The sequence below is a fragment of the Pseudoliparis swirei genome, chromosome 3 (assembly GCF_029220125.1).
Source record: "Pseudoliparis swirei isolate HS2019 ecotype Mariana Trench chromosome 3, NWPU_hadal_v1, whole genome shotgun sequence".
NCBI classification, from domain to species: domain Eukaryota; kingdom Metazoa; phylum Chordata; class Actinopteri; order Perciformes; family Liparidae; genus Pseudoliparis; species Pseudoliparis swirei.
In genome coordinates this window covers 16262264-16323211 of record NC_079390.1, presented here as the reverse complement: position 1 = coordinate 16323211, position 60948 = coordinate 16262264, and the positions used below count along the sequence as shown (strand labels likewise).

The 60948-nt window shown below is 43.5% G+C and overlaps 1 protein-coding gene across 4 annotated transcripts; it reads left to right on the top strand.

Moving 5' to 3' along the window:
- Positions 1 to 3500: 3500 nt before the first annotated feature.
- Positions 3501 to 33561, top strand: usp25 (ubiquitin specific peptidase 25). 4 transcript variants are annotated; one of them, XM_056442558.1, is made up of 26 exons: positions 3501 to 3711; positions 6427 to 6504; positions 7004 to 7148; positions 7938 to 8061; positions 10484 to 10646; positions 12005 to 12091; positions 13039 to 13176; positions 15284 to 15357; positions 15476 to 15549; positions 16079 to 16230; positions 18081 to 18208; positions 18331 to 18426; positions 18585 to 18749; positions 19576 to 19814; positions 19903 to 19973; positions 21223 to 21451; positions 21568 to 21843; positions 22313 to 22452; positions 24221 to 24388; positions 25689 to 25784; positions 26804 to 26982; positions 27944 to 28022; positions 28203 to 28282; positions 28611 to 28734; positions 30312 to 30504; positions 32672 to 33561. In XM_056442558.1, exons 1-26 carry the CDS (start codon positions 3670 to 3672, stop codon positions 32842 to 32844), a joined length of 3513 nt encoding a protein of 1170 aa, XP_056298533.1. In that variant the 5' UTR covers positions 3501 to 3669; the 3' UTR covers positions 32845 to 33561. The 4 variants fall into 4 exon arrangements, with proteins under 4 accessions (XP_056298533.1, XP_056298524.1, XP_056298543.1 ...); XM_056442549.1 differs by having other exon boundaries at positions 15281 to 15357; XM_056442568.1 differs by lacking the exon at positions 24221 to 24388 and having other exon boundaries at positions 15281 to 15357.
- Positions 33562 to 60948: the final 27387 nt, after the last annotated feature.

Sequence of the window (60948 nt, the reverse complement as noted above, 5' to 3'; positions counted from 1 at the left end):
AATATATTTGAAGAAGAAACATGTGGTTGGTATGTTAAGAAATGAGGCTTTGTGTCTATCATCTGTTTACAATTTGTATCCATCTTGGTTGGTCATGAAATACATGACATGTACATCTTGAAAACAGTACTTTTTTTCAAAATATTCTTTGTATTGTTATTTTTTTACTATAACAGTTTTTCAAAAATAAAAATGAAAGCTTTGCATTGTTGGATGACTGAAAGAAACAGAAATCAAAGGGGGGTAGAGGGGGTAGAAGACCTGGTGTGAGCGAGGCTGTTATCATTCAGGCCCCAGGCTCACTTTCAGGATCCATTTTGATCTTCAACAAACAAGTCTGAGCTCTTGTCAGCCGGGATCTGTACAGAGCGCGACCGCTTGACTTTACCAATTGATTCATCAACTTATTTTCTGATTGGTTTCCTGACAGCTTCCCAGATTCCTCTGACTGATAGCTCTACTTCCTGCCTTGAGGTCAAACTGTGTGATGAAGAAGGCTGTTTCCACAGGACATGTCCTGTGTGCTTAGGTTAACCCTCACACACACTCTCTGCTGGCCAGTCAATATTTCAGCACGCCGTTGAAGGTATGAAATATCGATTACGGTGCAGCGCTGGGAAAATCAAATTGAAAGCAGACTGTGATTTATAATGCTCCTTGATTTAGCAAGTGGAATCATTGTCATGATTCATTATCTTTGCACTTTCGTGCTGCTATTGTGGGAGTCTGTCATGACGCAAGCTGGAGCTCTGAAGGAGGATGTTGCCATCTGCAGGAGGAAGACCGAACGGCAGCGTGGCGTTCAGCAGCACATGTTTGAACTGCATACAACAATCAGGAAGGAATGTAGTGATACCTAGTATGTATGATGTGCACATATACAGCACATCTGGGTCCACGGGAACCGGGCTCTTTAAGTGTTTTTAAAAATAGATTAAAAGAGATGGAGGTAGGTTCATCTGGCTGTTTTCTTTGACTGAGGTATGTGCACCTGTGTGAACTGGGTTATGATGACTTGAGTCTTAGTTTTGGTTTTATTCATGCTGTGATCTAAAATTAAAATCTTTCTTTTTTAAAATATTGTCTGTCACTGTTTTATGTTGTATTGTCTGAAACTGTGTGTAATGTGCTACTGCTGCTGTCTTGTCCAGGACACTCTTGTAAAGGAGATTTTTAATCTCAATGAGGCATTTCCTGGTTAAATACATTTTAAAATTACAAAATTAAATTAAATAAATCAGCCAAATGGCATTCAAATGCATTATGTTTTAATAAACATTCTCTCTCAAATTAAATTGCTAATAGAAATCTATCTTGATTAAATCTTCCTTCACAATGTGTTTTCTTTGCTGCTATCTCCTGCCCCAAATGACCCCACGCAGTTCTGAATATCCCCATTAATATGTATGTGTACTAGTTAGATGGCACAGTTCATGTTAACAAAGCATGCTGACTGCCTCAGTTATGACTATTACAAACAATGCTATTCCTGAACATCTAAAGGATGACCCAGTTCTGTGTGAGGCCTGCTCTCCTCGTCTCTGCACTGAATTAATCACGGCTGACACATTTGAAAGCCTCGTGGATGGATGTAGGTGTTATTCCATCCGTCTGAATAGTATGAGTGCAAATTGGAAAACTGAAATCAGACCCTTTACACATTATATTCATTGTCGTTACTCACGCACAAGTGGGCCACAACATGATGGCATTTAGACTTTTTAAATGGATTTGTGTGTTTGTGTGGTTTCTATGCTCAAATTGATTCACCGTGAAATAGCTATGATCATTTCCTTCTCCTATGCTTATTTATTTGTCTGGTGGAAGAAGTATTCAGAGCCTTTACTTAAAGGGACAGTGTGTAGGATTAAGTGGCATCTAGTGGTGACGTTGCAGTTTGCAACCAACTGAATACCTCCCCTCTCATTATCCTAGCCAGTGGTTTTCAGTCGATTCTGGGCTTCTGTAGAAATGGAGGACCCGCTCCCCAAGGGCTCATCCTAAGCTAAAACACGATTCACATTCCAGTAATTCATATCACCAGCTCACTTCTGCCTTCACACTTGATTAGAGAAAGAAAGTATTTCAGGACTCCTGAATAGAGAGTACGTCTTGTACAGCGTTCATACGTTGCAACATTTTCATCTTCAAGAAACTCAAGTAAAAATGTAGAGTGGAAAGAAGTACAATATTTTACCATTCAAATACTTGTATGGATCATTTCTGTCAACATTAACTGTAACTCTGTTATTGTGTTTCTGTTCACAAGACATCTATTGCTTCTGTTCATCTTGATAGGGGGTCCTCTGTTGCTCTCTCTAATGTTTCTTCCCTTTTCTCCCCTTCTAAGGTTATATTTCTTTTTCCCTGATCCGATGTGAGGTCCCGGGACAGAGGATGTTGTAAAGCTCTCTGAGGCAAATGTGTAATTTGTGATTTTGGGCTACACAAAATAAATTGAATTGCTCTTGTACTTCAGTACACATTCTTAGTTACTATCGTTTAATAGCAGCCAGAAATGATCAGCTCTGGTGTTGCGGCATACTGACTCTACATTTCCATATCAAATCCCATGTAAAACCTGAGTTTCCTCAAGTGCGTGCTGCTCTTATAGCCCCTCCTGCAGGCTCAAGACTACTTCTTGACTTCATGAAGCTGGAGGTAAAGGGCAGGAGGCATTTCAGTGTATGTATTCTGAAGGGCGCGAGGGTTAATCCAGTTCTCTGGCTCAAACTGAATGTATGGAACTAACAACACAAACAAAAAGATACCAGGGCAAATGAAGCATGTATAAGCTCAATAACCAGAGTAAAGTGTTACACATGTGACCTTGAAGAAAATCAACCCGATAGCAACACTTAAGCACACGCCCTTTCCTGAACATGTGTTCCTGACTAAATACAGAGGACGGAAATAATAGAATAACCTCTCTTCTCTAGGTGCTGTCACGTTGCTGACGTATCAGGACCAGGGGTATTTATTGACGCAGTGTCAGTATCACCTGACATGTATTATGTGTAATCTAATCATGAAATAATAACATATATGAATAAACACAGAAGCATGAACCATTTGGAGTTAATTCCCAATAATACTCCTCAATGGCGACATGTGTAATCATAACTCATGACCTCTTTGTACTTTGGTATATATTTACAATATGTATTAATGAGTTCATCTAGTCCTTACAAAGAGTGTTTTTTTTAAATTTCTTTCTATAACAGATATCTTCTCAAATGGGTGGTTTACAATTGTAATGTACAACTTATTGTGCGTGTACACTTGGCTTCTCCTGCTTTGAGGCTAAAGCAACCCATAGTAAAGGAGTGGTTGCATGAAACCCTTTTTCTCAGGATAAAACATTATTGACAACATTATTGGTTTCAAAAAACGCCTTAAGGATTTGACTTTTATTTACATGTCCCTTAAAAAAAAAACGGATCCGTGACGTGATGCAGTTCAGGCAGACGCGAATAGTCGATCCCAGAACTCGGGCAAAGCAGAGCAATGTTTTTATGCCTTCTGACGACCTGCGTTAGTCACTCCGCCATGGCGCTGATGAAGGATGGGACATGGTAGCGTCGTGTTTTAACTCGCTTTAGTGGAAAGTATTAGGTGCATTTGGCTACTCCCAGTTTGAACTGAATTGCAATTATCTCTGAACCCGCCATGACCGTGGAGCAGAATGTCCTCCAGCAGCATTCTCAGAAGGTAAGCTCACTGGCGCTAACTTGGTGGCGAGCTAACGCTAGCCTAAATGATAACCTCGTAGTTTTAGCACTTGGAGTATGCGGTATCTGCTAGTCCACTCCGTGGTTAGTACGGTTACCGTTGAATTGTCTTTTTGTTGGTGGATTACGAGCTGTTGCCGTAGAGCCGTTTACCAATCGCAAGTAAATCTATGTAAACTCGGCCTGTCGTTAGCCCAGCGTGTTGCTCGCCAACCGTAGCTAGCTAGCCGTAGCGCGTAACGCCAGCTATCGTTGAATTGCCGTTAAACCGTGGCCTTGTGTGTGTGTGTGTGTGTGTGTGTGTGTGTGTGTGTGTGTGTGTGTGTGTGTGTGTGTGTGTGTGTGTGTGTGTGTGTGTGTGTGCGTGCGTGCGTGCGCGTACAAATGCTCCCCTATGCAATATGTACACCTCTAGCCCACGGTGTCCTCTCTAGAGATAAACAAGGCCGGGTGTCAGTGACAGATTTAACGGAGCGTTAGTGTTGTCAACGTGGTAGTTGTGTTTACGGGGCGCTCTGCTGACAGCGGGCGGGGGAGGGGGGGACACACATTAGCACACACACGCCGTGCTGATGTGTGCTAATGTGTCCCTGGTTAGTCGGTTCATACAGATATCTGTGTTTACATAGCAGGGCCAGCGGCGAAGGTAGGTAGGGACACCGCCTTGAAGCCTGGCGGGGATCGAGTAACGCGAGCCAAGTGTGGGTGTGTGTGTGTGTGTGTGTGTGTGTGTGTGTGGTGGGTGGGTGGGTGTGTGGGTGGCGGGTCTTAACCGTGGAGGCACATCATTCCTAGACTTCAGACCCACCATGACTGATGTTGCTTCCATCTTAATGCAAGAAGAGCTTCAGCTGTTTACTCTGCTAGTCCAAATGTGAAGAAATTATGCTTGTGCACAAGAGTACGGTTATGCAGTCAGTCATGTTTTATCGCACTGTATGCAAGCTAAGTGAATATGTTGTCTAACATAGTGTTTTCAGTGTGGTAAACCAAACCTGACGGAGCTCACTTATCTGAAACAACAACAACAACAACACATACACGAGCAGTGAGTCTGGAGTCTGGAGCAAAAATACATAGTTAACCATCCGTTGATGACTCAAACTTAAGAGTAGCAGTGTAACACGAACCCCATGATGCAGTCTGACCTCAGGGGGCTGAAATGAATCCATAATTAACAACAAACAGGCTGATAAATGATATTATACCATTTTGTGTACTTTTATTATGAATAATATGCCATAGCTTTTATGATTTGTTTTGGTATTAGATTGCTCCATGAGAGCAGGGTGTGTCACAGGTTTCCATGTAGTGGCCTGTGAATAGCGAAATGTTGAAACTCCTCTTCTATTTCCGTCTAGAATTTGTTTTGGTTTGCGACTCCTTCACACGCACACACAAATAACCCGATAGTTACCGGCTGACAAGCCCCCACAAGTTGTTCCCTACACTAGGGGGTGGAGAGAATGATGTGTTGTTCACAAGCGCTTTAAGGCCGATGACCAGTGTGACAAACAGCCGTGCCAGACATGTCACATGGAGATGAGAAGTGTGTGTGTGTGTGTGCACATGTCTGAGTAACCACTTGTGTATGATGACTCGTGCCAAATCTGTCAGAGGTGTAACTTCCCCTTTACGCTTCACTGACTCCTCCCCCCCCATCCTCCGTGCCAACAAACCGCCACCCATCAAGTCTCTCATGGTGACCAAAACACGCCATGGTCTTTATGTCTCCAGCTGTGGAGCCGTGGTCAGAGGTAGGACCTGCCGTGATGGGAGCCTTTGTAAAAAGCTGTGCTTTCTGATGGTTTCTTTTCATTTTATTGTGGACAATGTATTTTCTTATAACTAACCCTTATTGTCAGGCATTGTCTCCAGGATATTTGTTACTGTGATATGTCTGATACTGTGATAGTGCTTTCTCCATGAGGTTGCATTATTTATGTGCGGTTACTCTGACAGATTTGAGCTTTCTATTCACGGATCAGAACACATGTTGGATGGCGGCTTTTGTTATGTGTTTGGTGTTGTGTCGCTTTATAATGCGTCATTTTCCCAAGCGTGAATGGGTTCCATTACCTTCTTGTAGCTGTGGCAACTCCATAAAAAGTGGGCTAAAACGTCCGTGACGTAGATGGTGTAGCCCCGTTGCCATGGGTTCCTGGAGTGAAGTGCGAAAACAACCTACAGCATCGGGTCCTAAACCAAAGAAGACCCTTCGACCCGACATTTATCTGTTGCCTGCTGCACCTGAGAGCTTCAGTCCACGTTCCTTGCGCTCAAGACTCTGCCTTAGACTGGTGCCTTGAACATAAGTGCTCTCCCATTTTTTTATATTGCATTCATTTAAGCCTCACATTGCAGGTGAGGTGTGTGTGATGAGGCCATGTGGTCCAGCTGGGTTTGACATCAGAAGGTCATCAGACTTTAGTGAACTAATCCTGAAATGTCTCCACTGTGGGACTAATAAAGGAATATCTAATCTAATTAATCGGGATGCGAATCGAAAGATCCGATTAGATGCATTTCAGATTAGATCATTTATCTGTGCTTCAAGTTCAAAACAAGTTGTGTTAAAATCGAATTTATTACATTGTGTTATGACATTAGGATTTTTCTGTGATCTGCTGATTCTGGAGCCCTCTTTACCATCATGCACTGCTCTGAGCGGCCTCCTCTCTCCTCCCTTCAATAGCACCAGCAGACGTTACTCAACCAGTTGAGGGAGATCACGGGCACCACAGATGTTCAGCTGCTTCAGCAGGCGCTGCAGGTACAACATGAGACATTACACATATCTAAATATACACGCTGTTCTCTTGCTGTTTGTCTTTCTGTCTCTTTTACACACAAACACATTCTGATATTGCCAAATGCAGAGACCGTTTCTCTGTTCTCGCTTCAGTCAACACACTCGCAGCAAAACCCGCTGCTGTGCTCTCAGAAGCATCACCACATGTTCCTTGTAAGACACCGATGGGACGCTTTTCTTCCTCATACCAACATTTGACCCGTCACATGAAACTGCAGGTCCATATTAATCTCTGGTCGACACAGAGAGTTTACACTCTACACACACGTCGCGTCTAAACCCAGTTTTACACTCGATAGACACACTTTTTGTCCGATCCTACTGCCTTCTGGTTTAATTGAGCAGTTGTATTCATGGGATCTGAAACAGGCTCTAAGTTCAAGTTGAGTGTTGCTGCTATTTGTTGTCCTGTGTTTATACCCAGCTGCTGTGAGTGTCATCTAACACCTTGTTACTGCAGGTGAGCAATGGAGACCTGGCGGAGGCCGTGGCGTTTCTGACGGAGAAGAACGCCAAGGTTCCTCAGCAAGATGAGGCGACCTACTACCAGACGTCCCAGGTCCCCAGCGACCGATACATCAGCGTCGGCAGCCAGGCGGACACAAGTGAGTGTCTTATGCCGCGTTCACACCAAAAGCGTTGCGAATCTCCGTGAGTGGCGGCGGGGCTTATCTCTGTGGCTTTACGCCGTGAAAACTGTTATATTTTCCGCCATCCACCACGGAAGAACTAACCGCTAGTTCTGCTTTATACTTCTTGTGGACATCCCACAAATGTTGGAACAGCTAACGCCCTCGTGTTTGGGTTCATAACATTAACATAACATTATCATATATTTATACATAACATCACCCGTGCCCGTTTTATTCTCTGCGATTCCAGTACTAATGAGATGTATTAAAGAGCCCAGGGTGCCCGCAAACCGCAACGATGAGTGTGTCCTTCTTGCGAAATGTTGCGTCTTATCACAACCACATGCCTATGGGATCTCGTCGCACGAAAATTTCGCACCGCTTTTGGTATGAACGTACCATGACTCAAACTTTTAGGCACGGAAGGTCAGGAGGCCTCACAGGGACGATTACAAGACTATAGAACCCTGTCATTTTCGACCGGCTCTGTGTCATCGCAGCGGGTGGAAATGACCAGTGCCTCGGCCTCCCGCTTGCCACAAGAGCTCCAGAGTTTTACTGGCGGTACGGCATCGTGGAGGGAAGCCGACACTGCGGTGATAGAGCTGGTTGAAAATTAATATCCCTTTTTTAAAGTAAATGTGAAAAGGCTTGAGAAGTTTAAACACTTATGTAAACTGTCTGACTTCAAATGATGAAACCATGTCAATTCCTGTTCATGCAAATCAAATGACAGCTTGTGTGTGTTTTTATTCCATGCAGATGTGATCGACCTGACTGGGGACGATAAGGATGACCTGCAGAGGGCCATCGCCCTCAGCCTGGAGGAGTCCAACTGGGCGTTCCGGGAGACGGGCATCACTGACGAGGAGCAGGCCATCAGCAGGTGGGCTCCGCAGAATTACAGGCTGATGACATATTCTGGGCGACTGTGAGTCAGTGGTTAGCAGGTCCGTCTTTCAATCGGGGTTGGCGGTTCTATCCCCGCCCTAGTCGATGTGTCCTTGAGCAAGACACTTAACCCTGAATTGCTCCCTGTAGCTGTGTCTACGGTGTATGAATGTCACATGGTTGTGGATAAAAGCCTCAGCTCAATGACATGAAATGTAATATTCTGGACTCAACATCTAGCCAAATGGTTCCAAAACCGTTTGCACCGATCCGTAAATGAAAAATAATAACACAAGACCCCTATTGTAATCGTGGATGTCCCGAGCCGATTGGGATCCATATCGAGGCTGATCCGGATGGATCGGGTAAATTAAAGCTTATCGGATCCTTTCTTTACTTTACTCTTCTGTGTTGTGTCCACCTCAGCCTGCCAATGTTAGCTGTGTTTTTATAAACCGTTGTAACTGTCTTGAAAGAAATCCAGTTTTTTAAATTAGGTCTTGAACATCTTGTCCAATGCCAGACCAGGTTTGATGTGGACTAATGTAAGAAGTCACCAATTACACCTGATATTGTTCCTTTTTTATTCACCGACCCAGGCATCGCTAATGGTCACCTAACCTGTAATTCATGTGATTCGCTTATTATGTCCTGATAATGGAGAATAAAAGCCTCATGAATATTACATGATAAACTAGAACGGGCACTCGGTAGAGCGCATACCTTCGCATATCACAAGATTGGGCATTGAATTATGAACATTTTGGTTTTAGTTCCATGCCAATTGGATATAAATTGACCGTGCTATGGTAAAAAGAAGATTTTGACCTTTTCATGACTTTGACCTTTGACCCGATCGATCCCAAAATCTAATCAAATGGTCCCGGGATAATAACCAATCATCCCACCAAATGTCATGCGATTCAAGAAAATGTTGACCTTTTCCATGACCGTGACCTTTGACCCGAGCGATCCCAAAATCTAATCAAATGGTCCCCGGATAATAACCAATCAGCCCACCAAATTTCATGAGATTCGGTTTGCTACTTTTTGACTTATGCGAATAACACGCACACACACATACAAATACACGGCGATCAAAACATTACCTTCCCCATTTTCAATGCGAAGGTAATCACAACCCTTAATATGAAAGCTCACTGCTGACAGTTCAATCAAACCCCATTGGGACAGAACCGACGTGGGCCGCTGACACACGCCCCTCAAAGGGCCGACCGGGTCGCTTTGGAGAACCGTTCATCTACTCTGCATCCTTCTATTTAAATACGCAATCAGGATGGGAGCGTTGTCATGCCGCTTCGTTTGGGCGACAGCCGTGACGGATGCACGAAACTGATTAGATTTTGGAGGTCAGAGGTCAATGTGACCTCACATTCCACAAATTCTCATCAACGTAATATTCGCGCAACATCGTGAGGAGATTGGTTTCAAATTTGGTACATGCGTCGACCTGGACTGGTCAACGGTCACTTCACTGTTTATATCTATATGTATATGTGTGTATATATATATATATGTAAATAACTTGTGTACTATTTCTGGCGGTTTCACACACAGGATAGAATGATAAAGGGATCATTTAGACATGGATGTGGACTGCAACAGGAATAGTTGGTGGAGGCGTACAGCCGCGAGGTGACGTTTCTAGTTGAAGCTGAAGATGAAAATAGCATATTCTTATGCTGCGTTAACACCAAAACTGAATATTCGCAACGCTTTACTCGCAACGCTTTACTCGCCCGACTATTTGAGATTTATTCGATCCAGTCGTGCCTTAGAGGGGGCGTGGCTTATTTCCATGTCTTTACTCTATGGAAACAGTTATCATTTCAGCCATCCACCATGGAAACAATAACAACTATTTCTGCTTTAGAAAAACGTTGGAACATCAAACGCCCTCGTGTTTGGGTTCATTAATATCAAATATTTATAGATAACATCACGTTTATATTTATACATAACACAGCTCGGTGAATTTACCCGACTACGTCTGATTAACTCTCACTAGAGTAGCAGCAGCCAGTTTGATTCACCACGTCAGTGATGACGGGCGGAGCGTCTCAACGCTGAATGTCTTTTGCAACTTGTCGTCGGGCAAATTTTTCCCTTCGCTCTATTCCCGCCATTCGCGGCGGCTGGCGGAAATTCTCGGAATTGGCAACCGTTCGCGTGTATTGACTTTGCATAGGACCTCCTTTTGTTGTGAACGCAGCATAAGAGAGGCAGTGCAAGATAACCTGCAACAGCCAATGAGTCAAATAGACGTCAAAAACGTAAGAAGCTTGAAGTGAACTGACTTCAGCTGGGCCTATTACATGTACTGCTAGGAAAATAAGGTGCATTGCCGTAAACTGAATTTGTTTGTATTTTGCCATCTTCTATGACATTTCCTTTAGAGTTCTGGAGGCCAGCATAGCGGAGAACAAGGCCTGTCTGAAGCGGACCCACACAGAGGTGTGGAGCGACTCACTCAACCCCCATGACAGGAAGAGGATAGACACCTGCCCCGTGGGGCTGAAAAATGTTGGCAATACCTGTTGGTTCAGTGCTGTCATACAGGTACACACACATTGAGATGCAGCTACACAACTCTCCATGCACATTTGCAAATAGTTCTGCTACAATTATAGCCCTATAGGCAGGGGTGCACATACCCCCCCCCACCCCCGTCAACAGCTCTTCTCGGCTCGCGCGTGGCAGAGCTCTGACGCCGGCGCGCGCATCGCTCAGCCGTGATGCGCGCACACAGGTGAGCACACTCTCACTAGCACCCCCCTCCCCATAGGTGGACGTCACCAAAGCTGACGCTTCATATGGAGTAAGTACCAAACACCATCTCCCGGTACTCACTGAAAAAGTTATGTGCACCCCTGCCTATAGGTCTTGCCGTTTGTGTTTCCTCGTGTGGTGGCATGTAATTGTAATGGTCAGCGCTTTAATCTGCTGAGGTTCTCCCAAGTAGCAGTTATGGATAAAACCCTAATCTGAAAGTTTATTTGTTGGAACATGCAAGGACATTTTTAGCCGAGCTGTCACAAAGACTGTGTGTCTTCAGTGGTAGAATGTGACCTGACCTCAAATATGCTGGATGAACACTGGATACACCGTCACATGGTGTAATGTAACCCCAACCGTGAGAAGGAGGCAGTGCTTAAACCCGATCCCGCTGCACTTGGTGCCAGAAGAGAAGTAAACAACTTGTTCTTTTTCAAATGGGACATCCAACTCTGGATGCCTTTGTATGTCCACTTTCACATAACAAACAGAGATCAGGTGAAGCTAAGGTGAAGCAGGGAGAGTAAGTGGCTCTTCTTATACCGCTGCCCCAAACTAGGTAGAGGTGAACTTGCTTATTATGAAGCTCTTTCAATAATGTGTTTCCGTACTTTCCTATATTGCCCTCCGTCTCTTTTTCAGGACTTATCACATGCTGCAACAAGCCCTGTCTGAAGTATTCCAAGCAATGCAGAAATGTTCCAAGTTAACGTCATATTTGTGTATGGGCCAACTTTAATTTCAGTTTTCTGAACCACAGCTGGCATGAGACAGATTGACTTGACGGGTTGGGAGGTCTTGATGTAATTAAAGGGAGCGCAAGCTTTTCATAAAGAATTGTGTGCAGATCAGGACAATGTAGAGCATCGAGAGTAAGTGAATGAGAAACTGTATCTTTCACATGTTTACCAACAATTATACAAAGTTGAAACCTCATGGTCCTTATTGCAGCTTCCCGGCATTACACAGCGGAATACCACACTTTGTAAAAGGTCTTAAGTAATTACATGATTGATGCTGAGCGAGGCCTTTCCGCATGAAGCTTTCACTGCAGTTCATCATGTTGTCCCGTGTGTGTGGGCCAAGGCTTTCTTTATTATTGGATGTTATTAATGCGTCTCCCTGCCTCTTTCTCCTTAAAGTCCCTGTTCAACCTGCTGGAGTTCCAGAGGCTGGTGCTCAACTACTCTCCGCCAGCCCAGGTGCACGACCTGCCTCGCAACCAGAAGGTAGGACCAGGGGGAGGAATCACAAGTTAATAATATATACATAATAATCAATAAATACAATAATATAATACAATTTTGATTGGATTCGATTCAGGGGCCTGAGATTACCATGAAGCGATTGCATTTGTCCATTATCACAATTGGTTAAATTTGTATTAATTCACAAAAAGCAACTAAAATAGGATTTGAAAATGGGATGTGCAGTTGCTGGTGAATGACGGTAAGCAGCTCATCATCAAAATGAGGATAGCTCCGACCGACTTGTTCGTCTCTGAGCTACCCGTGCTTTAGCTCTGAGGGCTCGACCCTCTTGGAGCTGTGAGCCGCCAGTCAGCAGCCATTTGATCGTGCCCCAAGGTCAATGCAGCTTAGCGCCTAGCGGAGCCAGGGCTCAAACCGCCGATCCTCTGATTGAAGGACGACCCTGCCCACCACTGAGCCACAGTCACCAGCCGGACTCGTTGTCGGTGGGGAGAATATGGACAATCAAGAAAGATGCTGAGCGCTCACCGTAGGGTTAGCAGCCTGTCGCTAATCTGGTGTAAGATGTGGAAATGTAGTTTGTGGCCGTCCACTCATATCTGTCTCACCACGGAGCTTCTACTTGAGCAGTGTGCCACTGCTGGAGCTTAGAATCTAATCTTGACAGTCGCATCCCCGACTCACTAGCATGGAGAAATAAGCGGTGACGTTATATATAATGCACCGTCATCTCTCACTGTCACAATGCCTCTATGGGGCTGTTGCACCATTACAGACAAAGGCTACAGAGAAACCTTTCTTTAAAACAACGCTTGTTGTTAAAAGTGACACATTTTCGGTCCAAGTCCTTTACCACAGTGCTCAAATAACCCTCATGTCATACGTGTTTAAATAGAGGATATATGAAGGAACAAAGGCTGACATGTTTGATTCACTAAATTGCTCATTGTTTTAACTCTGACCAGGAACACAGGAACCTGCCCTTCATGCAGGAGCTGAGGAACCTCTTCTCCCTCATGGTGGGCTCCAAGAGGAAATACGTGGATCCGTCACGCGCTGTGGAAATCCTCAAAGACGCCTTCAAGTCCAGCGAGTCGCAGCAGGTACGCCTCTTTCTGCCACAAGGTGGTGTTCAATGAAGAGGATGGCGTCATTTCATGCAGGGGGATGTTATGATTACTACACAAAGATTTCCTCCGGGTCAAAGAGACATCATCGTACTCCAGACTGTATTCATAATAATAATCTTCATGTTGCAGTTTTGACCTGGTGGATGCTGGGACGCTCAGCAAAGTAGTAAAAACCATTAAAGTCTTAAATAGCAAACTCCTTTTTCAGATCCATTTCCACCTGGTAACTAGACACCAATTTTGGGGAGATTCGTCTTTATCCAAACGGTTAGTTTCCTGAACTCAACCAGTGAATGTTGCAGCCTGATGCTGCTGTTGTCTCGATACAGTTGATCACCGCCAAGTTAGTTTAAACAGACTTCTATTGTTCACTGTTCTCCATTCCGTCTTCGGGTTGTCTGTGTGTCATGTCTGCGCCATGCGGCACATATTTGGTGATGTTGACACTGCCTTGTTGAAAAATGCGAGTCTGGATTTGAAATTCAAACTTGACAAAGCGTAGAGTAAGAACATGGGGAGCATATTTTGCTAATCTATTACAATATCTCCATTGGATTTTTCTGGGATGGCACATTTTGGTTGGTTTTGAGCTGCTTTATACAGTTCGTTAAAATAAAACTTGTATGAAATGGTCAATTCGATTTCTTTTTGCAAAAATATACATTGTCTAGGCGGAGCCTCTGAACCCCCAAACCTGCTGTCAGGATGCAATATGATGTTTTCTTTAAATAATCGTCAAAACAGTTTATCAAAGCTAGAAGGTGTAAAAACTGTTGTCATCGTGAGATTTCCATCTTTCCGATGGTCATTGAACACATCGGGTGTGACTTGCGTCAGAGAAAGCAACTGAATTGAATCTTAAAATTGTGATATTTCATCATTAACATTTTATGTGTCATTTAACATTTTGCCCCAAATAATCTGTTTTAAATACCCAGAATCTGTCAAAATCATAACATGATGCGCTCTTCAGCCCAACTAGGAAGCCATTACTGACACCAGCAGTCACGTGTCAAGAACTCTGAAGTGCAGCGATGAGAGGCTGTAAGTAAAAGCCATGACTGTTCTGTTTCCGTTGAGGGACAGGACTTAAATATTGCAGTGAAAAACATAGCCACAGAGAGAAAAACGGCTTTGTGTTGAGAGGGTTAAGTAATGGACGAAATAATGAACAGATTCATCGATAGGAAATTAGTCCGTAGTGGCAGCTCTCAATATCTCAGGAACGCCTGCAGGGAATCTCTCCACTTGGACTCAAGGATGATCTGATGGGACATTTGAGGTCAAAGGTCGCTGTGACCTCACGTCTGTCCTCTTCTCATGGTATCTCAGAAATGCCGTGAGCACATTTATTCAAATTTAGCACAAACATCCCTTTGAACTGAACGATGAATTGATTTTCCCCATAACTAAAGAATTCGCATGTCAATTGTAACATCTTCACAAAGACGTCTTACAGAATGAAGTGATTACAAATATGGATGTGTGCAGCCACTTGGCTGGTTGGCGGAGGCCCTTTCAACAGCAGGCTTGAGTTTCATTGTCATTCTACTGACTCGGCGCTACTGGATCCGAGACACTTCACCGCTATGATCTATAACCAATAATCCTCGAACCCACCGCCCCTTTGAACTTTGCAAACAATACTATTGAGTAGGAATTAGCTGTTTGTGCATACATGCTATAATGTGACGAACTCAAGTCAAATGCACTGTACCGCTCTGTCCTTCCTCCAAAAGCATTAAGTCTCTGCGGAGGTTAACTGAGGTCAGCCCTTTGCCCTCTGTCCTCATCCGTCATGTCACTGCTCTGTACTAGTCAGAGAGGCATTGACCTGAATTGCCAGCTGGCATCGATGTCTATGAGCCGGCCCCCCTTTAAAGTCCAACAATCCGCCGACTCATCCACTGAGACGAGTCACCTCACAAGTGTACATCAGCAGATGACAATTATTTGACTGATTGGCCCGTCTTGCTCCGATGTCCAGTTCAGTCCCATCGTTGTGACATGCACGTCACAAAAGGCCGTCCTGCAATCGCTCACTCTGGTCTGCGTGTGTGTCTGCTCTCCTCAACAGCAGGATGTGAGCGAGTTCACCCACAAGCTGCTGGACTGGCTGGAGGATGCCTTCCAGATGAAGGCTGAGGAAGACAGGTAGCCACCAAATGGACATACAGTAGCTTGTGCTCGTTGGCGGTGTTGTACAGCAGCATTGTTGACGTTGATCTGAATCGGAGCTTCCTCCTTTAAGCTACTTTTTTTGTGCTTTCAGGGAGGGTGAGAAGCCAAAGAACCCCATGGTGGAGCTGTTCTACGGCCGCTTCCTTGCCGTGGGCGTCCTGGAAGGTGAGACGAGCTGTTCAATTCCGAACCAGTAAAGCGGGAAAGCTAGCGGGGGAGAGCCACAGAGTCCGTGTCCTCGCCCCTAGGAATGAAAGGTGACCTTGTCTTAATGAGACGTGGTCCATGTAAAAGAGGAGAGCGGCGGCATTGATCGTGGAAGACCTTGATGGCTGATTGACATTGTGCTTATTATGCGTGACAATACTGGCCCAGAGCCACCGAAAGCTGGCTGGGCCAGTGGACACACGAAGTGACCTTAATGCCTCATCTGCATGTCCGCCAGCTACTGCTCTCTCTCTCTTTGTTTTGTTTGGGGGTGGGGGGGGGGCTTCTCATCAGTAGTTGATGCAGGAAGGTCTGTGCAGCTGTTTAATGATGCATTCACGCTCATTGCCTTTTGCACTCTTCTGTCACGCCTGGCACACCTGTGACTTTTGTATGTGATGCTGTCTCTCGCTCTCTCTCTCTTACGCACTGACTCACTTTCTTCCTCTCTCTCTCAATCTGGCTCTCTCGCTCTGTAATTCCACAGGTAAAAAGTTTGAGAACACCGAGATGTTCGGGCAGTACCCGCTGCAGGTGAACGGCTTCAAGGATCTCCACGAATGTCTAGAGGCAGCGATGATTGAGGGCGAGATCGAGTCCCTGCACTCGGCAGAGAACTCTGCCAGGTCTGGACAAGAGGTTAGTGCCAAAGCAGCGTGACTACGGTCCAGGGGCGTTCTGCAAAATGCCATCTAAAGTTAGTTTGAGTTTAGGCTTCACGAGCAGTAATTTAAGAGCTGGCAATCGGGTTAAATCATTTGGGATTGATGAAGTGGCTCCTCCACAAAGGGTTGACCCCTGGTCCTTATGTCACACCTGTGCTATTCTGGGTGTGACCTCCTGGTTCGCTGTGGCCTTGCCTCGGCTCTCCCTCAGCAGCTGGGAGCAGCTAATTGCCAGGCTAGTGCACAGATGAGAAAAGCACCAGACAGACATACAGGGTTTACACTTTGGTGTTTGAGGTTACTCAAAGTGTTATTTTCCTATTTTTGACTCACTGGATGGATATATGTTCATGCCAGCCAAACTATCTTTTGTAGTAAGTTACAAGTACCACCAGATGGCAGTAGCTAAATGTGAGGTACCATGTGTACAATGTAATCACTGCATCAACACCTCAACAGCTCCTGTTTGACAACAAGCCTTTTAGAAAGTGAAGGGTTTCTATCCACTGAAACGGGGCTTTTAATTTGAAAAGATAATACAGGAAGTGTCAAGCTTGTATTCGTCACATAATGCTGTCACAAAAAAATACATATATTATAAACTAAATAACAAACAGATCATACTTGGTTAGCTCAAAGGCCTCTAATACCAACCGGCTCCACATAAAGCTGACGCAGTCAAATCGAGGTCCTGGTCACTATTTTAGAATTTACACTGATATATATTACTGTTGTTTTACGGTGATGCTGATAACTACTCATTCTTATCTTAACTGCACCTCTGCGTTCATGTTCCTGTAGGCTGCATAGTTGATCAGAATCTGCTTTGTTGTATGGAAGCACGCAAACATGCTTTGTGCGTCTCTCCATGTCTTACACAGAAATAGGAATAGATATAACGGCTTGGAAAATGACGACAACAAAGCCGAACTTTTAAAAAAAGGTGGATATATTAATAGTAAATTGATTTATTAAAATTGGCAATGACCAACATTTAAATGAGAAATAAAACGTCTATATACATGTCCGGTTTCTATGGAGGTGATGAGTGTTTACATACATAACGATGACTATATACTCTGTATAGCATGCAGGTTTTATATTGACCCTATATTTACATTTTAAATTAATATATTTCGGTGTTGGAGGGTCACTGGCATCTGTTCATCAGTGAGGGACCAAACTGCTCTGGTGTGTTCTTGTTTCCATCTAGATAGGTTTACACTTAGGCATATAGTTACTAGTGTGTCGTGTAGTGTTGACCTGCTTTTTTCTTCCTTGGAAAATAATCCAAAGTATATTTAATATATTTGTATTTCGTTTTTTTTCCATTTGTTGGAGCATGTAGTAGTTAGTTGTAGTAGAGTAGTAGTAGAGTAGTAATATTGCATGTGAGCGTAGAGCCCTGATTCCTCAGTTCAGGATATCAGAGCAGTTGCAGTACATCAACAACAAGCTTCCTGTGACCTGGATTGCAAGTTGTGAGCTCGCGCCTGTATAACCAGCCGTGTAACATAAAATCCAGTGTACGGGTGGGGGAGAAAAGTTCCTTTGTTCCCAAATAAGAACCTGAATGATGAAATAAAAGATGTCTTTTCCCACTATATGACTGGCGTAATCAAAGCTTTTATGCTTCCATGCCACGTGGCAATGCTGATTAAATATAAATCGACAGCCAAAACGTATTTTTTTTATTTTTTGGGGGGATCTGTGAAAAGTGAACGTTTAACAACTCCCTCTAAAGAGAAAATGTCTTTACCAAGCTCTACACCCTGACACGATTAGAGAATTCATCTTAAGAGCAGCACCCTATTTTCCTTCCAGCACTGGTTCACAGAACTCCCTCCCGTGTTGACCTTCGAACTGTCAAGATTTGAGTTTAACCAAGCCCTGGGCCGACCGGAGAAGATCCACAACAAGCTGGAGTTCTCCTCTATGCTCTACATGGACCGGTAGGAGAACTGTTAGCGCTGGCCTGATTGTACAATCGACATTCTTTTTCTCTTCAGTGAAAAAGCCTGAATGCCAAGTGTGTTCGAGACTGAAGCCTCGCCTGTCTTCTGTGTGTCGTCAGGTACATGGACAGGAACAGGGAAGTAACCAGGATCAAGAGGGAGGAGATCAGGAGGGTGAAAGAGCATCTGACTCTGCTTCAACAGCGACTGGAGAGGTACTAGTCGACAAATAACTGAGGATTTAGCCAATGTCCACACAGCTCCACAGACTGCTGTGGCGAGGAATTTCTCACTCTAGGTCTGTCTCTCTGTCCTCTATTCGTATTTCTCTCGGCATCCCTGACGCTCCATCTTTGTCTCCACCTTCTTTCAGGTATCTGAGTTACGGCTCCGGCCCCAAGAGGTTCCCTCTGGCAGATGTTCTCCTGTATGCCATGGAGTTTGCCTCCAGTAAGCCAGTGTGCACCTCCCCAGTGGAAGACATTGACTCGTCAGCGCCCCCCGGTGGCACTACAGGACAACAGGTGTCGCTGCCGAGGCAAGTTTCCTAACCTACAGCCTCCCCTTTCTATTCTTATCCTGTCTTTTTGTAAGTTAGATTGAGCAAACCCTCTTAACTGATAGTGGACAACGTATTTTAGACTTTTTCTTTCGAAAAATAAAATAAAAAAAGAGCTGCACATGCAAAATAAACGACAGAGCAGTGAGAGTGAACCAAACCAGTGAGTTTATCGGTCATGTAAAGATCTCTGTAAAGCTGAGAAGAGCAGCAGATTCAGAAATCACTGGGGTCCAGCGCTTTGTGCCAGTTGGGCCAAGCGTTGGCGTTGGATTATGCTTCTACCCCAAGTCTTCTCTATTTATTTAATGCTTTAAGTAATGGGCAGCCCTTTTGCAGTACATGTTTAATAGAGATGTAAAAATAGTGAGTTAAACAATTTGATCATAATACTATTTTGTACCCATATCTTGGCCCGTCCTGCCTGATGCATGCTGTATAAAGCACAAACACATGCACATCCTTAACATGGACCACATGTAAACCTCAAGATAAGCAACAGAGGGGAGGCTTCCGCTGCCGGGACAGACAGACATGCAATATAAGTTGTGTGTGCAGAATACACCAGCATAATACAATAACGTGAATAACTTTCAGACCACACTGAAGTGCTGTGAGCTGCCTTTAGCTCAGCCTTACTGAGAATACTTGAGGGGGTTTCTGCTTTGACCTTTTAGCGTAGGACTTAGTTTATTTATTGTTCTAGCATTGTTCTAAGCTGCAAAAAAGCTGGTATTGTAAAATTGGACCAGCTCCTTTTTTCATACGTTTCATTTAACATCTTGTGTGTGTGTCACCCCTGCAGCACAGCCGAGCAGGACCCCTTGCCTCCCTTAGAGAGCGCAGGCCCTGCCTCAGCCCCCACCACAGCTCCCACTGCAGCCCAGCAGCAGAGAGTAGCCATCCATAAGCCCTTTACCCAGTCCCGTCTACCCCCCGACCTCCCCATGCACCCCGCCCCGCGCCACATTACCGATGAAGAGCTGAGGGTGCTCGAGGTCTGCCTGCACCGTTGGAGGAGTGAAGTGGAAAACGACACCCGGGGTACGTCTCCTAGATCTGCCTCCTGTTCCCTCTGTAATGTTGCAACGGGCACTTACTAATAGATTGCATATGATTTTCATCCCACCAGATCTGCAGGGCAGTATAAACCGAATCCACAGAACCATTGAGCTCATGTACTCTGACAAGTCCATGATGCAGGTGAGCCGCTCTTTCCTGGATTCAGACATATTTGAAATACAAATAACAGGCATGAGAATCCCTCACCTTTCGGCGAAATTCGCCGTTTTGAAACCAAAATAGGTGACTTACGTGAATCGTGTAGATCCGAAGAGTTTTTGTTTTGGGGTAGGGGGGGGGGGTCAATTGGCCGGCCGGCGTTTATGAGATTGGAGTGGGACGCGGAGAAAGTGTGAAGTGTTGCTCTTCGCAATAAAACATCTTTGATGGGACGTGTCGCGTCTCGGCCAATCAGCGTCAAGATGTCTTCAGCGTTTGGTGGTTTAGGTTAGCTTGAATGTTAGACGCTACTTCTGCTGCTGTCGCGCTGCACGGTGGAGCGATGCTAACAAAGTACCCGTACGTTAAGAGCGATGTGATTTAGCATATTTTTAGTCTCAATACTTCATTAAAAGAGCGATCAGAGCGCACGCGCTGCTCCGTGTCAAGCTGTTTGCACGCGCAGCTCAGCGCTCTGGCGAGGCGTTAAGTGGCGGAATTTTCGGCTTTAAAAATAATTTTAAAAAAAGATGCCAGAAGTGAAATGTTTAAGTTCAGTCTGTAAAGTTGTGTAACTCTACAGCTGCTCTTCCTGATGAACTCTATCCTCTGGTCAGAGACTAACGGCCTCATAGTGTATCATCAATGCTATGATGCCTCCATGTAGTTTCATTAACATCTTGCTGTATTAATACTAATATTACTGCTATTTGTTAAGTGTTGAAAAAGTTGGTAAAAAGTGAACCATACAGATATTTTATTTATTACTATTATAGATAAATATACCAGTATCGTATTTATGGTATACTGTTTTTATGGTATTGTATCATGATATTTATGGCAGGTATGGTATAGAAGATCGTGACAACCAGGTAGAGGCAGAACAGACTCGAGGAACAGAGTCATGGCTCAGCAGAGCACAAGACTTGAAGACTTGTTCACGCCAAAAACAACAAAAAGGAAGTTGGTTCATGAATGACCATATTATACACAATATTACTATTATTATAGTATTATAGGGCCCGATCACTGACTTGGTGTCAGAATGGAGGACCTATAGATTATCATACAACGTCCAATATCGATGTTCGTGGAAGTCACCACCAGCACACCCCCCGCGCCTATCCTCCTCACCTTTTTCACCCCTGACCCGTTTTCATGCCTGAAATAAGCCAAATCAACTTCTCCCCTTCATAATACAACGTTTCTAACCCTCTTCTCATTGTTCCAGGTTCCATACCGACTTCATGCAGTGCTCGTCCACGAAGGCCAAGCCAATGCAGGCCACTACTGGGCTTACATCTATGACCCGCATCAGCGTTGCTGGATGAAGTACAACGACATCTCTGTCACCAAGTCGTCCTGGGAGGAGCTGGTCCGCGACTCGTTCGGAGGCTACCGCAACGCCAGTGCCTACTGTCTCATGTACATCAACGACAAAAAGCCCTTTCTCATCGAAGGTAAACACAGACGAGGGCGGATTATGAAATATCTTTGGCTCATAAAATATATATATATATAAAACTCACATTGCAGCCCAGATTACAATCATTATCTCTCTGTGTTGTCTCTGTAGAGGAGTTTGATAAAGAAACGGGACAGATACTCAGCGGCATAGACAAACTGCCTCCCGACCTGAAGCAGTACGTGAGGGAGGACAACGAGCTGTTCGACAAGGAAGTCGAGGAGTGGGACGCCCTGCAGATTCGCAAGGCTCAGCAGGAGAAGCTGGTCCTGGCAGCGGCAGCAGCAGCAGCCGCAGCAGCAACCGCAGCCGCCACAGCAGAATCCAGCATCTCCACCTCTTCCCCTCAGCCCATGAGTATTGAGTCCAGCCCTCCAGACAACACAGGTCAGGGTCATGACACAGACTGCAGAGTATAGGGATTAATTGAGAATCAATACGTGGTAGTAGGATGAATAAAGACAATATTATGGAAATGACCTTGAAATATTGGCATGCAGCCTTACACCTTGGGGCATGTGTGTATTATTGTATACCGTGTACACGGTAGATCAAAGGAAAGACTCGGTTTAAATAGTTGTCTGTAAGAACGTGATCTTTGATGCAGCCCGCAGCGCTTTCTATTGAACGATGGTGGACACATGCTCTGAAAGGTTTTTATTATTGGATTGTAATTTTAATGAAATACTTTCATTGAGGATATGCTGTTATTACTATATTTGCCTCCAGGCACCTGTCCAAAATACCAACTTCCCACATCTAATCCTGTCAGCGCTCTGGATCCTTTCCAACTTCATGTAAACGAAGTGCACGGTTTCAGAAAAAGACTAGCAGTGTATTTTGTGTCCTCGTGCAGTACCCCAGCAGGAGCCCGAGTACATGGAGCAGCCATCACCCACCAACGACTCCAAACACCTGCAGGAGGACACGGAGAGGGCCATCTCCAGGGCTGCTGCGGAGCAAGAGGAGAGGAGCCCCGAGGCGTTGTTAACCGCTGTATGTCACACACTCGGTCACCATCATACACACAGTTACACATCATACACACATACACAGTTTGTTAATGCCAACCAACAAACTGCCGTGTATCTGTCTGTATTTTAATTTGTTTCCCGTACCTTCTTGATTAAGAACTCAGAACAAACATCATTTGGAGTAATTGTTTGCTCAAGTTTCTATTGCCTTAGTGAAATGTGATCTCATTTCTGGCTCCTAAAATGAAACATCCAAGTGTCAACACAAGCACGTGTTAAAGCTGCTGTCAATATGTTTGACTACAGGCAGGCCATGACCGGCAAGATCAGTCTCTCTCACACACGCACATGCACACGCACACACACACACACACACACACACACACGTGTTGTCGGTATGGAATTTGTTCAGGGTGACGGACATAAAGAAGTAATGCTTTCAATTTGTCAAAACAAATAAAAAAATGTAAAATAACTTAATCAGACTTGTATAATATATAAATAAATATATAATTAAATAATGGATAGAAGAAAGACAATTATGAGCCGTTTAACTTCCTAACTCTAGCGCCAAGCAGCTTCTAATGCATCATTAAAATTATTAACGGCAATATATATCCCCCCCCCCACGCATATATATTAATACGAATTTAATATTTTACTTCCTAATCATTTGGATTGATGAAAATAACCTCTATAGACGGCAATAGCAAAGTAAAATAATAATAATATATCCTTTATTGATCCCCGTGGGTAAATTCTCTGCATTTGACCCTTGCTTAGTTATAAAGGAGCAGTGGGCTCCAGTGAAGCGCCCGGAGAGCAGCTGGTGGTTCAGTCTCTTGCTCAAGGACTCTTCAACATGCAACTAATGGGGAGACCGGATCGAACCGGATACCTTGTGGTTACAGGACGATCACTCTCCTCCATGAAATTCAGCCGATCCCAAAGGATAACATTTTTTTTTCTTTTCGACAGGCTACCTTGAGTTCAGGACAGTGTGAATATCTTTGTTCCGGGTGGTGGTGGAGGAAGTTAGTCTGCAGCCTTTGCTTTCAGTTATTGTTCATGGGAAGAAAATCTGAATCAGCGGGTTACTTAAAAAAACTAAATCGGAACTGACCAGGAAAATTGCAATCTGTGCTTTCAAACCTTTAAGTTAATGATCACAGAGAATGCTCACTGGACTCTGCAGCTTAATAGAGACTTTTAGCGCTGTGTTTTGCTTTTCTGAGCTGCAGCGTCACTGTTTTTGTTCACCATGTTGTTCCAGAACGACCAACTGTCGACCTGCTGGTGAACATAGTGGCGCATCTAGCTGCTCAATAGCAGCATTCAATGGAAGCCGAGCCACAGCTCAAAGAAACAAGAGCGTACACTCACCAGCTGGTCAGAAACCCAACTCCATATGATCGATAACAAGTTCACTATGTCACCGTAACGGATGATAATACAGTCTGTCAGTATCGTGTTGCTTTTAGCTCGTTTTGGTATTGCGGGTTAAAAGAGTTTTTCACAAACGGAACAGTTTCTGTGCTGAGCCGCTGTGTGTGCACTTAAAAATATTAATACTTCAGAACACATTTGGGCACAGGAGGAGAACTCTGTAGTTTCCCAACAGTCGTCAAGTGAGTCTGAACATGGGCGGAGTGTTCAGTGATCTGTCGAGCACACTTTAAATGACGAGTTCCACTTCTCTGATATTTCACTGTTTTTCCTCCATGAAATATTCCCTGCCGCTCCATCAGTACTCTGTCCTTCCTGTTTCATCTTTCCCATTCTCTCTACAGTCTCCTCCCCCTCCCTCCTCCCCTCAGCCCGAAGTCCAGGCGCCTGCCCCCCCTCCTTCTGACCCGGTCACAGAGGACGAGTCTCCTGGCCAGCGCACGGTCGAGGTGGCCATTCCCAACGTGGGGACCTTTGTCATTGAGTCAGAAGAGGGGGGGTACGATGACGAGGTAGCCCTCGTCCAGACACACCCTCATGCCCCTATTCGTTTGTCTTGAGAAGCTTGTGCCCGGTTGACATATGGAGTGAAAGCTTCGCAGAAGGTTTTTCACACTTGAACTTGACCCTTTACACTCGCCGATTTCCAGAGTGGCTTGAGGTGGAAAATGCTGCGCAATGAGGCGGCCCTCCTTTTGTTAGCCCTCCTGCATTACTCTTGTGTGAAAAGTCTCTTCTCGAGCTGGTCTGCATCTTGGCACAAAGGCGGGTCGAGCTTTGAGCGCTCTGAAGTGAGGACAGGAGAACGCCGGCTCAGGTTGTGTTTTGAATGAGCTGACGTGTTGTACTTTTGATAGTTTCACCAGTTTATAAAGCCGAATGCACACATAAAGGATGTTTATTATAGTTGTATAGCATAGTATCATACTTTCCCCGGGCGCATCACTGCAGCCCACTGCTCCTTAATAACTAAGGATGGGTTAAATGCAGAGAATACATTTCGTTGCATGTGTACCTGTACTCTGTGCAATGACAATAGATTGAATCCAATCCAATCATACTTTCTCTTTTTGTGGGGTGTTCATGATATCAGCGGTAGTCGTAGGGCAGTGTGTGTTCTGCTGATCAGTACTCCAGACTCCACACGAGGGAATATAACTTTGATAATGAAGCCAGAGAACTCAACCACACTCCTCACAACAAGTGGCACGTCATGTAAAACAAAGTACCAAGTGCATGTCACTCCAGATCAGACAGGAGACCTTAAAGATAAGGGGAGTTGTACTTTGTTCTTTTTAAACAGAAATCTCTTAATTTATATTGTGATAATTACTTGAAATGACACGTAGTAGCCAACAGCAAGTAGGAAACTCTCAGGAGTTCTCCCTCCAGCTGCCTCCTCCTTCAGGTTCTTTGGAGTGAAATGAGGTGTCGTTTAGATAACTTTAACTTCTTTGAAGCACGTGGCAGGAATGATATCATCTAATGAAAGGTCAGCAGTGCTAGGGTGCTACGTCACCTGAGCCCGGTTAGGACCCTATGCCGCACACAGCTGCCACACGGCCGCCCTGGTTTCTCCCAAGCCGTCCTTGTGAGGATCGCACATGGTGCCGTTGAAGCGACTGGCCGTGTCCCTCACAAGAGCGCCGCTCTAACCAATGCATGGACTTGCTGAGTGATGCCCGGCATGCCCCGACTGCGGCACGCTCCTTCGTAGTTGCCTCTCAACACATAACACAGTGCGTGACCTTGCTTGGTTTCGTCACCAGGACCTGTTGTTTTGTTTGACATGGTTCCTGCTTCCCCGGGCAGGCGATGATGACCCCCAACATGCAGGGTGTAATTATGGCCATTGGCAAATCCAGCAGCGTGTATGAAAAGAACGGGCCTGAGACCGCCTTTTTTAAGGTACACACTCCTACCGCTCCTCATCCCACACATACTCACTCCACCTCCATCCACCTTCTCTCTGTCTGCTCCTGTGTACTTTCTGACAGTATACACAAATAAAAAGAAGGTTACTCTCACTATTGTGTTAACAGAGTAACTAAGAGGGGAAACTTCTCAGTATCCAGACTTGTGCTGTGTAAGTGCTCAGCTCTGAGCCGCTCAACTTTCTGTACAGAACATTTGATTATTGGAATCTGCCACATCCTGTCAGCATCCCTGACGTCACTAAACATCATTATTCCGGGTTTTTTCCCCCTCAGTTTGTAACTTTCTCGTCAATGTTCAGAAGCTTGTAGCCAGTCCCTTTTATTAAATGGAGCACTTGCTCTTTAAATAACACAAAGATGAAACAAACCAAGGAGAGCAATTACTCCGGTGAGAGAGAGGGGAGGGGGGGAGTCCACATGTAAATAAGTATCCCTAAATTGACTATCTCAATAATAATAATAATAGTGTGAAATTGCATATGCAACATTTTTATTTTGTTTAAGTTCAGATAAGAGAGAGAGTGAATGTATTTCCCGGACTGAAAGCGTCCCACGTAAACACTTCAGCCCGCTGCAGACTCTGTGTTGTGTGTTTGCGTCAGAGTACCCATCCAACCTGTGACTTGTCCACAACACAGAGGAAACACACACCACAGAGGGAAGATGGCGTGCTTGAACGCACAGCGTTTGCTGGCAACACTTCATTACTGGCAGCAGCTCAGTCCAACATTTATACAATCCATTAGATGGTTGGCAGTCATTTCAATTTGATCTCTCAAATTGTTTTGCAGAGATATGAGCACACATCAACTCAAAGCTGTCCGTTCCAGATGGAAACAGAAATTTCTTTTGAATTGCAAGATAAAACCCGTCGCAGGTTTTATGTTCTTGACCCAAGAGGAGCAGAACCGGTCGTAGTATCCATGTCCATACAACCAGAACCGCAGTCTGTTTTTAACCATGACGCGTCCCCTCTTTGTCTCTGCTCAGGCCATAAAGCTGGAGTATGCTCGTCTGCTGAGGTTCGCCCAAGAGGACACGCCCCCTGAGAACGACTACCGACTACAGCACATCATCGTTTATTTCATCCAGAACCAGGCGCCCAAGAAGATTCTGGAGAGGACTCTGCTCACTCAATTTGCTGACCGGAACCTGGCCTTCGATGAGCGGTAGGTTAGGCCACAGCTCGTTCAAGAGGTTTAAAACTAATGTACAGTTTGTCTTCATCTCAGCATTTCATAGATCCCTGTGAAGAATAGTAAATGGAATTGTGGTTTTATGATGTACACTTCAAAAGATGGATTAAGAGGGCACACGTTTCATTCCCTGAGCCTTCTCTCTCTGCGAAACCGCTCCGTTCTGCAAGAGAGAAGTAAAACCGTGAAAACAACCAAAGAACTAATAGAACAACGGACAAGCGTCAAGGAGAAGATAACAATTAATTTGTCTTAAAAGAAGCACATTACGGTTGTTAGAAATTCATAAAAATAAAAAAAATAGACAAAAATCCCCAAAGAAGGACTCAGACTGTACACTCTGCTCTAATATTGGTCCTAATACAAATCTGCTCTAAAATGAAGTGCATTTGATTCTCACTCACCTAATAGAATCAATTTGTCCCCCAAGTGCCTAAACTTCCTGAACTTGCCCGTACAGACCAGCAGAGGGCAGCAGAGGCCTTTCCTCTGTCGGCACCCACCGTTCAACACTTCACTGCTATAAACACTTCTTATCTGTTCCCTCTTTGCTTCGTTCAAACACAAATCTTAGGAGACGCATGACTTTTTAATGACTTTGTCTTTTAGATAATGCTGCCAAATATCTAGAGCCCCTTCCTATTGCGCTGTTCATGTCATTAAGGTACGCAGGGCCCCTTACTATCTCTTACAACTTTTCAGCCACGCTTGATGGCCTCGATCCATATTCATGAGTGAGGAATTGATTTCTCCCTTCTCTGCTATTTTGAGCGTGTGACCTCAATAGGAGCCTCTGGAGGAGCATTTCACTTCTCCTCTCAGCACTAGAGAGTGATTTGTGAGGCCATGTTGAGGCCTCGGGGCAGGGTGGACTGTAGTCCCAGTGACTCATCAGCTCATCGCTAACGCCGGCTCCTCTTCCCGTCTCTTACAGATGTAAGAGCATTATGAATGTGGCACGTGCCAAACTGGACCTCATCAAACCCGAGGAGGTCAACATGGATGAATACGAGGTCAGCAGCGGTGTCTTTATTCAATTCAAAACAGTAGATTTTTGTCTTTTGATGCATCCTTTAATGCAGTTTGATCCATTTTCTTTGCTTTGACAGAAAACATATCTTCAGTATTTGCAGGTCGACTGTTTGGATGTGCATTTAAGTTTTCCGATGCTAACCTCTGTTCATCTTAACCAGATGTGGCATCAGGCGTACCGGAATTTCCGCGACACAACAATCTTCATGATGACTGGCCTGGATCTGTTTCAGAAGACCAAGTATGGTGACACCTTAGCTCCGCCCCTCTTAGTATCCAGTAGTTGAAACCTTGAACTATGTCGTTGAAGCTTGAACTTTTATTATGTTTCTGACTAATGTTGCACACATATAATTCCCTCCTGCCTGTCGTGGCCAGGGAATGTTGAAATCTCACCTGCAGGGGGCGACAACTCCCAGTCTGTGCAACTCCCGGCTTTGTAGTTGGTTGTGCAGTGAGTTCATTGGGTTTGTTTCCTCTGTGAGACGGTTTTCCTTTCCTAAGTCCTCAGTGCAGCTTTGATACAGATTTAATCAGCGTGTAACATCTGTTTATCTTCTCTTCCCCAGTTACATGGAGGCTCTGATGTATCTAATTTACTCGTACCAGTACAACAAGGAGCTCCTGTCTAAAGGGCCGTACAGAGGGCACGACGAGGAGCTGCTCGGTCATTACCGGCGACAGTGTTTGCTGGTGAGGCAGTCGTGGATTTTTTATTAAAATGAGTAGACGGATACAGAGGGTGTTACCTTTGTGTCCTGCAGCTATGCCCCTGTGATCCCCGTCCGTACCCCCCCTCCACCCCTACGCGCCCTTGTTAAAAGTGACTCAGCAAAACTAACGCGGCCAGACATTTCTCCTCAGTACCGAGCTGTGGCACGATAATCAAATTAGCTCTCTCTGAGATATTGCTTTGGCTTGCTCGCAGCCCACAAAAGATTCTACTGAGGGTTTTTCTCTCTTTTTTTTCTTCATTCGATGCTGCCAGATGAAAATCCTTTCAGCGTCTTGAGATTTTGTGAAGCCACACACTGGTTCTCGGGGGTGCACTCAGTAACCTTACACCAGCATTGTGCTCATAATGTAATCATTGGAGTGGGAATAGGAAGCAGGAGGGCCAGCGAGTTTAAACACATTACCATGAAACACAAGCGTGTCCTCGGCTAACCTCAAACCTCGGCCCCGATCGGTCATCTCAGATCTCTGGCCAGAACCTCTGGCTCCGTCCGCTCAGCTGTTTACCTCCAGCTCTTGTTTTAATTGAAAACACTGCTAACATTGACCCAGTCAATGTACTGGGGTGTTTTCCTTTTTTGTGAATCCTGTCCCTGGTTCCAAACTGGCTCCCAGCTTGTTTCCTCACAGAGGAGGTCAGGGAGTTTGTCTGTGACAGCGAGGTGGGTTTGGCCAAGAACAGCCAGAAAAGCTTGAATCCACATGCTTGTCAGAACCTCAGGAGCCTCTTCAGTTCCAGTGGCAGGACTGCTGGTTCTTTGGCTGTCTCTACTTATCGATTGAAACAAATGGAAAAGGTCTCTAGTGAGAATAGAGCAGGAATAAGGAAATGATCGAGGAAGTAAAAATGAGTGAGAAAAACAAAAAGATATTCAAATTGTAATAATCTTTGTAATCTTCATGTCCTGGAAGGAAACTTTGCCTTCATGCACGAGTCCAGAGCAGAGGTTTTCAAACTGAGGCGCTTCCCTGGGGGGGGGGGGGGGGGGGGGGACTGTAGTTCTCAAACATGCCCCACATGATGGTCCCCTAAATCGAACTACGTCAAAGAATAGAATTCCATATCCCTGAATATTATTGAGGTGGGTGTTTGGGGGCAAACGTAAAAGCTATATATCAGAGCACTAGTGGTATTTTTGTGCGGGCCGGCTCCCTCCACTGCTGCGTTGTCGAGAACCACTCACCGCTAGTTCACTCCAAGGAAGTGAAGAAGAGTTGGGCAGTACCGTCGGTATAGCCAGCATCCAACAGGAAAACAAGTCAACTCCCCCTGAAGCCCCACCCCCTTTGTTGCACAGCGCTTTGGGCTTGTGTCGTCCATGTTCTTAGAGCTGAACGTGTCTTGTGTTTCGTCCTTTGGGGCCCAGCAGCCCACCCACCAAGTGTGAGATAGATCAGACACAACCACACACATACACACTGACGATCCTTCCCGTATAGTAATATGAACAAATGTATTAGTCAATTGTCTTAGTAACTCCTATAATGTCATGCATTAAAGATTCCCCATGGTCCCCCCCCCCCCCCCCCCACAGAAATTGAACGAGCAAGCGGCTGCCATGTTTGAGTCGGGAGAGGAGCCAGAGGTGAGCACGGGCCTCGGCATCATGAACGAGCTGGTGGTGCTCTGCATCCCACTGCTGCTGATCCACGACACCGAGAGGGACCTGCTGGCAGTGGAGGACATGAGGAACCGCTGGTGCTCCTACTTGGGCCAAGAGATGGAACGTGAGTCCCAGAGAGAGAGTGAGAGTGAGAGATAGAGAGAGAGAGAGATTTATTTTATTTTTGAAAAACACTTTATTTACATTTTTAGACTGTAAACAATTTCTTTAAAATGAAGTGTTTTAGAAAATCAGGTTGTTTAAAATAAAACAAACACATTAAAATTCAAAGTAAACATGCTTTATCTAATAAAAAGTTCTGTGAGCACCAGCTCCACCTCCACAACCGAACAAACAATACCGTTAAAACATCACCGTTGTTTAAAAGCTTCCAAGTCTCCAATGTGCTTATAAACCCTGAACTCCAACCAGAGTCTGGCCCTGATGTTGCAGAGCCACACTGCCCTGGCATCCTGCCCCTCCCTGTTCTCCAGCCGGGACTTCCTGCTTAAATAGATAGCCATAGAGAGAGAGAGAGAGCGAGAGAGATTTCTAGAACATTCCTTTTACCCGTACCAAAGATCACCAGAGCCGCAGCTCTGTTCACAAAGGCCACAGGCTTCGGGTCGGGCAGCATGCCGGTGATACTTTACTTTTAGTTCCCCACTTTAGTATTTCCATTCGATAAATGATTTAGGGGATACTACAATCTCGTTCTGAGGACATTTTAAGTGTTGAATAATGTACAGTATTTTGCAACAAATGTAACTTCTCAACATGTTCAGTATAATTAGACCAGTGTTTTACTATATTGTCATATGTTTTACATCAGCTTCTAATTATTGAGACAAAGTCATAGTTGTTGAAAATGACATTACTAAACACTTATATCTGCTAAATGTGTGTTTATAAAATAGAGCTGCAACAGTTAGTCAGTAAACTTAAGTAATCATTATTTACTGACCGGCAAAAATGTGAAATTCATTTCAAATATATGACCGTATATGTGATTTTACTGTTGTGGCTGGATTTCTTCCTTTTTGGTCCATTCTGACTAATCTTTTAACCTGATGCATATAAACTCGTTTCTCTCTCCTATCTGACTGCTGGTGAGACGCCACAGGATACTCACCCACTGGACCTCAGTAATCAAACACCCACAGGACACAGAGAGTTTGGATCAGAGTTCAATTCACGTAGATTTATTTGTAACCAACAGTTTCACAAATAAGCCTGAGCTGGGTTCGGTATGAAAGACAACAACCTCCCTCCACATCTGTTTTTCCCAACCCCCGAACAAACACATTGGCATATTATTTATGCATCAGACTCAATGCAGGTGCCGCCTCCGTCCACTCCCTCATTACATATTAGTTCTCGTCACTCAGTTGTGACCCCTGTCCCAGTCCAAGCCGGTTACTTTAAGGAATGTGGAGGTTTCTTGCTGACGTCTCCCCCCTAGTTACTTCTCTTATCGCTATTGTGTCTAAGCCTCCTGGTCCTCGCTCTGCAGTCTCCTCTCTACCGGTTAAGACTGGACCAGCACAAGGCCGCTGTGTCTGTCTATGTCTGGTGTTCTTGAACCTCGTCTCAGAGAGAGAGAGAGCTGTGTGGGCCCTCTCAATCATCTTTGTAGATGTAATTTAAGCCTAATATAACACAATGGAAAAGTTTAATACACACTGAGTATATATGTTGTGGAAGCGCACAATTTGAAACATTTTAACCACCACATTACTCAATATCAGAATTGTAATCATTTTAATGCATCACTTGAGCACTTTTATGATAAGAATTGTTCTTATTCTGCTCAAACGAGCTTAATAGTGAGACAGAGAGTAAAGTATTGCCAGCTGTCAGTCTGCTGCCTCATCAGCATTTATCTTCACACAAATACATTTAAAGTCACATGACTGAAAGAATAAGTTGAGAAATCGAAGGAAAAAATGTAATTTGTTTTCCTTTGCATTTTAAAGTTGTTGTCGCCCCGCATACGGCGAAAGATCGTCTGTCAGATTGCACAAATAAATCTCATGGAAAATAGTTTCTTGCTGCGGAGATGCGAGTGAAGAGCGTTCAGCGTTCATCAGAGCGCTCCAGTATCGGTCTCTCTCAACAACTCCTCAGTATTATTTTCTGTTTCTGTTGTGGAACATGCTTTCAAGCTACGAGTGATATCACACGGAAAATATTTAGCCTGCGATTACTGCCTAGGAATTTGACTTTCCCCACTTAGTGTGTTGTGCGGCCCGTCCAGTTAACCATCCCCTTTGCGTCTGTCTGTCCGGTAGCCAACCTCCAGGAGAAGCTGACCGACTTCCTCCCCAAGTTGCTGGACTGCTCGACAGAGATCAAGAGCTTCCACGACCCTCCCAAGCTGCCCACCTACTCCACGCTGGAGCTGAGCGAGAGATTCAGCCGCGTCATGGCCGCCGTGGGCAGAGCGCCCACCGGCGGCAGATGAACTCCGGACGGATGGACAGACGCCGCTCTGCGAACACGGGCCTGGCCCCGGGCAGATATCCATGGAACTCTCTTACTCACGCCTTCCTTCTAAATCCAGGGGTCTCTCGCTTCTAGCTGTTATTCCTCTGTTACTCTTTTGCTGCTATAGATTTTACCATTCTAAATATGATTTCACTTTTTATGTTCGAAGCAAAACGGAACCGAGGAAGGACGGGTGGACTGTTGGGGAGGGAATCGAGGAATGAGATGAAAAAAACTGGCAATTCTGCAGTGGTTGAAAGCCAAGCACACTGCTTCAGCTTTTATTTTATTTTAATTTTGTATTAGGAAAACACGTTTGAGGGTTTTTCATAGTTTATTATTGTTGTTGTTGTTGTTGTTTGATTCAAGCTTCCCCGACTGCACTCCTAGCCCTTTCTGAAGCCCCCTCCTCCTCGTGACAACGGATCACCCCGCTGCTCCGCCTCCAGTTTGGTACAGTATTACCACGCTTTGTTTCTTTATTTTTTCTAAGGAAGTGAGCAAGAGCATTCAGAGTTGATCGGGCGGCAGAGAGGGTCTCAGAGGGTCTCATGTCTCTGTGGGCCGCGCCAGAACGAGAGGTTTTAAGTGCTGTGGTAGATGGCCGCAGACTTTCTGTGGCTTGTTCATAAATCGAGAGAATAAAGTTTTATTTATGGCCCTTTTAGGCCAAATAAACCAATGTTTTGCCTGATGTAGATTTTTTTTTTTGCTTACCCAACAACGTACACTGACATTATTATTATTATTATTAATAATGACATGTGTGTGTGTATGTGTGTATATATATATATCTGAGACATTGAGGTAATGGGAAGCCAAACTTGTGAGCATGGTAAGTATCACACTGACCTGAGAGCTGCGGTCAGAGGTCTCGATGTGATCCTCTGCTAATTCAGCTCGGATTTACTTTAATTTTAATGTTGCATTTTTTTAAACTAATTTCCTGGATTAACATTAATGTATGGCAACACTTGACAACAAGCAAGCCATGCGACGAAAGCAGAAAAGCATTTTTTCAAAAACGTTGCTACCAGCGTTGTGCAGCTCATAAATCAAAATCCTCTTGGATGGTTGGTCTCGAATTTGACTTGAGGCTAGAACTCCAAACCCCTGAAAGTCATCCATCTGGAGGAATGTATTTTCTCCAGTGTATTGCACAGATTTGGTAATGAGCACACGCCCGCCTGCTGGTTTGTCACGAAGCGAGCCGATGTTTCGCTTGGTGTGCTCATCACAAGCTGGACAGACGATCTTCAAGCTCTTTTTTTCAAAACTGATCCGGCTGTCACATCTCAAAATACTTTTGCAGACACAAACCTTTGCAGATTAAAGGACGAGTTACAACTGCGTGTGCATTCCTTCACATCTTCCCGTACCAGCGCTGAACCATCAGTTGAAAGCTTGTCTGCTACAGTTGTGTCTTTCTTCTCTTAACTTTTCTTTTTTCTTTTTTTTTCATCGAGAAGGAACATTTTCATCCACAGTTCTGTCATGTCATTGGCTGAGTGTTGAGCAGATGTTGCTGCACTCAAGCTGTTTTTCTAAAAACAGAAGTTGGACTGTTAACCCTAGCTCATATTGACTTGATATGGTTCTGCATAAGAGTCCTTTTATGTAACAAAGTACCTATTTAAACCGAAGTATTCACATCCTTTACTCAAAGTAAAACATACTGACTTACATATCATCATAGTCAACATCATATGACTTATTGTAAGTAAACGCCCTGCCTAAAAACACTACAGAAATAAATAAGAAACGAGAATCTTCACTTATTATGTAGATCTTAGGGCAGTCTTTGCTGTGTTTTCTTACATTTTTGTCCTTTTTCCTTTTGTGAAAGATTTTATTTGTAAACTAAAGTATCCTGTAATAGTGGAATGAAACTGCAATCCTCCCTTTTGTAGTAGTGCACTCTATGTATAGAAGAGCTTTTAGTACCTCAACATTTTACTTAAGTACAGTACTTTAACATCTACTTTTCCAATGTTACTTTCCAACTTACTTTCTTACTTTCGCAGCCTTAATCTCAGAGTTAAAGTAACAGAAACGAGTAAAAGATTAGCAGTTAGAGTCAAAATATCTAAAGACCCCTAATATAAAATGCATTTAAATGCAAAACTAAACATTCTCTTCCGGCAGCAGAGCAGCTCTATATTTGGTTTCCTGTGGTATAAAGCAAATAAACTGGCATGAGGAAGCTGAGGTGAGTGGAGTTTCTGTTCACTGGCTTATGGAGAGTTTCCATAATGCACCTGTGGGGATGTCACGCCTCTCTTCACACCTCCGGGCCTCACAGTCCCTCCTTTTCCTGGCTTGGCAGCTGCATCCCCTAATTTTTTCTCATTATTTCTATTGACTTTAAGTGGGGCATGAGGCCAACTGCTGTGATGATTATGGAGTAGAGACGGTGGCAGCTTAATACTGGCCGTGATACTGATGGACGGGCTTTGAGCTGTTTTTCCAACAGCATCCAAATTGAAACCCCAAGGACACGCGACCAATACACACACTACACACACCTCGGCCAAGTCCTTTTCATGATATAGTCAATGACCATATATGTCTTAAATATGCACTTATAAGGTTCTATCCAGTTATGTTGCACCTCACCACATAAATATGTTTTATTCATCTACAGTTAGAAAAACATTTGTGTTCAAATTAAAAAGTGGATTCTTCCTTTATTGTATGTGGGCTGGGATTTAATGCTTTTTTTTGGGCATACCGCATTCGACAAACTATGTATTGGAATATGCTGAATAATTTCCCAGCATGCATAGTAGTATGGTAATAATGGGTATTTTGGGGCGGCTGTAGCTCAGTGGGGTAAGGGGGTCGTCCTGCAACCCCAAGGTTGTCGGTTCGATCCCGGCTCTCCCCATTAGTTGTTGCAAGTCGAAGTGTCCTTGAGCAAGGCACTGAACCCCCAGTTGCTTCCCGGGCGCATCACTGCAGCCCACTGCTCCTTAATAACTAAGGATGGGTTAAATGCAGAGAACTAATTTCCCTTGGGGATTAATAAAGTATATATCTTAATCTTAATCTTATTGCGAATCGCAGACTGTCTCTGATTTGATGACTCGATAGACACAATGCATCATGGGTACATAACTTACATTGCCCTTGGCGGGCTTCAGATATTAGCTGTCAAAAACAACTCCTTTCAACACGGATACATTGATAACTAATCTCAAAAAGACGGTGTTGGTCTATAACGTCTCTGAACACACGCTGGTCCCTGCTGGACGACGAGGCTCCTGAGACACGAACCGGAGACCCGATGGAAGCTACTGCGGTGACGGAGCGGCGGCCATTTTTAAGTGAGTGTCAAGACCGCGCCAGACTAAAATATTATGTATTTATTACTAAATACAATATAGCAAATACAGTACGTTAGTGGCATAAGCGACACTGTGTCCACCATCTGTACTACTGCCTCTTAATTTGTTAATTTGCTATGTGTTGTTTGCTAGCATCTCTGTCTCACGACAAGCTAATACAACGACTGTATCTCCGTAGCTAACGCTATAGCTGCGGTATGTTTTTGTGAAATTTAATGTTTCTTGTAACTGAATAATTACAATTGTGACCAATTTTTTTTTAAAGTTCTCATAAACAACATGCTGTGTACACAGTCACAGCTGTTCAAGGACAACACCCTGGTGGCCCGACTTTACCAGGAGGGACATGCCTGTGGCCCTGAACTAAGAAGGCCTTTAATAGCTATCGATTTATTATGATGCTTAGATATGAAAACATATTGATTTGTGTTCCCATTCTTAGTTATAGTACCCCAAAATAACTCCAAAAAGCCCCATAGCACAGCACAACTCTACTGTATACTACGTATTGGGTACTTTTTTTTCACAGGAGGTCTTATAAGTATACATTTATTTATTTATTTAGAGAATAAGGGACAGTGCATATTGATGGACAGTACAATGTACATGTAAATATGCCAGATTATAGCCGGGAGGCTAGTTTCCATCTGTAGTCCCTTGGCAGGTTGATGTAGTTTAAGAATACAAGCAGAGTGAAATGGAAAGCACACATCACTTCACACGTAATGACAGTACAGTAATACAAAAGAAGAAGAAAAAGATTAATAAAAATGTGCATTTAGGACATTTGGATACCGTGCGGATTAACTCTAATGGTCACAGGGCTGATGAAGTCTGAGCCATGCCTTCAGGTGGCCTTTGAAGGTGACCAGGCTGGGGCTTTCCCTTATAGAAGGAGGTAGGCTGTTCCACATCATGCATCCTTTGAAGGACAGCACATTTTGCCCAAACAGGGTTTTTCTAAACGGGACCTCACAGTCCCTGTTTGTGACAGCTCTGGTGGACAGAGTGGAGTTAATAGATCTGTGTTTGATAAAGGTTTTAAGGGGGGGGTGGCGCTAGGCCATTTAGTACTTTGTAAATCAAACAGGCCGAAGTGAATTTTCTAAAGTTATTAAAACTTAACATGTTGTATTTGGTTAAAATATAGCAATGATGATACTTAAAAGGTTTTTTATCCAGTATTTTCAATGCTTTTTTTATAGAGTAGTTCGACCGGTTTAATAATTATTGAGCTTGTCATAGACCAACTGGTTAAGCAGTAACTCACATGTGAAAGTATCATAGAGTGTAAAAACAGCAAAGTGGCATTAGTCGATAGAGAGTTTCTTATTTGTTTGAAATTATGTATATGGAAAGTTATGGTTTTCGACATCATTTTAACATGGCTCCTAAAGGAGAGTGTGGAATCAAGCATAATGCCTAAGTATTTGAACTCATTAACAACAATCAGTTTCTCAGTTCCCAAAAACACATTAGAATGTGCAACAGTTAAGGATTGCTTAGAAAAGAACATACACACTTTTTTTTAGTGTTCAATGAGAGACAGGACCTGGTGAGCCAGCCTTGAATATGACTCAGAGCAGTAGAGAGCACTCGTGCTGCCTCCTCACTATTTTTGGCCACCGTAAAAATGACCGTGTCATCAGCATACAGCTGAACATCCACATTGAAGCAAGAGTCAGGTAAGTCATTAATATAAAGAGAATAAAATGGGCGCCAGTATGGATCCTTGGGGGACCCCTACTGGACAGCCCAGGTAAGAGGAGCTGACACCATCAACCACAGTACATTGTTCTCTATGGGATAAATAAGATCCAAACCATTTGATGGCTTGATCAGAGAAGTTAAAGCCTAACAGTTTGCTTAGTAGCACATCATGGTTAACTGTATCGAACGCTCTTTTTAAATCTAAAAATACAGCACCTACGCAGCTCTTCTTATCTAATAAACTTTTAAATTTCTCCATGAGCGTAACCAGTGCAGATTCCGTGGAATGATGCGGTCGAAAACCAAACTGCATGGGGTGCAGGGGGGTTTGACCATTATTAAGGAATTCTATTATTTGTTTAGCGATCCATTTTTCTATAATTTTAGAGATGCTAGGCAAAATACTAATTGGTCTGTAGTTGTTCATATCGGAGCTATCCCCCGATTTGAACACAGGGATAACTGAGGCCATCTTCCATGCTCCAGGAACCATCTAGTGTCTAATCGATAGGTTCACTAGGTGCATGATTGGGGGTGCCAGCGCCTCCTTGTGTGATTTTAAAAAAGCTGGTGTCGAGACCATGGATATCCTTGGCTTTAGAGTTGTTCAAAGCATTAATAATATTAATGACTTCTGTCACAGTGATTTCTTGAATACAAAATGTTATCAGTGAATTGTCTGCAGCTCTATTTACCGGACTATCAGAGCACACGGGTGAAATGAACTGTTTAGATATATCTTCAATAGATTTAATAAAAAAGGAGTTTAATTCCTGTGCCAGAATAACGGGGTCCCGCACCAGCTGATTGTCAACTCTTAGTTCTAGGCCTTTATTATCCTGCTTATGTTGTTTCCCTGTTAGCTTGTTTATATTCTGCCAGATTGTTTTACTGTTCCCCCTAGCATTTTCAATAATTTTTATAAAAAAATCTGCTTTGGCCTTTCGCAGCTCCAGCGTGACTTTGTTTCTGGTAGCTGTGAAAATATGTCTCTGTACATAACCCTGATTTTATGGATTTTTTGAGAGCCATATCCCTTCGCTTCATTAAGTGTACACAATCTGGGTTGAGCCAGGGAAGGGTGGTTTTATTCCTCCTACGGCTCCCTTGTCTGGAGAAAGGGAAAATTACCCCCTTGATTTGAGAGAGGAAAGAGTCGCTGCAGATATCTGCATTTTCACATTTATGAAGATCATCCCAATTGATGTCTTTTAAGGCTTTTTCTAGATTTTGTTGTTGGTTTTTGGGGATTATTCTAGTATTAGGTCGATTACTAGGGGTACTAGAAAAAGAGTTTTCAAAACGTTTTTTGTTAAGTTTTCTAGAAAATAAATTTGCATTATGATCCGAGAGTCCCGTCAATAAGTTATGGGTTTTGGTGACTCTCGGGTTTGTTAGTGAAGACTAGGTCAATTCTAGTTTGTGAGCGGTGTGTGATTCTGGTGGGTCTCTCTATTATTTGGGTGAAGTTGAAATACTCCGTTATAAGTTTAAGATTTTTTCTCTCCTTTTTATCGTCCCAGTTTACATTAAAATCTCCAAACAACAGAATTTCTTTTTTATGATTACACGAATTAAGAAGTGCTTTAAGGTGATCATAAAATTCAGCTTTAGCTGAGGGTGCACGATAGATGCAGATAGCAGTTAGAGACATTTCATTTGAAAGAAAGATGTTAACACCAATACCTTCCAATATGTTGCCACCAGGCCACACCATCTGGTTACATCTCAGGTTATTTTTTACATAGAACAAAACCCCCCCTCCTTTCCCATGAACCCTATCTTTCCTGAAGGTCTTGTATTCGGGGAGTGTTATCGCAGCTTCGGGTGAGGAGCTGGATAGCCACGTTTCGGATAGTCCCATAAAATCAATGTTCGAATTATTTAAAAGATGTTCCAGCTGCTCCCATTTTGGGACCATGCTGCGGACATTTAAATGGCCCCCAAGTAAGCCTCTTTTACACAATGGGTCCCAGATTGTTCTTGCATGATTTAAGGTCTGGAAAATATGCAGAGATCGGTCACATTGTCACTGGTTAAACTGCAGATTGACATTTGGCACAAAATATCCAGCATCATATCGGAATTGAAAGCTCGTCTCTAAGTACAGTGTGCTGATGATTCCTCTCTCACTCTTCAGTTGAAGTTAACGCTTGAATGCAGGTCATTTGACGATTTAGAGTTAATAGTCTTACTGTAGAAGCATCTTTCATTACTTTTTCTACCACCGCCAATACCAATTAGCCCAGTTATAGAAATGGTGAGACTTAAAGCACGACAGTGTTTGCCCTCGTATCACTTACAAAATTGGCTCACAGGAAAAAACATTAGTGGCAGACTTTACACAGCAGCTCTTTGGAACGTCAATGTCACGAAAAAAATAACTTATTTTGCGGATTTTTGAGCAACTCCAGCTGTAATATATAGTTTATTTTTTGTTACATTGCGGTCTAATTTATTTAAAGCTAGTCACAACGATACCACTTACCACATCTCCCCAGTTTAGGACTGGCCCAACGTTAGTTTGGTAATATTATATTGGGCCCTGACATGTTAGAGCTCTGTAAGCTCTCCATTAAATCTTAAGCTGCGGAAGGAAGCAATATGCTGTATAAATATGTGAGATTTGAAAGGCTTTAAGTTTCCAAATGTCCTCCTGATACTGTTTGAGTGAAGTATTTTTCTATTAATGTTGACCTAATTTTTAAATGCTCTTATTTTGAAAGTCCACATCAGTTTGCCCTGATATTATCTTAGTCACACTCACACAGGTGGTGAAAATGAGTCCGTGGAAACAGGAAGTTTGTGAATCTGATGTGGTGTACTGTCATGTTGAAGTCAGTCAGTCTTTTGAATTTTTTAAAAAAATTAAGTTTGATTTATTATTCACAAAATTGCACACAAAAAATTCGCTGAAATACAGTTTGGAAGTGATAGTTCTAATTATTTATTCATCAATCATTTCATTTATTGATATTTATTAATTTACAAATGTTATTTATAAACTGACTGCCTTATTAAATGAATGTTGAATTCCTATCACATTAACCATAACATCACTACATGGTAGCTTTTGTTTTGAAGTCAGTTCGTACAAACTTACTACTACAAAGCGGCAACATTAATTTTCTAATACAACAATTTAGAGCTGTTACAAAGACACTTTTTATTTATTTATTTTATAGGCATAGTCACTAAATATACTTGCTCTGTACCCTAGACTAGCCAACTCCACCACTTTGAGTATAAGTGGTCAGCCAAACCACACAGGATATGCAGATTTCTACTTGATAAGAAGTGATTACAGCTCCTAGTGTGTCACCGAAAGGTTGTTTTTAAGCTGTTTGGCAACAAATGTGGGTATTCAGTTTCAAGAGACTTTCATGTACTACACAGTGGTGTAGTGGCTAACACTGTCGCCTCACAACAAGAGGAGCCCGGGTTTGGATCCCGGTCTGGGTGGTCCTGATGTGTGGAGTTAGCATGTTCTCCCCATTTTAGCGTTGGTTTCCTCCTGCTTCCTCCCACAGTCCAAAGACATGCAGCTCAGGTTATATTGACTCTAAATGGCCCATAGGTGTGAATGTGAACGTGAATGGTTGTTTGTCTATGTGTGACCTGTGATAGACTGGCGCCCAATGTCAGCTGAGATTGGCTCCAGTGCCCTGTGACCCTAAAAAGGAGAAGTGTTTCAGATAATCGAATAAAATGGAGATGTTAATGTTTCCAAAGGACATCACCATATGTTTTCCCTGAATCGGTTGCTAGCTAGCTTCCATCCAGCCTCTTTAATTTAATGTTTCCTAAAAACAATTTCAATCACGCTTAATTGTATTACGGTTATTAATCAGTCCACGCATTGAAATTCCATCCCAATGAATTCCTGGCTACGCCATCATACCACTAGCCTCGTAGAAGTCCTTCATACATGCAAACAACTAAATAATCGTAATATTTCTGTGCCTTTTGGTTTACCCGGGAACGATTACTGGTCATCTCGGCCCCACTGTGCTACTGCGGTGAGCAGCGAAGCCTTTGAAGCCGATAAATTGCAGAAAAAACAGGGCATGGGTTTGCAGCTATATTAAATGTTTACACAGTATTTTCTTTCCCAGGAAAGCTAAATATCTCACCTTTCAGTTGAGTCAGCATTTTGTAGTCGTTAAAAGAATTCGCACTTTAGAATTTGTGCAAAAAAATAAGGTGTGTTGTGGGAGCTCAGCCGTCTGCAGCTGCAGTGGGTGAATAAGAGCCGAAGCCTCTCAGAGCAAAGACTGTTCCAAGCTCACGCTGCTGGCAATTTGCAGTTGTGCTGAATAGAAAGCAGCGGAGGGCATTCTTCACCCAGCCATTCTTAACACATTTAACATCTTTGTCCGCGTGGGTTTTTAATCCCCCTTCAACTGAATATCAATTAACAAGCACCTCTTTCTAGTCAGTTTCGAGAATAGCTGATGGGGAAAATGGGATTTCAAATTGCTGTCCGTTCACATAGCACTTCATGGTGCTTTTCTCAGAGTCCTGCCCTTGTTAGGCCGTGTTTTATGGTCAGATAAAAGTTGTGCTGGGAGACAAATGCCATCTGGGCTCTGTGCCAGGGGCTGGTGTTCCACAGCAACTACCACTTCACACCGGGGGTGTGATATGAGAACTTGGTGGGAGAAGCGGCCTGAGGTCATGATTTTTTGTGGAGGGGGGTGGGCAAACAAGATTTCCATCAGTTGACAGACAAAAGAGGAGGTGGCCGTCTGACTGCCCCATTGCTGGAAACGCGGCAGCTGCCACCAAACTGCTGAGATCTACTTCTCTGGGAATGCCAGTGAGGGCAACACTAATAAACTTCTGGTGATGAGTAATGGTGATGTTGAGCACAAATCTTTTTTTCTCATGAGATTGCCCGTGTTGTTGCTGTTGGCTCGGTTGCCTGGGAAATAAGCATCTGCGGTGTGCATGCACTTTTTCCTCATATTATTTTTGAGTGTACTCTGTACTCAAAACTGGGTATGCTTTCTGTCACTTGCTTTTGTCTCTGTTTAAACACATTTTTTGTGCCTTGTTGACTTTCATGAGTCCGTCAGCTCAGCATTGTCTGGAAGTTTGAAGATGAGGGGTAAGAAAGGCAGTGAGATCACCTCATACTTGACCATCCCTCGCACCACTCCTTGTTCTCTCTAAACACAGACTCTGGGTCTCTTGGAGCCTCGGCTTTAAAAAAGTTTAAAAGTCCACCAGTCTCTTTACACAAGCTTGTTGTGTGGCACTAAGTTCATTCAATCAGCACGCAAGGAAAGAACCCGGCATCTGTTTGCAGAGATAAGACTGCAACAGGATGAAGTGGTGACGGTGTTGCCAACTTGGTGACTCTCTTGCCCGATTAAGTGACTTTTAAGACCGTCTTAGTGTTTTTTTTTTTAAGCGTTGGCAACTTGTTCAGATCATGGAAAAACAAGAAATATATTTAAATATGTTGGACTGTAATTCATTCCCATGTCTGCTGCTTAAAGTAATCCTGGTCCACGCCTCTTCTGTCAGAAGCACAACGTCTCTCCCATTCCTCTTGCGCTGTACGCAGGCCGTCAAAGTGTGGTGCAGGCTCTGAAACTAGTTTGTTTGATCCTCGCCCTCCCTTTATGTATATGAATATATATATATATTAGGGCTGTGAAACGATTAAAAATTTTAATCGGGTTAATCACAGGTTTTTGTGGATTAATCATGATTAATCACATATTCCCGATATTCTCGGTATATTTTGTGAGAACATAGAGATTTATGACAAAAGACGGATATATACATTTATACATTCTTCTATACAATGGTGCTGCAACTCAGCAGTTATTTAGCAGTTTTCTTCCATATGAAACATTAATACATCTTCATCCTAAACAGAATGTTTAACACTCCTGTTACCTTTCTGGTCAATTTGACCCCATTCAATGTTTAATGTCGGTGTTCTTTGGGGTCAATTTGACCCCAGGCTGTTTTTCACTGTCAAACATATAAGAAATATCAACTTTTTTATTTATTTAAAGGGCTATTTAGGTAGTCAACAAACAAACATAAAGTACCTCACACTTAAACTTGGGAAGCAATATTAATTCTAATAATTTTCTGGAGGTTTTAATTGCTGGGGTCAAATTGACCCCGAGGGTAAAATATGTTAGTAAATGTAAAGGTAACAGGAGGGTTAAACAGAACATTTTTCTCTTGTTTGTCAACCATTAACTCCACCATGATACAATCTAAAGGCCTCTAGTCTTCCTCTAGCAGCTGCTGAGGCAAACTGACTGTGTGGGTTTTCTTCATGAACTGGGCCGTGATGAAAGGGACGGCGGGGACACCGCTGCAAAGCTGAAACCTCACCGGCCCGGGACACGGACAGGTGGACAGATTGACAAGTGACTTTTTTTTGCTCGGTCCCGATGCGCGCGCACGGAGCTCTGTGGCGAGCGAGACGGAGATCGATAAGTGTTAACGCAACGCGAAGAGACAGAAATGACATGCTGCTGTGGAGATACGATCAACAACAGACGTTTAGTTTAATAAAAGAACAAAGACGTGCTCTAGAGAACATGTCAGGGGGCGGGCCAATCTTTTTAATGTCATGCGATCTACCAACACTACGCCGCGATCGACTGTCAGGTCGCGATCGACGTGTTGAGACCCCTGATCTACAGGAAGTAAAAGTCGTAACAAGGTTTCCGGAGGTGAACCTGCGGAAGGATCATTACCGATGAACAGACCGTCTGCATGAGAGCGGACACAGTTCAGATTGAAGTGGTGGATTGGAAGCTCATTTTGCAAGTGACTTTTTTTTCGTCCCGACGACCAACAACAGAAGGATTGGAAGCTCATTCTGCGCATGCGTTAAATGCGTTTAAAAAAAAAAACTAGTTAAACCTGTAATTTAATTAACTGAGTTAACGCGTTATTTTTCACAGCACTAATATATATGTATAAATGTATATATATGTGTGGCAGCTGTCCCCAATCTGGCCTCGGCTGCTGGCTGGTTGCCAATCAGTCAGCTGCTCTGACTGATTGCCAATTAGTCAGCGGCCGATGCTGCTTGTATAAAAGGGCAGCAGAGCTGGAGGGAGAGGAAGGCTGTGTCTACTACCGCACACTTTACGAAGTACACTACAATTCAGTGCACTGTATTGCAGTGCACTGCGTCGCTGATAAGTGCTGTCTCAAATGGAACACTTACGTTAACCACTTGGCGGAAGTGACGGACGCAAATCTGTTCACGGCACCTGCGAAATTAAGCCGGGAGTGACGTATGCAAATCTGCTTGCGAAACTTAAAGTGACAAAATGAATGCACTTCTTGCCCTCTTTGTGTCCCTTGTTTACCCCTTTCTCCACCCCATGTGGAAACTGCGATACCTCCACAATCGCGGCAGGAGCCTCCGTGGTCTACCGCTTGTGCTACCGTAGCCATCTCGTCCGCCATTGTTTTAGTAATAAAATGAAAAGCTGGCGAAATGGCTCCTCCTCTTCCGCTACGTCGCCAAGATGCCGGCCGTTTAGGGCAAGTAGTGTCCATCGTTTTACACTACATTTTTTGCCCGTTTGCAGTGCACCATCCGGGTACTTTCAGTGCACTGAATTCTGCTGGTTTTTTCAGTGGCGCACTTCGAACACTGAAAGTCAGTGCTCGAAGTGCTCAAGTGCGCGGTAGTAGACACAGCCATAGACATCCCTGCCCCAAAACCTCGCATCGGACCAGGAAAAACTCCCAAATAACCCTTCAGGGAAGAAAAAAAAAAGGGAAGAAACCTTCAGGAGAGCAACAGAGGAGGATCCCTCTCCAGGATGGACAGGTGCAATAGATGTAATGTGTACAGAAGGACAGATTTAGAGTTAAAATACATTCAATGAATATGACAGAGTGTATGAATTTAAGTGGCAACATCCGGTTTTGCAAAGTTAGCGGAAAGAACCACGTGAAACAGCATCCGTTTATCAAAATAAGATGTCGACAAATCAAACACTAACATATAAAAGGAAACAATTAACTGATTTTGTATCTTTATAGATCGTTTCTGAGATTTAGCTTAAATTATGCTAACATTAAAACATTTTTACTGTACCAAGGAAGAGTTTATAAAAATAAGTCATACTTTTGTATGTTAAAAAAAGTCCTGTAAATAGATTTCCCCAAGAGTTCCAGGAAATGAATAATGCAGATGTGTTCCATACATATCTGAAATCCCCTAAAATAGCAATCAAACAATTTTAAAGTACCAATTAGGAAATTTTTAAAAGTAAAAGTCCTAAATGTTTAAAGAAATAGGTAATTTCTTTAATGTTTGAGTTGCTTTATATATGTATTTCCTCATAGTCCTAGGCAATAATGCTACACAATAAATAGAATGCTTCAATCGACACCGTGATCGGTATTATCGGATCGGCAGATACTGATTTCAGTGATCGGTGATCGGTATTATCGGTGATCGGCAGATACTGATTTCAGTGATCGGTGATCGGCACCAAAAACCTGATCGGTGCATCTCTAATATATATATGTGTATGTATATATCTGTGTATTACCGATTTCTTTAAACATTTAGGACTTTTACTTTGATGCATGATTTATTTTCAAAAAATCCTTTCAAACAACTTCCGATAGTGGCAGCTTTTGCATATTTTTGCAATAACGGTTATTTATAAAATATATTTGGTGTGATTTTACATCTGCAATAAAATGCATTGCTGCCTCTGGATCCTCTTTTTGTAATAGTTTCTAAAATAATAGATGAGGTAACTCTTGGATGCTATTGAATACTTGTTCTTTAAGAAGCAGCTAATAAGAAATGAAGTCCTGAACACAGACTGAAGGGAATGAAGCGGGAGCAATAAGCACTCCAATGAAAAGCATTCCAGACATTCAGCGTTCAATTTCCCATTTAGCCAAAATCACAATCAGCAAAAAAAGTTTCTTGGCATCCAGTCAATGAGGAAAAGGACTGATGCTTATAATGTATAAAGAGTCATTTACTGAAACCCAAAGCCATAAATCATTACCGTAAGCCCTTCCAGCCCACAGTTTTCGTCTTAAATTTGCCCTCCCTCCCCCACCTCGTGGCACAGATCACGGAGGAACTCACTAAGAGCATTGTTCCTCCTGCCAACTCACTTGGCATATCTAATTTTATTTAGAACCCCTTCGGCTGTTTGGCAGGAAGAGGGAATAAGCGGTGTTAGTGGTATTTATGAGGTTGTCCTCAAAGAACCTTTCTTTATATCAACAGTTTGACATGTGACAGTAAACTTGATGTTGGCAGTGACTATGAAGAAGTTGTCCGCATGACTGATGTTGGTTCCGATAGCTGCCGAGCTAGAGTATTAATTAGAGTAGCTTTCAAACAGACTGATGTTTGGGAACTACATAAATGACCGGTTTCGTCATGATTACAATCCCCCAAAAGGTTTTACTTGAGTCCACATCGTAAGCTGGTTAATATCTATCAGCAGCACTTACATGGTTAAAGTCTCCAATGGGAGCAGGGCTAAAGGTATGGACTGGTATCACATTCCTGCAGTGGCCCTGGTTTCAATCCTGTAGTCTTTGTTGCATGTTCTTCTCTTTTTATTTAAAATTCATTATGTTTTGGGATCTTCAGTCCATCCGTCGTAACAAAAACATAATATTTATTCCACAGGCATCCACTCAGACTGAAGGATGAACTGATCAGTTTTGGTGAAAAAAGTCAGTGTGAATATACTAATAATGACAATTTCACATACATCTGAAGATAAAAGGGAGGACATTTCGGAAGGACACGGTTGTGTAGTGCAACAAAGGCATACAACCGGGAAGCAGTAATTATAGTTCAAGTAGACTATATTAAACTGTTCAATTCATGTATTTCTTCGAGTAAAACAAAAAAGCAAACTAACATCTCAATATTTCATCAAGGTTAAATCATAATAACGTTAGACTCATCATTGGACTCTTTAGTTTAATGACACCTATAATCAGTGTTCCCCAAACCATGGCCCGCGGGCCGAATCCGGCCCGCCTCCACATTTGGACCGGCCCCCTGAACAATATCAGAGACGCGTTCCGATTTATTATTTTTTTCACCTGGCCCGCTGCCATTGAGATTGTCGTGAGACGCGGAGAAAATGTGAAGTGGTGCTCTTCGCAATAAAACATCTTTGATGGGACGTGTCGAGTCTCAGCCAATCAGCGTTCAGATGTCTTCAGGGTTTGGTGGTTTAGGTTAGCTTGAATATTAGTCCGCTACATCTACTGCTGTCACGCTGCACGGTGTAGCGATACTAACAAAGTTAGGGAAAAGTTATGTGGCCCTCTCAGGAAAAAGTTTGGGGACCCCTGCCTATAATGAACACATGAAATATAATAGCCAAAAGCATCAACTTTGGAATTAAATCTACTGTGGAAATAATGCATTGTCAGTGATTACTTTGCTTAAAAAAACACTTCAAAACTGAAATTGGATCTCGCGTTAACACTTTGCAGCTGAATGCCAAGAGTCTAAAAGTAAGGCAGGCGTACCACATTTCATGCAAAGAAGAACTTCACGCTGCCCTAGTGGCCAACGCAGTCAGCCCTGTCTGCATGGCCGTCTGTATCACTATGGAAATTGCTGCAGCTGTTAAAACATCATTTGTAGCCCCCCTATGCTGATGCCTGTCTCCTAGATAATGCCTCACAGGCAACCGGTGAGATGGAGCCACACAGACATGGATAAAGGAAAATAGCAGAATACTCAGTAAAGCCTCAGTCTTTGGCTTCAACCTTGAACCTGTATCCTGACACAGTGGGTCAGTGTATTCGTTGAGAATTACTTTGTATATATATATATACTGACCCCTCCCATCCTGGTTACACCCTGTTCGAGTCCCTCCCCTCTGGTAGGAGGCTGCGGTCCATCAGGACAAAGACCTCCCGCCACACCAAAAGCTTTTTCCCGTCGGCAGTCGGGCTCATCAATGGAGCCCGGGTCCCCCACTGACTGACTCTGTCACCCCCAGGACTACCTCCTCTTCTTCCTCCTTCCTCTCTCCTCCTTCTTCCTCTTCCTTCTCCTCCTCCTCCTCCTCCTTCTTCTTCCTCCTCCCTCCTCCTTCTTCTTCTTCCCTCCTGGAGACCTCCTCCACACACATGTCACTTTAACATGCACTTTAACTGGAGGCCTCCTCCACACACATGCCACTTTAACATGAACTTTAACTTAAACACACGTCACATGTAACATACACTTTTAACTTAAACACACATCACTTGAAACACACACCTAAACACTTTAACGTTATTTGTTGTTCGAGCACTTTATCTCTATTTTTATCTTTGTCTTATATTATACTTAAGTTCACTGTTGCTGTCGCGTTGATTGTTGTTTGTCATGTCTAAATGTTGCACCTTCCGCCAAAAAAAATTCCTCGTTTGTATAAACATTCCTGGCAATAAAACTGTTTCTTATTCTGATTCTGATTATATATCGGCCTCAAAATACCAGGTTTATACATATTAGTTTTTTTTATTAAACTGCAGCTAATTTATCTTAGGTTTGCTTGATTTATAGTACATTTTACTATAATGTGTATGTAAATACAATTGTTGGTCATCTGCCTCATTTGGTTCAGATGAACCACCTACCAGTAAGCAGGCTAACGCTATCCAGGTAAATTAGTTTAAATTAAATAAATAATTTGATTAAAAGCTACAACATTATTGAATTTGTAGAAATGTGTCTGCACTGCATCAGCTGCAAATGCCCTTAAACCTTGTGACAAGTTAAGGTTACAGTCAGTTGTAACAATGTTATCGCTGCAGGGATGAAACATACGTTTTGTACAGAATAACACAAGTTGCCAGGAAAATTGCTGCCTCCCTTATTTCGAGCTGACGTTCCACTGAGCCAACAGAGGAAACCAAAGGGTGAGTCCACTCAGGCAGCCGCTAGCAATTGAACCTAATTTCCTTCCTTCGTTTCTCTGCCGTTCCCTGCTTTATTTTGAGTCTGTCAGTGGATTTCTCTACCCCGAAATAGGTATTTTTATTGAAGACTACAAATATTCTCGCTCCTGCTGATAGAAATTCTCATAGTTTTGTAATAATCTCTCTTAAGGCTATCTTATTTATTCTGACTATAAAGTCTGTCTGTCTATTCACTCTGCATATCTAGAGCACTGTTCATCTGATCTACATCACACTTGTCGGTGTATTGCTGGGGACCTTATTCAATTCAATTCAATTCAGTTTATTTGTATAGCCCAATTTCACAAATTACAAATTTGTCTCGGAGTGCTTTACAATCTGTACACATAGACATCCCTGCCCCAAAACCTCACATCGGACCAGGAAAAACTCCCAAATAACCCTTCAGGGGGGAAAAAAAGGGAAGAAACCTGCAGGAGAGCAACAGAGGAGGATCCCTCTCCTAGGATGGACAGATGCAATAGATGTAATGTGTACAGAAGGACAGATTTAGAGTTAAAATACATTCAATGAATATGACAGAGTGTATGAATAGTTCATAGTAGGCATATTCCACGATGGAGACCTCCACGATCCATCAGGCAGACGGCGGTGGGGAGGAGGAGTGGGCGGAGTCTCAACAGGACAGTGGCGTAGTCATGAGCAGGAATTCCACGACCCAGACGATCCATCAGGCAGATAGGATCTATGTCGTCTCATAGGGTCCGATGACCCCATGAGACGTAAAGTCAAAAGGACTTCCGGGGAGAAAGCAGAGTTAGTAACGTGTGATTGAGAGATGAAAATTCATCCTTAAGGAGAGAAAAAAGAGGAGATAGGTACTCAGTGCATCCTAAAACGTCCCCCGGCAGCTATAAGCCTATAGCAGCATATCAAGGGGCTGGACCAGGGCAAACCTGATTCAGCCCTAACTATAAGCTCTGTCAAAGAGGAAGGTCTTAAGTCTACTCTTAAACGAGGTGACTGTGTCTGCCTCCCGGACTGAAATTGGAAGCTGGTTCCATAAAAGAGGAGCTTGCAATTTATGACGTGCATTGTCGACTATGTTGCAATTTGGACGTGACGCCTTCATTAAATAAACTTTGAATACACAAGCGTACAGAGCTCTGTGCAGCAGAGAGCTTCAGGGCTCTGCAGAGTTCAGTATCTTGTCCAGTGTGGACATTTAAGGGCTCATTGCCTGCATTTCACTTTTGCTATTACCATATTAATTTTCATGCTTCAGTCGTTCAAAGTTGACTACTCTTCTTGGACATAGAAATCCATGTAATGATATTAATAACTCTTAGGTCACTCTAAGTAAACAATAATATTTAATATTTTTTATTTTATTCGATATGGCGATGATCCTCTTCATTGTTTTACATAACAGGATATAAAACTCAATGCAAGAAAACTCAAGTTCAACTTGGACACACCTGGGGGGGCGGAGCCTCAAGGCTCATTAATTGCAGCTCACTATGGCTGCTGGACACAGCCTGCTAGACCTGGATTCTGCTTAACGTTCTACCAAACCTTTCTTCACTTCCTCTGGGTCAACAGCTCCATTGTTACTTTCTCACATTTAAATATATTCCAACTTAAATAAGTGGAATATTACTAGCTTTTAGTAACAGTACTTCAAACTTTATTTCTGAAGTAAAACTATGAACTATAAAAAACTATTGATACAACAGAGAAAAATTCCTTCACTCAACTTAATTTTCTGTGTGAAATAGAAGCAATAGTCAATAGATCATAATACAGTGTTTCCCCTACCATTATAACAGAGTGGCGGCCCGCCACCCTGAAATCTCCGCCCGCTACCCTGTAATTGTTGTCTACCTACTATTGAAGTCTGTGTCTTATTCTGATACATTACATTAATTAATAGCACTTTGGCTCATTTCTGCACTTGAAGCCAGAGCAGAAAGCTACTCCGAGTACTACTTGTCCAATCTTCACCACCTTTGGAGCATTTAAAAAAGGCAGATATATCGGTTTGCCTTTCACGGGACATTGTCAACGCTCTCTGCCGGCTGGTGGGAGCGTGCTCACCCGTGTGTGCGCATGTATTTGTGCACATGGGAGCGGAACTCGCCGTACACGATACCGAGAGCTGAGGAGAAGCGTTAACGCAACCATGCAGACACAGAAATGACATGCCGTAGATACGATCACTAACATACGGCCGTTTAGTTTGTTCAATAAAAGAACAAAGACCTGTTCTTTAGTAAAGGGACCCTTACATTACTTCTGTTGTAGTCTGGCACTATAGAGAAAATTACAGGGGGGCAGAGAGTGATTTCAGGAGGGCGGGCTGCCACCCTGATATAATGGTAGGGGAAACACTGCATATAATACTTGACTTCTTTCTTTAGAGGGCTTGTATAAAAGCAAAAAAGTATTCCACAGTTGGTTTTTTGGAGAATAATACAACAAACAGCGCGTAGGGCATACGTTTTTACTCATAGCTAGCGTAAACAAAGCTTGAATGTGGTAGTAGCTTTCATTATTAACAATATAAATGTTATAAATTACATTTCCAAAAAATTATAATAAGTAAACAAAGAAGTTTTTTATTTGTCGTGAACATTCCTAAAGCTACTAGAAACCGCTGGAGAACTCTGGTCTTGTTTAATATACACTACCGTTCAAAAGTTTGGGATCACCCAGACAATTTCGTGTCTTCCATGAAAAATCACACTTTTATTTATCAAATGAATATAAAATATAGTCAAGACATTGACAAGGTTAAAAATAATGATTAATATTTGAAATATTAATTTTGTTCTACAAACTTCAAGCTCAAAGGAAGGCCAGTTGTATAGCTTATATCACCAGCATAACTGTTTTCAACTGTGCTAACATAATTGCACGGGTTTTCTAATCAGACATTAGTCTTCTAAGGCGATTAGCAAACACAATGTACCATTAGAACACTGGAGTGATAGTTGCTGTAAAAGGGCCTCTATACACCTATGGAGATATTTCATTAGAAACCAGACACTTCCACCTAGAATAGTCATTTACCACATTAACAATGTAGAGAGTGTATTTCTGATTAATTTAATGTTATCTTTATTGAAAAAACAGTGCTTTTCTTTGAAAAATAGTCATTTCTAAGTGATCCCAAACTTTTGAACGGTAGTGTAGGTATGATAATCTGAGTTAGCCGGTGCTCTCCAACCTTCACCCGTGTGCAAAATGGTTCTGTTAGATGTCAATGGTTTGATAATAAGCCTAGTTTCAATCAACCGTTTTAATGTTTTATTTCTGCATCACTATTGGCGTATTTAAAATTCATACATAATGCTGCACACAGTACTAAAGTACAACTGGACAAAAACAGTGACATTTCATTAGAAAATATAACTTGTTAATGTATTGACAATAACACCCTTGTGACAAATATCAGAGACCTGTATTAATCTTTTAATTAAAATAAATACAGTGTGATAACTAGGGATGCACCGATCTGATCGGCGCCGATCCATATCGGCCGATATTCCCATTATCGGTTTTGATCGGCGTTCTCAAAACGGCCGTTCAAACTTGGCCGATCAGATGACATAAAATCTGCGAGAACTATCAGAGACGTTTCAATCGCGGCGCACCCCAACGGAGTAAATGCGCCCGGCGAGGGCCAGTCGGCTGAGAGCTGAGGTCCCACGAGGGGATCCTCACGCCCCGAGCGGCGTCCCTGTCCCCCGAGTTGAATCTCCGTGGTTTCTGTGCCCCTATAGAGCGTATTCACGTGACGTCAGAATCTCAATCGCGCCATCTTGGGGTCCCACTTATTAAATGTCAGAAGAAGTTGACCTGGCTATCGTGTCCGCTGTTTGATTATGCGAGAGCCCAGCAACCTCATGTCCTTCTGCATTACCAAAGAAAGATTTCAGCGGTTGGAATTGAATATTCGCAACGCTTTTTTACCTGATTTTACTCGCTCAACACTTTGTGGTTAATTCGCTAGTTACCAGCACATAGCCCGGTCACATTCTTGTAAAACAGTTTTCATTTCCGCTATCGACCATGGGACATTAACAACTATTTCTGCGTTATACTTGTTGTAGAAATACCACAAATGTCGGAACATCAAGCGCCCGTGTCTGGGTTCATACTATGATCCGTAGTCGCACAGCTCCGCCTCCAGGACGAGTGTCTGGATCAAGCGCTTAGTGCGCTCATTCAGAACCAGCAGTGACTGTTTGGTGGCCGTGCTGAGTGCTGTTCCCATGGAGCCAGTGTTTTATTTTACCTTGAAATGAATCACAGCGTAAAGGCAGACATCGCCCGACGGAGTTGCCATGTTCATGGCTTCCTCCCAAGTTTCCATCCACAGTTCCTTTTGCGCAAGTGAAACATTGATTTTCGCTCGGCGAAAAAAGCAAAAAGAGATTATTGACGAGAGTGTGTCAATGGAAACGTGCCCACAACCCGATGTATCAACAGAATAGTCCTAACGCTCATACGCCGAGTGAAGCCGAAGTAGATGCATGACAAGTTGAAGTAATAGCCTGTCTTGTTGAGCTGATAAACCCATATTCTGAATCATTAGTCCCACATCCAACAATGAGGCACAGTACCATAATCACAAGGCACACCGCTTTGAACTGAAATCGTGTCTCCTTCAGGATATAATGGTCATTTCTAAGCTCGATGGTGTTTTGAGAGCCTCACGCGCCCTTCAGCAGCCGCTGAAGAGCGGCGGAAGGTGGTCCGCCCCCAAAACTCTGATCCAATCAATTAATGTTGTGGTAATGTTATTTCAACCTGCTAGCTAGCAGATAGATGATGCTAATCTTAAGTTTCCAAAACACCCGACAGCAGTAGCAGACTAAAAAAGAATAAGAATGAGAATAAACTATACAATATCCACACACAAAAGAAGAAAGTATTAACAATATATATATAAAACAGTGTAATAGAATATACATCATGACAATATATATATATAAAACAATGTAATAAAATATACACTTTTTTGAGACTATATATATATATATGTATATACATACAATATATATATACATAATATATATATATATACAATGTAATAAAATATACAATAGATATTCACAGAATATGTTTCTCAGTCCTTGTTCAGCAGCCTGATGGCCTGACTGAAGAAGCTGTCCCTCAGTCTGTTTGTAGACACTTGATATACGCGGTATCGCCTGCCTGACGGTAGAAGGGGCCACGCACCGCTTGGTGTATATGTCCAGGATGGATCTGTAGTGCCCCTACTCCCAGGCGTGCAGTTTCCGTACCAGACGGTGATGCAACCTGTCAGAACACTTGGTGCTGGTGTAGAATGTTCTGAGGATGCGGGGCCGTGGTGTCGTGGTCCATGTGAGGTCTGACCTCTCTACTGCAACGGCTGTCTAGTACGTCGCCGGTGATCAGCCCCAACACTGTTGAGGGTCAGCGCTCTGGGTGGTACCGCCCATCCTCACCACCTGGCGGGGCCCGACAGGAAGTCAACCAGCACCGCACACAACAGTTCCTCCCTCCAGGTGGGAAAGTGTGTGAAGTGCCATGGCACCGCGTCGTCGGTGGATCTGTTTCTCCTCGCTGCTTGGCGCTGCGTTCACCGTTCGAACCAGCGAAGAAATGTATTTAGCTCGCCTGGGAGGGTAGAGGAGTTCTCTCTTGGTCGTGGGGGTCTCGGTTTTTCGCCATTATTCCCCGAGTCAAGGCGGTGTTACGCGTGCGGAGTGCAGCGCGAACATCGCCATTGGCCGCGTACTCACTGACGTTGTTGTCCGACGCGACCCTGAACATGGAAGAGTGTAGCAGTGGTCTAGAATCGCTCCCCCTCGTGTTGCCTTTATGTCCGTTTAGCTGAGGCGGAATGTACATCTTTGTTCTGTCCGGTGTGTGGGAAAATCCCCCCGGTTCTGGGGGTCATGGCTCGGCGTCTCAGCCTAAACCAACGCCAGCGCGCTTCCCCCTCCGTCCGGCGTTTTGCGTGAATCGCGCCTAAATGGCGGGGTCCGAGTAAGAGTTGAAAAACTCTGGTAGCGGGCGAGCACTGCCGATCCAATCTCGGGCTAACGCAAACAGGCGCATCACGTTGCGGCGCCATACTGATTAACAATGACTTCAATAACCCCAAAAAATAATGGGCGGAAGGCCCTGGCAAAGCACTTTTCCACCAGTCACCACTGGTTGGTGGAGCCCCTCCCCCCCCCCCCCCCCCTCCCTGCTGCTCCCATCCACCACCCCCCCCCCCATCCCCTGCCTGCTGCCCAAAGCCTGCCCCCCCATCCAGCCGGCATTTGCAAAAAGGTGAAGTGCACAACTAGGCATAGGTTTTCAAAACAATTTCACCAAAATACTGAGTTTCGACTACTAGTATTTTCACTCTAATCGATGAAATTAAATATTGTTCACGAATAATATTGTTGAATCCATCACCACGGGGCGTTAAGCGGCGAGCGCGACAAACAACCGTAGTCTTTTCCCTTTTTTTTTTTCCCCTGTCCCACACTGCCCCATTAACGTAACACTCTACTGGATGTGTCAACACACTTTAAAAATATCCACCACCACCTCTACCATTCCTGGCCCCAAGGTGTGCGTGAGGAGTCAAATTGTCATTTGACACTTCTCGATGCTCCCTGCAGCCAGGCACCCGACGGAGGAGCACAGGTCCTTGGCCGCCTTAAATTAAAAAAAAAAAAAAACTAGCTTTGAAATTGTTGATTGACAAGTGGTTGGGTTGCCAAAAAAATGCGCTCAAGTGGGTTTGCTCCAAAATGCGCGGGTTTGAATATGCAATGCCAAAAAAAAAAGTGGATTTGAATCCGCTCCCGGGGGGGTGGGGGGCGCATTGATTGGATCAGAGTTTTGGGGGGCGGGACCACCTTCCGGCGCCTTCCAGGCAGCGGCTGCCTGGAAGGCGCCGGTGAGGGCTCAAAACACCATTGAGCCATTTCTAAGGGAAGAGCGGCATACAAACAAGCAAAACAATGCCGTGGTGGGACCCCAACATGGCCGCCAGAGTTTGTTGTGGTCACGTGAGTGAATACGCTCTATAGACTGATGTTGACGGTAAACGCATTCGATCGGGAGCGCCCGAGGGTTTTGATAAAGTTAGCAGAAGGATTTACGTGACAACATCCGGTTTTGCAAAGTTAGCGGAAAGAACCACGTGAAACAACATCCGTTTTTCAAAATAAGATGTCGACAAATCATACACTAACATATAAAAGTAAACAATGAACGGATTTTGTATCTTTATAGATCGTTTCTGAGATTTAGCTTAAATTATGCTAACATTAAAACATTTTTACTGTACCAAGAAAGAGTTTATAAAAATAAGTCAGACTTTTGTATGTTAAAAAAAAGTCCTGTATATACAGGTAGATTTCCCCAAGAGTTCCAGGAAATGAATGATGCGGATGTGTTCCATACATATCTGAAATCCCCTAAATGGTGAAAGAAATCTGTCGTTTTTTAAATGTTTGAGGCGCTCTAGATATGTTTCCCTCAGAGCCCCAGGCAACGACTGATGCAGATGTGTTCAGGACGTCCCCGACTTCCCCTAGCCTGGCAATCAAACATATTTACTGTCGCAATTAAGAGATTTTTCTAATTAAAAGTCCTAAATGTTTAATGAAATCGGTAACTTCTTTAATGTTTGAGGTGCTTTATATATGTATTTCCTCATAGTCCTAGGCAATAATGCTACACAATAAATAGAATGCTTCAATCGACACCGTGATCGACCCTGGGTGAGGAGCTTCATGTTCTTCATTCAACAGGATCATCCCGTCAGGATTTGCCAAGGTAGCAGAAATATTGTGTTTGGTTATATTATTGATCTGTTGAAGTGAATGTGAGAGGGTGTTTTTGTTTTGTTTGTCACCAGCTGTATGATGTTACATCAATGTTAAAATGCCTGGATATTGTTACATCTTCAAAGTAAAGACATATGAGGAAACATTCTTCAGAGCTTGTGCACATACATTTGGGTGTGTGGAATTTCTACCAATCTACAAACTCGGAAATAAGACGACCCAGTCAGTTTTTTGTGGACTGACTAGATCAGAAAATTCTCCATAGGTCAGAATGTGCCATGTTTTGTAACTGGAGAGAGAGCGAGAGAGCGGGAGAGAGGGAGACCCGTATTAGCTGGGACACTTGAATGGATTTAAAGAATAGGTTTTTACATGCAGAGCCGCCACAACACTGGGCCTGGGCCCTGACTAGCACAGTGACAGCTTCTCCGATTCAAATTACACAAACCTTCCCTAATGGGAGGGATTCAAACACTTGTTTCGTCAGTGTCCAAACAAAAGCACGTCCAGTTGTGAACTGCTAGAATGAAGCCCAGTAGTATTAGATTTATTAATTATGGCATCTTACATGCAGCGTTTTTGTACGTGTTGTCCGCCTGCTGTCCATTTATAGCAGTATTACAGCACACTGGAGTAGCTCATTTGGTCTATATGTATAACAGAATCTTCAGATTCAGTCAATCGAACATCTGTACAAGCAAACCAAACAATAACCAATAACCGATAAAAAATAGAGAACAAAAGAAGCAGAACAGTGGTCAGTAATGTAATATTCTAATATTCTGCCCACATATTAAACACCTAAAAACTATTCCTCTGTCCCTCTATTAAGTTAAATTCAGTTTATTTTGTATAGCCCAGATTTTCATCGGTGGGCTTTACAATCTGTACACATACGGGAACCCTTTCCCAGGACCTCACACTGGATCAGGAAAAACTCCCAAAAATCAGGAAAAAAAACTTTCAAAGGAAGAAACCAAACCCTGTGCCATGTTACTTTTAATACTCTTTTGGCCTGCATCACTGATTTCCCCAGCTGCTCCTGAACGCATCATCTCACTCTTCCGGGAAGCTCCGGTTGCCAGCTCAGCAGCGAGCATGACTTCTTCTTCTCTCCCTCCCGCTCCCTCTTGCTCAGTGTGTCTCATGTATAGTTATCCCTCTGCCTCCCTTAATGATAACGATACATGCAACAAGTGTAGTTTATTTGCTAGGTTGGAGGCAGGTCTAAGTGGGTTAGATGCACGGCTCCGCGCCATCGAAACTCAGACAGCTATGCTAGTTAGCCCGCCCTCTCCGTAGTCGGCGCGAAGCTACAGTCATCTGCTAGCTGTTCTCCGGTAGTCCCCGAGCAGCCGGGAGGCTGGGTAACTGTTCTCAGGAGTAGTAAGTCTATACAGAAGCTCGCTGTGCACCAACCACTTCACGTTTCCAACCAGTTTTCCCTGCTCAGCGACACACCCACTGAGGAACACACCCTGATTATCGGGAGCTCTATAGTCAGGAACGTGAAAATAGCGAAGCTGCGGACCACAGTCGTGTGCCTCCCGGGGGCCTGAGCGGGCGACGTGGAGTCTTGTTTGAAATTGCTGGCTAAGGACAAGCGGAGATACAGTCAGATTGTAATACACGCCGGTGGTAATGACGCCCGAGCCCGCCGGTCGGAAGTCACTAAAATTAATGTGGAATCGGTGTGTGCTTATGCCAAGATATTGTCGGAAACCGTAATTTTCTCTGGCCCTCTCCCAAATTTGCTGACTGACGAATTGTATAGCCGAATGTCGTCTTTCAACCGCTGGCTGTCGAGTTGGTGCCCAGCGAATAATGTGGGCTGCGTAGACAACTGGAAGACTTTCTGGGGAAAAGCTGATCTGATGAGGAGAGACGGCATCCATCCCATGTTGGGAGCGCGTCTCATTTCTGCGAATATGACCAAGTTGATCACCGGACTTAATCCATGACAACCCAGCGTTCAGATCAGGAACCGGGAGCAGAGTTGTAGTTTAACACCCTTCTCTGCTCTTCCATTCGAGCAGTTACCCACTCATGACTCTAGAGTAGAGACTGTGTCTGTCCCACGGCCACTTAAATAAAATAAATTAAAAGTAAGCAGAAGAGGAGTCGTACACAATAACCTTATACAAGTTAACACCATTATTTCAGCAGTGCAACAAAACGGGACTATTAAATGTGGTCTCCTAAATATTAGATCTCTGTCATCTAAAGCTGTGTTTCTAAATGATTTAATATCAGATAATCACATTGATTTATGTTGTCTAACTGAAACCTGGCTGAGCCATGAAGAATATGTCTGCCTAAATGAATCGACTCCTCCAAGTCATATTAATACTGACATTCCTCGAGGCACCGGTCGAGGAGGTGGAGTAGCAGCCATCTTTGACTCGAGCCTATTAATAAATCCTAAACCTAAATTAAACTACACCTCATTTGAAAGCCTTGTTCTTTGTCTTTCACATCCAACCTGGAAAACACTACAGCCAATTCTATTTGTGATTCTGTACCGGCCACCAGGTCCATATTCAGAGTTTATATCTGAATTCTCAGAATTTATATCAAGTTTGGTTTTTAAAACTGATAAAGTTATTATTGTAGGAGATTTTAATATTCATGTGGATGTTGATAATGATTGACTTAGTGCTGCATTCGTCTCATTGTTGGACTCGATTGGCTTCTGTCAGAGAGTACAGAAACCCACTCACAGCTTTGGCCACACGCTTGATCTTGTTCTTACTTATGGCGTTGACATTGAGCATTTGAAGGTCTTCCCACAGAATCCTCTTCTGTCAGACCACAACCTCATAAGTTTTGAGTTTATACTACCGGAGTGTACACCGGTAGTCAAACGTTTCTACACCAGATGTCTAACTGACAGTGCTGTAGCTAAATTTAAAGAAGTGATTCCTTCTGCATTTGATTCAATACCAAGTCTGAATATAACAGAGGACTCCTCGTCTAACTTTAGTCCGTCCCAGATTGATCATCTTGTTGATAGTGCCACAGGCTCACTGAGAATGACACTGGACTCGATAGCCCCTCTGAAGAAGAAGACAGTGAGGAAGAGGAGGTTTGCTCCCTGGTATAACCCTCAGACCCGCAAACTAAAGCAAACGTCACGAAAGCTTGAAAGCATATGGCGTTCAACTACTCTGGAAGAATCCTGCTTAGTTTGGCGAGATGGTCTTAAAACTTATAAGAAGGCCCTCCGTAATGCCAGAGCAGCCTATTACTCATCAGTAATAGAGA

Bases quoted from the DNA above. Each gene is read 5' to 3' on its own strand.
- usp25 (XM_056442549.1), top strand. From the start codon at position 3,670: ATGACCGTGGAGCAGAATGTCCTCCAGCAGCATTCTCAGAAG. The intron at 28,023-28,202 runs GTCAGCAGCGGT...CATCTTAACCAG, and splicing joins TCAACATGGATGAATACGAG to ATGTGGCATCAGGCGTACCG. The intron at 30,505-32,671 runs GTGAGTCCCAGA...TCTGTCCGGTAG, and splicing joins CTTGGGCCAAGAGATGGAAC to CCAACCTCCAGGAGAAGCTG.